The 70753-nt window shown below is 50.3% G+C and overlaps 1 protein-coding gene across 1 annotated transcript; it reads left to right on the forward strand.

Moving 5' to 3' along the window:
- The first annotated feature begins 4716 nt into the window (after nucleotides 1-4716).
- VDR (vitamin D receptor) lies at nucleotides 4717-60513 on the forward strand. Its single transcript, NM_001167932.2, has 10 exons — nucleotides 4717-4763; nucleotides 26525-26606; nucleotides 30009-30156; nucleotides 39493-39623; nucleotides 46863-47047; nucleotides 47219-47333; nucleotides 50101-50272; nucleotides 58140-58291; nucleotides 58479-58595; nucleotides 60093-60513. The coding sequence occupies exons 3-10, from the start codon at nucleotides 30011-30013 to the stop codon at nucleotides 60350-60352; spliced, it is 1278 nt and encodes a 425-aa protein (NP_001161404.2). The 5' UTR covers nucleotides 4717-4763; nucleotides 26525-26606; nucleotides 30009-30010; the 3' UTR covers nucleotides 60353-60513.
- The last annotated feature ends 10240 nt before the right edge of the window (nucleotides 60514-70753 follow it).

Raw genomic sequence — 70753 nt, forward strand, 5'->3', positions numbered from 1 at the left:
ATCCCTGGTGGAAGTGGAGACGAACATCAGCAACACCAGTCTTAACAACGTCAACATCTTTAATGACATAGGGCAATGAGGCAAATACAAAGAGAGGGGTGTCCATTTTCTGTAGTGTTTGTCCCAGGCCAGAGGCCAAAGGAAAAGGAAAAGAGCTGTCAACAGCCATATCTTTCTGGAGTTGAGGCCCCAGGGAAGAGTTGTTTAATGCATTCCTGGGTGACTTACGGAATGTCCTTCCTGTTCTTCTGGAGAAAGAAGCAGGCATGCCCAGGATGGGGCTTGTGAGGCTTCTGCTCACTGGTATGAAGAAAAGGAGATCATTGCATAATCACTTTCTGTGGAGACTTTCCTTTGGGTAGAGGGGGCTTCTTTTGAAAACAGTCAGCCTTTCCCTACTGACCTCTTCAGCAGTGATGTGACACTAAGGGCATTCTTATTTGCTCCCGGGACATCTACTCCCATGCTGTAGAGCCTTTCCACCCACTGGCCTCACCAGGCTCTCCAAAATACACCTCCCTGGAGGAGCGAAATAAGAATTTCCCCAAGGGCTAAGGGATAGGGTCACTTCATTTCCTGCTAGAGTGATAGTAGTTGCTGCAAAACTGACAGCCATAGGCCCTTGTAGGTGGGAAAGGACTTGAGCCTCTTGTTTATTCCACTGGTCTCCACAGTTGGGATGGGGGCTTGAAGAGTCATCATTGTCTGCTGGGGTTTGGATGGGAGCCCAGCAAATACCTGGGAGCCTAGGAGAGCTCTGGAGCTGCCTCTGCCGGGAGATGCAGGTGGGAGTCTCCACCTTCCTCCATCCGGCCCCCAGGCTCCACTTCACTGTGCCAGCAGACGCCATGTGCGGGCCAGCAGGCTGGCAGCCTAGGGCTCAAGGATATGGGGGCAGGTGGGAAAGACAAGTGCCAAAAGCCCCAAGGATGGAGACATGAGCTGGGCTACTGGGAATGGAGCCCTGGGGCCAGACGGATTTGGATTGAATCAACGGTGATGAGCTACTCTGTCTAGGGCAAGCTAAGTCTGTGGACACTCACTTTGTGTGGCCTTGCATGTAACACCTCCACCACTATCCTGTTCTGGGGAAGTCAGGATTCCTGACATGCCATAAAACTTCATGAGGCTGAAAGAACCACCCCCCCCAAAGCTGGAAAATGCAGGATCTTGGTAGAATAACAGCTGAGTTAAGGCCACAAAGGCAAACATTGGGTGGATACATGCTTCCTCAATGACTTAACCATGGCAATGTGGCCTTGGATGTAAAATTCTCCAAAGCCATAGACCCTTCATGGGATTCTGAGAGTGCCCTGTGCAAGCCAGGCTAGGCTCTCAAAGGCCTTTCTGGTAATCTCATGTTGAGGGTTCTAAATAAAGGGATCTCGCAATAAAATGGAGTTTTCAAACTTTAGGTCACAACCCACTGTGGATTGTGAAATCAATTTGGTGGATCCCAAAAATAAAGACAACAGGAAGAAAGGGAGGGAGGAAGGAAGGAAGAGAAAAATAATGTAAACATTTCAGGGCATCTCTTGTTTTATAAAATGTGTATCTGCATGGGTATACTGAGCCATGACAAAAATCACTTCTTATTATGAGTTGCAGTTTAAAATTTGATAAAACTATCCCAGGAAGACCCTTTTGTTTGGGTTGCTTTTACTGCTTACAGTTTCTTCCATTTATTCATTCCATTTTCACCATCTGGAACATAAACAGAGAGAACAACCCTAACATAGCTTAGAAAAAATTAATCAGTTCACCTTTCTGGACTTTTTTTTTTTTAATCTATAAAACAAGAGAACTAACTGGGATGACCTGGTAGCTTTTGTTTTTATGAATCCATAACTCTGTGTCTCTCTGATGTTAGGGAGTTTGCTGAAAGTGAAAAGTGTTAGTCGCTCAGTTGTGTCCGACCCTTTGCAACCCCATGGACTGTAGACCGCCAGGCTCCTCTGTCCATGGAATTCTCCAGGCAAGAATACTGCAGTAGGCAGCCATTCCCTTCTCCAGCGGATCTTCCTGACCCAGGGATAGAACCCAGGTCTCCTGCATTGCAGGCAGATTCTTTACCATCTGAGCCACCAGGGAAGCCCCAGAGTTTTCTGAGTGAGTGTCTTCCCTTCATTCCCACCATACCCAAAACCATAAAAAATTTTAAGAAGAGGAAAGGGCCCTAAAAAAGGGAAAAGCAAACAGCTAGATTGGAGTGCTCCAGAGAGGGCTCAAAGGGCACATTTTTACCTGGAGAGCAGCCTGGAAGAGGGTAGGGCCTGGAGGGATAGATGAGAGGGAGCAGTTACAGTATTCAGATCAGTTGCTCAGTCGTGTCTGACTCTTTGCGACCCCATGAATCGCAGCACGCCAGGCCTCCCTGTCCATCACCAATGGGGGACGATAAAAGGAAATTGGTTAGGGATGGGGCTAATGAGTGCCACTTCCCCAGGAAGTGCAGTGGTAAAGAATCTGCCTGCCAGTGAAGAAGACGCAAGAGATATGGGTTCAACCCCTGAGTTGGGAAGATCCTCTGGGGTAGGAAATGGTAACCCATTCCAGTATTCTTGCCTGGAAAATTCCATGGACAGAGAAGCCTGGTGGGCTACAGTTGATAGGGTCACAAAGAGTCTAACACAAGTGTGCATACACACAGACTAATGAGTACATGTGCTGGGGAGTGTGATCACATGGCTAATTCTGCCATACTCAGAACCTCTGAGTTCTCCAAGGCTGGGTTATCTAGTTTGTGATCCAATAGATGAAAAGCCTATAGACATTTTTTTTTTTTTTTTTTTTGAGAGGCAGCATGGAACCATAGAAAGTACAGAGAGATTTGAGTTCAAGTGGTTCTGTCGCTCCTTAGCTGTAAGAGCTCGGATGACTCTGCACAGCAGTTATACCATGGGGAGAGTATTTTCCAGCCTGCCTGACTCAAAATGTCATGATGAAGACCAAATGAAGAGCTGTGAAAAGACACTATCAATTACTATGGAACACTTAGTATTCATTTCTACCACTTTTTGATAAGGTTTATTTTCAAGATGCCAGGTTCACCTGTCTGGCCAAATAAGCACTACAAAGTGACTTCTGAGTGATCAATTTCTTCCAGAGGTTCATGGAACTTCCTGAGGGTGTTTCAAGGTGTTGGTTGTTAGAGGTTTCCTCTTAAACTCTCTTGTCCATGAAAATAGCTGCTAGCTTTCCCATGGTGCTCTGCCCAAGGGGATCCTTTCTTTTGCTTTCATTACAAGCAGGGAATCCATCCATCAGGCTGGCAGAATCTTCTAAGGGGCACTTCCTTTCATCTGTTTTCTCAGAATGGATAGCCCATTCCCAAGGTCAATCAATCTGTGTTTCTTCTGTATTTTAAAACCTTTCCAGAGAGAAAGTGTCAATGATATTCTCTTAATGAATTGTTTCAGTGCTTAATAAACTTGACTATTTAAAGTTTCTTCTTTCTTTTTAGCCTTGGTCCCTTTCTCTTGAGCCAGTTATTGAGAGTTTGAGAGGGCTGGGTTATCCTACAACCTAGCATAACTGTTTCAGAAATGGATGAGGCCCCTGCAGCGACAGACTTATTGAGCGTTAGAACTGCCCCTCATTGCATAGCTGTGTAATGTTGGGCAAATCACTTAACCTCTCTGTACCTCAATGTCCCACCTGTTCAGCTTGTCTCTCTGAGCCGTGGTTTCCACCTCTATAAAAGGTGAATGGCAACCTCTTCCCTGCCTAAACAGGGGTACCGTCTGGTGGGTGACTTCCTGGGCATCTCTATTATAGAACATTAGGTTGTAATTACTACTTATACATTCTCCCACTGGACAGTGAGCTCTAAGGAGGGATTTGGGCTCTCCTCTAGCATCTACAGCGGTGCCTAGCACATGGCCATTCGCATTTTCTACGGCGAATTTTCCGCATCCACCTACAATTCCAGGTCTCAGATGTACTTCGCACCTCCTTCCATCTCTTCACACCAAGGTCGCATGGCATGGTTGGGTGGGTAGTGTTGGGGACCAGGGCCCAGGGAAGCTGAGACTCAGCTTGCCTGGATGACTTTCGCGACAGGCCAAGTACGTGGTCAGCCGTGGTCGCGCCTGTGAGGACATTGAGTAGGGATGACAGTGCAACTCCAGACTCGACTTCGGCCCCGTTTTCCTTCGCTCTTTTAGTGTGTGGGATCGGGTTGAGTTCCCTGGCGCTCGGGGGAGTAGCGCGAAGGCGGCTGGCCCCCATCCCCCTAGAGCGTTGGGAGAACCGCTCGTGCCAGCTGCAGGCGCCTCCGCCCCTCTTCCCGAGACCAGTAGACGACAGAGATGTCCTGGCCGGGTCATCCCAGGTGGGGGTGACGCACCTGGAGGAGGCGTCCGCAGAGAGTTGGATAGAACCACGACAACGGGAGGAGAGGGGAAACATCACGGATTATCGCAGGCAGACACGTGGATCTGCACACGTATAACCATCGAAAGCTCTCGCTCACGGAAGGCAGAGCTTGCCTGGGCCCATGGACGGCAGTCCTGGACAGTCTATACTGGGCAGTCTCCCAGGAGAGAGTGCGGTGGTTGATTCCAAGTCAGGATGGTTGCAGCGCGGTTGGAGCGCTTGGCAAGTGAAGACTGGACCTGTGGGTGGGGCCGGGGCGGAGCTGGCTCGGGGGCGGGGCATGCGGGGGGCGGGGCCAGGTGCTAGGTTGTCTCCGCCTGTCAAAAGGCAGCCGCGGAGCCCCGGGCGCCGGGAGCGCGGAGCAGCGTGCCCACCCGCAGGACCAGGTGCGCACCCGGGAGTGGCGGGGCGAGGGGGGTCCCAGGATCGAGATTAGGCGGCGTAGGGTTGGGGGCTTTGGGAATTCCGGACCTCAGTGCCCCGGAACAAGCACTAGAGTCTGGGCAAACTTGGCGACTGAGAACTGGGCTTTCGTGCCCTAAGGCTGGGGCACTAAGGGGATCCTGAGGTCTGAGAAAGACCTGAAGTTCGTGCCAGGCTGGCACGGGGAGCGGCGAGCTCCTCGGGGCTCAAACAGCTGAACGCAGAAATGCTGCCCCGGCAGGGTGCTCCGCATTTGAGCAATCAGAAGCTTTTGCGTCCTTCCCCAGTTTGGGCGCGGGAGGAATAAGACAGCGAAGGATTGGCTCTCGGAGGTGCTGAGGTCTTCTGGGGGTGGGGTGTGTGTAGCCTTGTTATCTTGTAGGGCCCATGTATGGTCACCTGCGAGGATGGAGTTGGATCTTTTAAGTGGAGTTTTTTCTTTTTTCCTTGACTTAAAAAAAAAAAAAAAAAAACCAACAACTTACCGATTATTTTAGACCTGGTTGACCCTAGCGCACTGGACTTACTTTTTCAAGAAAGCCCTTTCATAGATGTCCAGATGAACCTGGGAGACAAGCATCTAACTGAGGAGGGGGCTCAAGGAGTAGTTTCTACTGGAGGAATGAGGAGCCCCACATCTGTGGGTGGTGGGTGGAGAGGGTTTCAGGGGAAGTATGTAGGAGGAAACATCATATGGTCTCCAGGGAGCAGGTGGACACTGTCCCCTCCCCACCATGGACCACTGAGATGGAGACCCAGGCTGCCTGGGCTGGGGGATCCCTGGGTCTGTGAGCCCAGGCCCTTCCCGCATCTTGTCCTCCTTCTCTTCCTCCTCCGTGTGGTGAGTGAGTCAGCCAGCCTCCTGTCTGGGCTCAGTTGCAGCCAGAGGGGCCAGAGCCCAGGCAAGCAGTTGGGCAGGCATTTTCTGAACATTGCAAAAGCTCTCCTGGGCAGAGTTCAGCTCTGCGCCAGCTCCCTGCTGGAAGCCGGTGGTGGCCACTCCTGAAGGGGACACAGCACAGCAGTGATTATGGGATGGCTATGGTATGACTCCAGGATGGGTTGACAGTGAAGGGACTGTGGCTTTGTGGTAAATCTACATCTCTTATTCTCCTCGGATCAGGAGGTGCATCCCAGCACTGCAGACTTTTCCAGTCCCTCATTCCATGTTTGCCTAGATATCTCGTTAGCTGCCAGTGTCTTAGTGGGATGGCTATGCACAAGAAATCAGGGAAGATTCTGGGAAGAGAGAAGCCATGGTGTTGGCAAAGGTTTTAAGTTGGGCTGGGAAATAGGTTTGCTGAGGTGGAAATGGATTATCTGGACACTGGAGCCTCAACTCTGTAAACCAAGAGTGTCATGTTTGGGGGAGACCTTCCCCATCGCATCCTTGTCAAAGTGCTGGAGGAGATTGTAGGTCTTTCTGAAATGGTATCAGACCAGGAGGTTGTTACTAAGACTTCACATTTCTGTCTGACTTTTGTTTTGGGTGCTTCCGATCCTTGGGCAAAAGTAGGAGCCCCAGAACTCTTCCCGCCCCCCCCACCACCATGTCAGTAGCCTCTCTGGACCCATTTGAGGAGAACACACAGCCAGGCCATGGGGCTGACTCAAACTGCAGAAAGCTGGGGAATTCACAGTATGTGCTCTGGCTAGGTCCCATGGCTTCAGTTTGGCTGTCCCTGATCAACCACGACTTGGACCCTTTCCAGGGTAATGGATAAGAAAGGAGGAAAGAGAAAAGGCATAAGAAAAGAAGAGAGCTGGAGAAGGAAGAAGGGGAAGAAGAGGGCTAGGAAGTTTTTCTGATTCCTCACAGATCTTCAGCCAAGGCTGTCACTTTATTCAAATAAATATTGTAGAAAGTCTGATGCTGTGTGAGGTGCCCTGATTACTTGTGTTTGTGAGTTCTCAGTCTTCTTTCCCTATTTGACCTCAGAATTAATCTCCTTTGGAGACTGAGTCCCAGGGGAAACACCAAGAGGTCTTCTTGGACTCCCACCCTCTACTCCCAGAGCAAATAGCCAGGGCCAATGCCAGTGCCTTCCACATTTGGAGGAAAGCCTGGGGCCTCATGGGCCAGAAAAAGACAGGAGAAGGACTTGCAGTTGTTCATTTCTTTACCCCACATCCTGAGAAGGCAGCAGCCGTCCTGCCTGAGAACCAGAGTTTCTCTACTAGAAACCGGCTGGTGCCTACATCCAGCATGTGGGTTCCAGTGGCCAGAGAGCCAGAGTCATGAGCACCTGGAGGTCTGAGCTGGGATGGCTCTCCAGTGTGTTGCTAACAGGATGAGCTATAGGAGCTCCAGCTTTCCATTTGTCACTGTTTATGTGGGCTTCCCTGGTGGCTCAGATGATAAAGAAACCACCTGCAATGCAGGAGACCCAGCTTTGATCCCTGGGTTGGGAAGGTCCCCTGGAGGAGGAAATGACTACCCACCCCAATATTCTTGTCTGGGAAATCCCATGGACAGAGGAACCTGGCAAGCTACAGTCCATGAGATTGCAAAGAGTCAGACATGACTGAGTGACTAACACTTTCACTTTTCTTTCATGTGTGTTTTGGCTGCAGGAAAAGACAAGTAAGCAAATGATAACATTTGCTTCAGAGCTTCTTGTGTGCCCAGCATGGTACTAGGTCCTTTGAGGGATGACAGGGAGCAGAATGCACCAGATTGGGCCTCCTCCCACTAGACGGTCTGAGCCCAGGCTTGGCAGTGGGTCCTGGGCCCTCCCTCCACTACTGTCCTGTTCTTAGGAGATCCAGCTGGGCAGAAGCCGGCCAGGCTGTCGCTTGGGACCGGTATGGTCTTGATACTTCTAGTTACACTTTGCTCTGATTCCCCATTGACTTTCTGTGTCAGTCCCCTCTTGGATGTGCTAGAGAGAGTGATTGTATAATTTATTGCCCGAACTGGGACCGAAAGAGGTGAGATGAATAGTTCTGTCGGGACAATAGACAGAAACCCAAGTTGTTCAGGACAAATTGGAACATTAAGGCATTCTAACGAACCCCACCACAGACCCCATGGAGGCCCTGGTGTGGAAGGAAAGACAGCCGAGTGTGGGCTTAATGAGGAGAAGATGGGGGTGGGGCTTAATGATGAAGGGAAGTCGGGGGTAACCTGTAATGCGGCATTACCCACAAGTGCAGTCTCACCCTGAGGGCGGTGCTGTTCCTCACTCCCCTCTCTCAGGACCAGCCTACCATTCACTCCCTTTCCCTTCCCCATGACTTTCCTACACCCTTGACTTGTGACCGGCCTCACCTTTGGTTTTCCTGCTCCACCCCTACCTCAGACAGGGACAGGAAGGCCTGCCAACTCCCCTTCAGGTGCCCCTGGGGGAACCGGGATTTATCCTGGAGACAAGACCCAGCCTCACGCTTCCTCTTCCCTTTTCACCCAAGTCTACAGCCTCTTCATTCTGTCCATGCATCTTCCCAGACCTCCAGGGGCCACGCCGTCTGGCAGGAAAGCTCAGGATTCACGTGGGTAGACAACCAGAAACGGAAGGGTAGTCAAACCTTGCCATGTGGATACAGGGCACGGGTCACTTGTAATCAGGTTCCCAGGATATAGTAAGTGAAGTGGAAGTAGGAGCCGAGAGAAGCTGCAGAGCAGGCGATGGAGTCGCGTCCCCTGGACGCTGGAGTTTGACTCTTAGCAGGTCTGACTATTGGGGAAATGGTCCAGGGTGGGGACAGACTGTTGTTGCTCAACCCAAACTAAAAGGCGTTGGTGGCAGTCGCTGCATCCTGAAATGGTGACATGTGGAAGAGAAACCGCCTTCCCGTCTGAGTCCTGTGTCCTGGTGGCCCAGATGTTCAGGGTGGGTTCCCTGGAGAATCCCCAGAGGTTCATTCTGAGAGTGACGGGGACGTGGGGGTGGAGCCTCCTTGATGACTGTGTGCAAACACTGTCTACTGTGGCAGGAAGGAAGTCGTTCTCATCATTGGCAAATGAAAAGGGCAGGTGAAGACCTCTTGGGAAGTCCTATCCTTTGAAACAACTTGTGGGGAGGGGAGAGGAGAGACCTCCTGGGGTGGCAGGGGTGACAGGCTGGTGGGTACATGGCAGGAGCTAGAGGCAAAAATAGCAGACTCTCGAGGAGTCTGAGCATGTGTCATGCCTTTGCAAACCTGCTGGGCAGGTCCCGTGCCGAGGAATAGACTGAGCAGTGTTCCCAGAACCAGATGCCACACAAAGTCCCCATTCTGCACAGGGGAGAGACCTGGTCCTGAGCAGGGCGTTGGCAGCCACACTGGCGGGAAAGTGTAGCGTGGGCAGCACCCTGGAAAGCTGCTCCTCTCACTGGCCTTCTGAGGACAGGTGTGACTTTCCAGGCCCTGTGGAGCACCCACGAGGCCCAGAGCTCTGCTAGTGAGATGCTCAGTGTGTGCCACCTGCTGGCGCTGAGGCTGTAGCTCCAGGAACAGCGACTCACCTCATGCTTGGCTCCATGGTACCAGGTGGAGCACGGCCTCCCAGACCTGCCAGAGCCTGTGACATGGGAACCACAACCAGGTTCCATTTACAGATGGGAGACCAAGACTCAGGGAGGTTAAGCCAAGGTGACACAGCTGGTGAGTGGGAGAGTCAGGATCCACACCGGGTCTGTCTTAGCCTCCGGGCAACCTGACACCTCTGTTGTCGGCAGGCGGCCACAGGCACGCGGGGCCTGCCTTGCACATCATACGTGGGCCTGCAGAAATGTTCCTGAGTGGCAAATTTGGACTTACACACCAATCTGAAGGAGGTGACCTGGGAGTGAGTTCAGTCTGCCCAAAGGTTACTCTGGGGACAGTGGTCTCTCAGAAGAAGTCCCCCTCTGCTAGAGCCTCAGACCTTGGTGCCTGTCCCACTTTCTTGGGTTCCTTACTTGGGTAAAAACAGCAGACAAGAACCCGTGTGGAGAGATTGCATGGATAAAACAAGACTTAGATGGCCTGGAAGGCAAATAAACTCAATTTCAAACAAGTCACTTTATTGGTGAGCATCTAAATGCTAAGTCTACCAAGGAAGAAGAGACCATTGTCCCATAGGTCAACTGGGAGCTAGTCTCACTTTGTTTACCTCTTCCTCTCCTGGCTGTCCCTTAAGGACACTCCTGGACCTACACACATGGAAAGAGAATTGGATTCCAGCCTCACCTGACAGCCTCTGCCTTGTCTGATTACTCTCCTTGTCTCCTTTCATCTTCCCAGCTTTTCTAGCTTTTCTTTGAATTAAGTTACTAGTACAGTAAGCCCCCTACATGCTAGTGAATTCTGTTCTGAGAGCACATTAAGTCCAATTTGTTTGTAAGCCCAACAAATTTTGCCTAGGTACCCAACTAACAACAATCAGCTATATTGCACTGTACTGTAATAGGTTTATAATACTTTTCACACAAATAATATATAAAAAACAAATACAAAATATAAAGAAAACCTTTTTAATCTTACAGTGCAATACCTTGAAAAGTACAGTAGTCCGGTACAATGGCTTGCTGGCATACAGGGACTGGCATCGAGTGAACAGGCAAGAAGAGTTACCAACTAGAGGAGGGAGAGGAGGTGGGAGACGGTAGAGCTGAGGGATCATCAACAATAGGAGATGGAGGGCAAGCTACAACTCCATTCACATATGACTGGATATGCGAATACACATTCTAATCTTTGAAAGTTCACAACTTGAAGGTTCATATGTAGGGGACTTACTGTATTCTCTCCAGCATGTATATGGAAAACCAAGCTTTAAAGTAAAGATGCAGTAACCTGCCCCATACTGTAAAGTTTACCCGTGATTACCGTTCTATGGGCTTCCCAGGTGGCTCTAGTGGTAAAGAACCCTCCTATCAATGCAGGAGATGTTAGAACCTCAGGTTCAATCCCTGGGCAGGGAAGATCCCCTGGAGGAGGGCATGGCAACCCGCTCCAGTATTGTTTGGAGAATCCCATGGACAGAGGAACCTGGAGGGCTACAGTCCATAGGGTTGCAAAGACTCAGACACAACTGAAACGACTTAGCACGCATGCAGGCACTGCTCTACACCGAGTGCCGGTGTTGGGCCTGGCTGTGCAAACCACTCCAGGCACCAGAGCCTGGAGACAGTAGGAAGCACTCAACCTGTCTTTCAGTGGGATTCTCAGAGTTTCTTGGTGAATGAATGAAATCTCAGGTAGTGTTATTAGCAACCTCGTAGGACAGGAGAAACACTGGATTTGAGTCAGACACACTTGGGTTTAAATTCTGGCTTTGTCACTTTGTAGCTTGTGACCTTGGGCATGTTTCTTGGTCTCTCAGAATCTCAGTTTCCTTTTCTGTAAACTGGAAGGAGAGTAACTCCCTTGCAGAGTCGTGTGAGGATTACAGATGATACAAGCCAAGCACTTGGCTCGAAGTAAGCCCTGGAAGAGAGAGTGTGTGCAGACACTCAGCAGATATTCGCTGAGGTTTACCTACCATGTGCCAGGCACTATGCAAGACACTGGCAATTTAACAGTACAAAAAGGCTCTTGCAATTGTTTTAAATTTACTAGACCAGAAACTCATCATTGTGAGAGGGCGTTTTAGAATCCAGGAATGGCTAAACTCAGACTGAGTAACTTGATTTCTCTGTCATTGATGAGCTTAGAAAAGTTGTTTAGCTTCTCTGGGGCTCAGAGTCTTATTTTTTTAAACTAAATGTATCATATACACAAGAGTACAAGTAGTCCTATGTACAGATTAAAAAATAGTGTAAAGTATGTGGTACCTACCACCCAGGTTTGAAGTGGAACAATTTCAAAACCTTTTAAAACCCACTTTCCTCTTCCCTTTTACATCCCCTTCCTCACTCTACCCACCAGCGAAACTAATATGAATTTTACTTAATGGGTCCTTGGTTTCCTTCGAAAGTTACCATCTCTGTTTTACCAACAATGTGTCTTTTGAGTTTACATACATGTGTGTTATCTGTGATGCGCTTTTTTCACTCAGTCTCATGTTTCTGAGATTCATCCATGTCGAAGCACACAGATATGTTGATTTGTTTTCACCACAGCGTTGTATTCTGTTAAGAATATGCTGCAATTTGTATCTTTCCTCTTGTTGATGAACATTTGGGCTCTTTCCAGTTTGGGGCTATTACGATCAGCTAATACTGCCGGGAATATGCTATGGTTGTCTTCTGGTGCGTGTGTAGGCATTTCTCTGGGCACATGGCATTCCATGTCTGGCACTACTCTATAGCACCAGCTGTCTTCCACAATGGTTGTACCAAAAACACTCCTTTAAGTAGCAGATAAAAGTTCTTATTGTTCTCCATCCTTTTTAACACTTGATATAATCTTCATTTCTAAAAGGAAGAAGTTACACTAGGTGAGCTTCCAAAGTCCCTTTCGGCTATAGTAATTGTATAATTTTCAACCTAAGGACCTGGTTTCTGGCTTTATGCATGTGCTTGTCTGATGTGTTGTGCACAGGTGGTCCTGTAAATGCCACAGCCTGACTCTGAGAGCCCCATGCAGGGTCCCCAGGTGCAGCTGAAGCCCTTCCTCACTGGGCTTCCACCAACAGTGGGGGATGGATCCGGCGGCTCCACATCCTCCCCACCACTTGGGGTTTTGTTCACTTCAACCAAAGGCTGATATCGGGGCTGAGAACATACCAGATGCTCAGTTAATACTTCCTGAATTGCCTTCCTGCCAAGTGGATGGGGAGGGATGGATATTTTCCCCGAGCACTGATTTTAAGAACAAGACGTGGAAGTATCAGGATCGTGTGTGTGCTGGCTAAGCAGAGCACATGGGGCTGGGAACAGTGGTGGGATTTACTAGTGTCTCAGGCTTCTTGATCATTTAAAGACTCCAAGTGAAGTGAATTGAAGTTAATAGTCTCCACTGACCAACTGTTCAGAGTCTGGCCTTGTTCTTTGACTCTCTAACTTGTCCGATTGGAGAGCAGGGAGTATCTGGAAGATGAATTGAAGAGAACAGAGGCAGTGCCGTGTGGAAAGGTGAAGAATGCCCACAGAGAACCCCTTCCCCTTCCAAGGGTTGAATATTTTGCCTGGGGGAGGATGGGTGCTGGTTTAAATGGTATTAGATGTATTCAGTGTCCTGGCAGCTATATAAACAGCCAGCTGCCCACCCACCCAGCCACCCACGGAACAAAAGAATGTGGCTGGTTGGGCAGTTGCATGGGCCACCCCAGCCCACAATCCTGTAATTACCCATCTAGTCTGTGCCTGTCAGCTCCAAGAGCAGGCGGGCGCCTGTGCCTTGGGCCTCATCTTGGTCACCAGGCCCAGGCTGGGCTCTGTGGCAGGGCCCCGCCTATCCTCAGCCACCCCCACCCCCAACTCTCCCTGAATGTCTCTCTCTACGCCAACCTTTGACCCTTTTGAGTCTAACATATTATATAATAGCTGATAATTATAATAAACCAAAAGGTTACTATAATTTTATATGGTCCAGGCACTGGGTTAAATGTCTTTCATGCATCTTCTCGTGTATGCATCTCAATAATCCTGTGAGGTAGGTAATATTGTTATCCCCACCATACAGATGAAGAAACTGAGTTCCAGGAAGTTAAAGGGCTAAATTTCTTGCCCCAAACCACCAAACTTCCAAGTGATAGCTAGAACTTAAATTCAGGTCTTTCTAAGACCCGACGTGTGGTCATTCTTCCCCTGCCCACCCCCTTTCCTGCACAGGGTCCTGTCTCCCCAAGCCAAAGGGAGCTCAGGCTCCTCTGTCTCCTCCCCTTCCCTCCCCTTCCCATCTGAAGAGGGCTGGAAAGAGGCAGCAGGGGGTGCCAGTGGAGGGTGAATGGGACAGTTCCAGACTGGCCAGGGTGATGCTGCAAAACACCTTCAGGGCAGAGTTCTTTGTTCCAAAAGACTCTGAATTTCCGGACTTCTGCCAGAGGTGGGAAGTTACTTCTGCCCAGCCTCTCTGGCAAGCGCGCCAACTTCTTGGGTGCCCTGTTAAGAAGTGGGGGATGGGCTGCCTCAGGTAAAATTCCATTGTAATGATCGCCATCTGAGATCTGAATGGCTTTGTTGAAATGGAATTGTGCTAACCTGGGTGTAGGGAAGAACTCATAAATGAGAAACTGGAGGTGAAATGGAGTTAATTTCCCCCTCAGTGTCTCTCAGTAAGGGCTCTGGGAGGGCGTAGAACCTAGACAGAGAAGAGTCAGATGCATTCCTGCTCTCCTTTGAAACCCACGCTCTCCAGTAGCAGGGCAGGGCTGGGAGGGGACGAGGCTATGGCTGTTCAGTTGTCCATTCCCCGAATTGTGCTGTGAGCCCTCAAGAACAGAACTGAATCCCATGTCCAAGGTGTCATCACTCCACGCGACACCTAAGATACCTAACTCATCACAGATACACTCAATAGTTTATTGGGTGGAAATAGGTTTGTAGGTAGACTGGGTCCCTTAAGCTAAAAAGGACAGTTGAAGGACAATTGCTTCATGTGACTAAAACATGAGATGAATCCTTCCAGTTATTGAACCGTTTTCATAATAACAAACACCAGCACTTACTGAGAAGGAGCCATGCACCAGGTGCTGTGCTGAGCACTTTACACACATCGTCTCATTTAATCCTCATAGACAAATGAGGTAGGCATTGTTATTTTTCTCACTGGATAGGTTAGGGAACAGAAGCTTAGATAGCCCAGGTCATTGGCTCTAGTGACATGGCTGGCAAGGAGGGAAGGCAGGGTTTGTACCCAGGCAGGCTGCGTGGGCTTCCCTGGTGGCTCAGATGGTAAAGAATCTGCCTGTAATGCAGGAGACCTGGGGTTTGACCCCTGGGTCTGCCTGGAGAAGAGATTGGCTACCCTCTCCAGTATTCTTGTCTGGAGAACTCCATGGACAGAGGAACTTGGTGGGCTACAGTCCATAGTGTCACAAAGAGTTGGACACAACTGAGAGACTAACCAGAGAAGGCAATGGCACCCCACTCCAGTACTCTTGCCTGGAAAATCCCATGGATGGAGGAGCCTGGTGGGCTGCAGTCCATGGGGTCATGAAGAGTCGGACACGACTGAGTGACTTCACCTTCACTTTTCACTTTCATGCATTGGAGAAGGAAATGGCAACCCACTCCAGTGTTCTTGCCTGGAGAATCCCAGGGACGGGGGAGCCTGGTGGGCTGCCGTCTGTGGGGTCGCACAGAATCGGACACCACTGAAGCAACTTAGCAGCAGCAGCAACAGCAGAGAGACTAACACACAGGCTGCCTCCCAGAACCTCTTTGCTCAACTGTCTCCCTGACCACAGAGCTCAGCTGTCACTGGGGGCTGGTTCCAGGGATGAGGGCCAGGTGGGTAACAGCGAGTGCAAACCCTGGTGGGATGGAGTGGAGGGCACAAGCCTGTTCTAGAGAGGCAACCCCACTTCAGGCCAGCAGGTTGCCTAGAATTGCAGAACAGTGTGGCCAAAATGTCCCTTTTTTTTTAATAGGAAGCTGGACACCCAGGTTTTTTTCAAAAGTGAAATCTCTCTATTTTTTTAGACACTGACAAGTGACTTAAAAATGTATACTCACTGGTGGTGATGGGGAGGGGGGTGACAAACCGAACTCATTCATGGTCAGGTTTAGCTTCCTGTGTATCCTCTGGTAGTTTCTTTTAACAGATGACTGTTACCTGGAGGGGGACTAGGAAAGCCCTAGTGTGCACAGAATTCATTACTAATGCCATGAGTGATCCCTCTCCATGGGTACAGTCCCATTGCATGATACTTCACAATGCAGAGTGCTTCTTACTGGAGAGTAATAATGAAATCTTTCCATCTGATAGGCCTTGAATGAATCCTCCCCTTTCCTCCTTATCTTTCTCCCTCTCTCCTTCCTTTTCCCCTCCTTCCTCCCTTACTCTGTCTTCCCAGTCAGATATTTTTCCTATAGATATTAGAAGGAAAGTTCAGTGTAGAGAAAACAAAAGTTTCCTTTTCTTAATGGTCAAAGAAAAGATCTTGAGGCCAAAAAAAAAAGTGGAATTTTGGGGTTGGGCTTGGCAGTCAATGAATGATGCTTATCAAGCCTGGTCTGAAACCCTACCAGCACTGCGGGCTCTCCTGGGCTATGAGGATGTCATGCTACTTGCTGTCTTGTGACCTCACGGAGAAGGGCTCACTCTCCACATGTTACACTTCAGAATGTTTTCACAGCCTTCCACTATGCCCCTGAATGTAGGCTTCCTCCCCCTCTTAAACACCTGGGAGAAGAATTGTAAACTAATAGCCAGCGTTGGTATGAAATATAACGGTTTTTGTAACATATGTTTGGATCTCAGCTGATACAGCACTCCTGTAAGATGGTGAACAGATATAGAAACCCCTTTTTGAGGCTTGGTTAAGTAGCAGTGTTTGATATTTTTTCCTTCCATTCCATAAGAGAGCAGTAGCCATGAAGGCCTGCAACTCGGAGTGCAGGAACCCCTGGCTCCCCCAGGCCTTCCCTTACTTGCCGCTCTCACTTCTCACCTGATATCCACAGGTAAGGGTGTGCGGTAAGGGGGACAGCCAGTAAGTCCAGAGCCCCTGACTAAGGTCTCCACCTCCCTGAAACTCCCACTCCATGGCATGGGCATGGAGAAGGCCCTAAATCAATGGATAGCTGGAGGCCAGCCTCCTCTCCACACCTCCCTCCACTGCCTGTTACCTTGAGCCATTGTTCCCCAAGCTGGGCAGAAAATAGCTCACTCAAGAGAATTATTTTTGTCTCTGTTAAACTTCAATCCTAGGCTCCTGATGAGCCTGGCTGCAGAATTGTTTTTCAGGCCAGGGGGAGTTCTGGGGAAAGTGAGGGGTCAGGGCATAAAGGGGAAGCAGTGGTTGGAGGGGTGCCACCTCTCCCCCAAAGGACCATGATGACCACAAGCACCGGCCCTCTTCCCCAGGACGCTGCCCAGTGGGCGGCCTGACTAGTGGCCAACAGTGTGCAGCCTGCCCAGCTTCACTCAGGGCTCCTTTCACCAAGTGCAGGCCCTGAGCAGGTCCAGGGCTGTTTGCCTCTGCCCAGAGTGTTGAGTGAAGGTAGTGGAAACTCTGTTACATGGCGTGGAGGTCCAGGTGGGCAGCTGGGGGGCTGCAGACGGCTGACTGCCAAGGAGGGAAAGAGGTTTTTGCATTGGAGAGCCAGGCTCAGCTCCTCCCGTGCCCTGAGGCAGCACCAAATGGCACAGTTCAGTTCAGTCGCTCAGTCATGTCCAACTCATTGCGACCCCATGGACTGCAGCACGCCAGGCCTCCCTGTCCATCACCAACTCCCGGAGTTTACTCAAACTCATGTCCACTGAGTCGGTGATGCCATCTAACCCAGCTCATCCTCTGTCGTCCCCTTCTCCTCCTGCCTTCAATCTTTCCCAGCATCAGGGTCTTTTCAAATTAATCAGTTATTCACATCAGGTGACCAAAATATTGGAGTTTCAGCTTCAGCATCAGTCCTTCCAATGAACATTCAGGACTGATTTCCTTTAGGATGGACTGGTTGGATCTCCTTGCAGTCCAAGGGACTCTCAAGAGTCTTCTCCAACACCACAGTTCAAAAACATCAATTCTTCAGTGCTCAGCTTTCTTGATAGTCCAACTATCACATCCATACATGACCACTGGAAAAACCATAGCTTTGACTAGACTGACCTTTGTTGGCAAAGTAATGTCTCTGCTTTTTAATATGCTGTCTAGGTTGGTCATAACTTTTCTTCCAAGGAGCAAGCATCTTTTAATTTCATGGCTGCAGTCACCATCTGCAGTGATTTTGGAGCCCCCAAATATAAAGTCTGTCACTGTTTCTACTGTTTCCCCATCTATTTGCCGTGAAGTAATCGGACTGGATGCCATTCTCTTAGTTGTCTGAATGTTGAGCTTTAAGCCAACTTTTTCACTCTCCTCTTTCACTTTCATCAAGACACTCTTTAGTTCTTCTTCACTTTCTGCCATAAGGGTGGTGTCATCTGCATATCTGAGGTTATTGATATTTCTCCTGGCAATCTTGATTCCAGCTTATGCTTCATCCAGCCCAGCGTTTCTCATGATGTACTCTGCATAGAAGTTAAATAAGCAGGGTGACGATATACAGCCTTGATGTACTCCTTTCCCGATATGGAACCAGTCTGTTGTTCCATGTCCAGTTCTAACTGTTGCTTCTTGACCTGCATACAGATTTCTCAGGAGGCAGGTCAGGTGGTCTGGTATTCCCATCTCTTTCAGAATTTTCCAGTTTGTTGTGATCCACACAGTCAAAGGCTTTAGCATAGTCAATAAAGCAGAAGATATTTTTCTGGAACTCTCTTGCTTTTTTCAATGATCCAATGGATGTTGGCAATTTGATCTCTGGTTCCTCTGCTTTTTCTAAATCCAGCTTGAACATCTGGAATTTCATGGTTCATGTACTGTTGAAGCCTGGCTTGGAGAATTTTGAGTAATACTTTGCTAGCTAGTAGTAATACTTTGCTAGTGTGAGATGAGTGCAATTGTGTGGTAGTGTGAGCATTCTTTGGCATTGCCTTTCTTTGGGATTGCAATGAAAACTGACCTTTTCCAGTCCTGTGGCCACTGCTGAGTTTTCCAAATTTGCTGCCATTTTGAGTGCAGCACTTTCACAGCATCATCTTTTAGGATTTGAAATCGCTCAACTGGAATTCCATCACCTCCACTAGCTTTGTTCATAGTGATGCTTCCTAAGGCCCTCTTGACTTAGCATTCCAGCATGTCCAGCTCTAGGTGAGTGATCACACCATTATGATTATCTGGGCAGCAATGAATGGCATTCTGTGCAGCAAATCAGTTCCATCTTTGCCCCAGGTACCAAAGAAAAACAAGGAAGAGGAAGATGGCCAAGGGGTAGGGGCGGGGGAGAGAGTTTTAGTTTGGAGAGAGTTCAAGGGTTAAGACAAAAGTTGCTATTTCCTACCACTTTGTGGCCCCAGGGAAGAATCTGCCAGTGGTTTGGCCTGAAACAGCGAAGCAAGAGGGTTATCTTCAGTGATAGCTCTAAGGGCTATCAGCAGCGAGCGCGGACTTCTGGACTTGGGGTACAGGCTGGCAGGTGCAGGGGACTTCCTGCACGTGTCCCCGGTGCCAGCTGTTTGTGACCGTCGTGTGTGAGGGATTCCTGGGAACAAGGAAGTGACCTTGTGGACTGGGAGACAGGAGTGAGCCAAGCTGGCTGGTGGACACAGGTCTGGGGACCGGTCGGGTGTGTGGTAAGTCAGCTCTCCCTGTGCCTGGCAACCGTACCTGGCTGCCCTAGACAGATTGATGCATTAAATAAGGATTGGCTGGTGACATGCCGCTGAGTTGTTCACAGCTTCCGTCTGCCCTTGTTGAACCTTTTCTTCTCTCTTTCAGCTTTCTCTCACATTTTCTTATTTAACTGGGCTGGATTTTCCAGAATTCTCCCCTCCACCTTGCCTTTCCCACAAAATTACTGATGGTCTTCTTCCCAGGGCAAAGAGTCAGTGCAGAGAGGCCCGCTGCCCAGCTGACCCAAGGGTCCATTCTCCATGAGCCATAGAGTAGGAGGCCTGTTTTTACTTCCTTCACAAAACTCAAGGTTGATTCAGGTTGGAACGGGAATCTGAATGGAGTCTGAAAGTCTTTGGTTGCAAAATACCACTGCAACAATTTAAAATTCCTGGTATTTGAGAGTCAGCGGGTTTACTAGTAGAAGTACTCAGTAGTGGAAAGAATGGAATTTCCTTCCGACTGAAATGAGTGTGGTTGGTTGGTTTCTTTCTTCCTGGTACCCCCCACCCAGCCAGCCAGCCATATAGAACTAGTTTCTCTGCCTCCAGCATGCTCTTTCCCTTTTGCCTCGAAGACTTTGCTCATTCGGTATCACCTGCCTGACCTCTCTCTACCCTCTCACCACTATCTTGTTAGAACTATGGTCCTTCCTGTCTCAGTTGGGAGACAGAGAAGTGACATCCTCTGAAGAGCGTCTCTGCCTCTCCAAGACCAGGCCAGGTGCTGCCCCCCCCTGCTCCCGTCACACCTGTGCTTACCTGCTTTGCAGCCCAGATCTGAGTTGAAGATTCCTGTCTTTTTCTCTCTGTAGACAGTAAGCTTCACAAGGTTGGGCCTCTGTGTGGCTTACCATGGTGTCTCTGACTCCTTGTATAGGGCTTGCTGTATAGTCAGTGCTTAAAACCAAGCAAGGGTCACCATCAGAGATAAGGCATCAGAGACCAGAACCAATGGCCATCACAGTGAAAGGCCAAGAAGAAATGCCGTGGCCTCCCTGCTCCTCCAGTAGGGTCCCCAAGAAGAAGTCTACACAGCAGGATGGCTGGAATTCTGACCAGACTGAAACTCTGGAAAAGCTCTCTGGAGGACATCATTCTACATGGGAACTGAGGAGCAAGTTGGGGGTGACTAGGCCTGCCCTTGAAAGTAAATGGGAACCTCCCAGCTTGGCCTCTTCCTGAGAAGCCTCAGGAATACAGGAGGAATGTTCACCTCCTCGCAAATAATGCTGAAGACAGACAGGATGTCTTTGGGTAAATGAGGCTTCCCTCATGGCTCAAATGGTAAAGAATCCACCTGCCAATGCGGGAGAGCCAGGTTCGACTCCTGGGTGGGAAAGATCCCCTGAAGAAGGGAATGGCTACCCACTCTAGTATTCTTGCCTGGAGAATTCCGTGGACAGAGAAACCTGGAAGGCTACAGTCCGTGGGGTTGCAAAGAAGCAGACACAACTGAGCGACTAACACACACTAACATGGGACTCGACATGGGACTCGTGGAGAGTTACCTAGCCCTGCCTATCTCAGAGAACCTGGGGACCCTCGTAGATTTCTGACACAGGCCTCAGAATCTGTCCTGGGATCCATGAATGGCTTTCCAGGGTTGCCAAGAGTGGGGAGCAGTCAGGAGTCCAGGCCCACTAAATCAGAACCAGCCCAGTGCCTAGGTTTGGGGCCATGACCGAACCACTAGCCTCTGTAGCCTTCTGCTGCCTGCAGAGGGGCAGGAGTGGGGCGAGGAAATGCCACTGCCCTGAGAACAGACAGGGATGCCATGGTATGCTGAGCCAGTGTCCCACTGCGGAGAGAACAGATGCTTGATAAGCCCTGGACGACGAAGGAGGTAGGAGAGAGACTCGGGGTGAGAGAGGAAAAGGACCGGCAATGAGCAGAAGTGATTAGTAATTGGTGACACTTTGGTAGCCATGGTGTCATCTTCCCTGTGGAGGAAAAGTCCAAATGTGTAGCCCAGCTTCTCTGCTTGTTGGGGAGAGAAGAGAGCAACCCATTCTCCCCGCCCCTAGCAGCCAGATTTTTGGGAGCCACAGCCAATGGGTGGGGTGGTCGGTTTTTTCCCAGTTAAGAAATGTGGCTTTCTGGGCAATGTTTGTTTGGGGTGGGGCTTTTGGGATCGAGAGCAGACTTCCTGACCTCTCTGGGTCCTGAACTCTTCGTGGCTGTACTAACAGTAACTGCTGTAATAATGAGAGCAAACATATAAATCTCTGGTGTCCTGGGCACCGTGCTGAGTGCTGCGTGGAGAACTTGGTCCCCGTGACCGCCTGAGACCTGGGAGCGCTCACGTCTCTATTTGTAGATCAGGACATGGAGAGGGGTTCTGGGGGAAGCGGGACGGTAGTCAGGTGGCCAAGGTGTCAGGCTGGCCAAGTGACTGTGGAGCTGAGCAAGGGCTGTGATACCAAGGATCCGGAGTATCTTGCTTGGAGCTGGCAGGACCTGGGGCTTGGGTACTACCTTTCCTGCAGTGCAGGAAGAGGCTGAGTGATATAGAGATCGCATTGATCCCAGAAGAAAAGCAAGGAGGACCACTCGCTTCCCCTGTGGGGGTCTCAGTTTTCTTCTGCTAGGAAACCAGAGACGCTGGGCTGCAGCTACGCACGGGCTGGTTCCCTATGCTTCACTAGTCACCGTCACTGCCCACACTTTCCGGAAGTTACCTGGAGAGCACTAATCAACCCAGAGATCTTGTTGACAAAGCTGAGGGCTGAGTTTCCACTGGAAAAAAAGCAGCTTGCAGGAATAATTGTTGATAAGAAGTGGAAACATATCTAAGTAAACTATGAATCTCCTGTGCCACTGCCTAGAACCTCGTGGACTCCTGCCTGTGGGTTCTGCTCAGCTCCAAGAAGCTGCCAGCTCTCCCAAGGATGACAGGACAGTCGGCCGAGGAACAGTCTCGGTGAATGTCCGGTAGAGTGGGAGCCTGTGGCATGGCTTCTGTGCAGTGACCTACTACCTCTTGCCACTGTAGCAGTCAGTCAGTCCATGACCTTTATCAGGTTCTCGAGAGTGAGGTATAGTCCCCAAAAAGTTAATTAAGAAGCACTTTCAGAAGAAAAGTTATTCCTGAAACCGCTGGGTCATCAGCCACTTCATTTACCATGCTTCAGTCAGAAATTAAACAGTTTGATCCACCTCAACCCTGTTCCTAGAGCCACAGTGCTGGGGGTCAGCCTCCCCTGGAAATAGCTAAGCCTGAGACGGAGGTGGCAGAAAAGCTTGGAAGAGGTTATGTAGCTACTCACACTCTTCCATAGGCCCTTTTCTTAGGCTGGAAGCTTCTTTCCAGGTGAAGGCCAAGGAGGCAGACACTGTCTTCATGACCACCTTATTCACTGCCCTGGTGGGAATCATGACCATACCTGGGATGTGTATGAAGCCTAAATCAAAATGAAATGTAGCCAGGCTAGCTTCCTCTGCTTCTCCCCTGAAACCTCATTGCATCATAAACTTTGCAGAGTTTTTCTATTTTTTTCATGACAATTTTCCAGCAGGTGAGGAATGGGTTACTTTTTCTGCTGTGTGTGGTAGCATCATACGGTGGCCCTGTCGACCCCTCCTCAAGAGACCGTGTGGGAGTGGCCTGATAGATTCATCTTAGATGGCTGTGAAGAGCTGGTCTAGGACCAGTAGTTGAAAACTCCTGGGGCTCTTTCATCTGTGCATAATGAAAAACTTTCTAGAGCCATCCAAAGAGAATGGGTTGGCCTGGGAGATAGTTCTCCAACAGAAAAGATATTTAAATACAGGCTAGAATATTATAGAAGGGATTTAAAATGGTTGGACTAGGAGATGTTAAGTTTCCTTTCAATCTTGAGATATTCTGAGATGACTGGTATCCATTGGGTTTTACTTTGGACATTGTAGTCTGCAGAATATAATTTCCAAATGCTCTCACCGTGTGTGTGTGTGTGTGTGTGTGTGTGTGTGTGTGTGTGTGTGCGTAGGAACTGAGGGGATGGTGGGGGAAGAAAGTGTTAGGCCGAGTTCTAACTCTGCAGTGCACTTTCCTCTCCCATTGCTCTCATGTCCACTCTGTTCCTCTCAGCTTCTTCCGGAAGGCAATGCTGAGATTGTTCTGGAAAAACAATGTGGGTATATGTTGGGGATGGGAGAGAAGGAAGAAAGGGCATGACCCCAACTGGCCATGAGACTAAGCTGAGCCTAAATTATACCAGAATGAAGAGATGACAGGTAAAAACTTGGGTAGGTCATACAGTGTTCGGCACTCTATGGGCAGAGTTGCAAGGATGATGAAATGAAAGCAACAAGAAAAGGGCGTGCACACATAAGCACATGTGCAATCGTGGCTGGCGTGTGCACAGGCTCACCCCCTCCAGAGACAGCCCGATGTGTGGTTGACTCCATGTGTGCCAATTTTAGGAAAAGAAGGAATTTTCTCCCCCTCTGCTGGGAAATCACATAGCTTTCCATTTCTTTCCAGAAGGAGAGGGAGCTTTGAGCTAATGTTCACAGTTAGAAAGCCCATTCTGATCAGTCCATTCCCAGCACAGCTAAGCGGGGAGCCCACTCCTAGGCTCCCAGTCCCCACAGGACCCTTGCACGGGGCCACATCCCTCCTGTTCTTCCTGGGCCTTAGCATCTGAGGGTGAAGGGGCCTCACCTGTTCCTTGGAGGGTTGGGGAGAGAACACAGTGAGGGAGTTTCATTCCTGACTGATCTTAAGGCCTCATCATGGTGGGAATTTGGCCTGGGAGTTGCACACTTTCAGACCTGGAAAAGACCTTAGAGGTCAGACCTCTGTCCACTGCTTGGTCCTCCCAGAGTCACAGCTTTGCCGCCCTCAGGAGTCCGAGGAGGTTCAGTGACGGCAACAGAGTTAAACCTGGCCCAGCGGCAAATCGATCCTTGTCTTATGAGGGCTCTGCTCCAGATACCCTGCAGCCCCAACCCCAGGAGACTGTCCTAAGCGAAACTCTGCATGGGGTCGTCCATTCAGCAGAAGCCACTGGAAGATGGGGTGCCTGCTGTGTGAGCTGCCGGGCAGACGTGTGGGAGAGGCGGTGGTTGTGGCTTCGATGACTGGAAGGAAATATGTTATCTCCTCATTTCTTGCTAAGGCAGGGTCAGACCTGGGGTCAGACTCAGGCAGGGGTTTTGATGTGGGATGCAGAGCCTGGAGGAGTGGAAGCCAGGGGCTTTCTGCAGAGCTGAACCACTCCCCCTCTTCTTCTCTGAGGCTCAGTGCTAGGGGCATGGGTATTTCTAAGGCAGGGGCAGGAGGGGGTGGCTCTGGGGACAGTCCCAGCAAAGGCAGTAGGATGTTCTCACACTCAGAACATGAATTGGGGTGGGGGTTGTATGATGTGGCAAAGGGGGTAGTATTAAGTTGTTTTTTTCCACTTGTCCTTTTTTTACCCTGTGTCTTCGCCCCACTTTCCGTGAACTTGGACCTACAGGACCATCTTTCCTATAAGGACCACCCAGCAGTGCAAAGTTGCCTGGGGAGGAGAGCTCCACCTTTTGATGGGGGTTTTCCTGGATGAAAAGGGTTGCCAGGATGAAGAGAGATCCTGGCTGATTTGGGAGCCTTAGGAAAAAAAGAGCCATGACATTCTTCCGTGGTGACCTGGGGATGGTCCTGTCTGTTCCTCCCTGACTTTGTGGAGGTGAGGGGAGTCCAGGGCTTAGGGGGAGGAAACCACTGAGCTATGTCCCTTAGGAAAGGTGGCAGAGTGGAGATGCGGGGCTCAGCTGCCTCGGTTCAAATCTGGGCTCCAAAGATAATCATCTTCTCTGTGCCTCAGTTTCTCCGTGCCTAGAGGTTGTTGTGAGAATTAAATGAGTGAGTGCACAGGAGGAATCTGGAGCAGGGCGGGAGTGAATACTAGCGCCCAGGAGAAGAGGGCCGCCCTTTATCGGCCATTGCAGGCAGCCCATCCTTGCCTGGCCCCTGGCTTCACTGCTGGTCTGGCCGTGGGACCCTGGGCAAGTCTCAAAGTGCCCTACCTGGAGTTTGGTTTTTCCATCTGTAAAATGGGACTGCTCTGCATCTTGCGGGACGGTTAGGAGGTTACATGAGATCCCAGATGGGAAGCTTAGCAGTCTGGCGCATGGTAGATACGCACACACTTTTCTCTGTAAGTTCAGGGATGGCGAGCTACTTGGATCTCAGACCTGACTTCTGAGTGTCTTAGGGGCTGAGGGCAGTGGTCCTTTCTATACCCAGTTGGCCCTCACCTCAGACTTCCTGCAGAGAAAGCCAGGAGTCTGGGAGATTGCCAAGGCTGTGGGGTAGGATCCTGAAGAGCCTGGTTGGCTGGGACCCTTGGGCAGTACAAGCAGAGGGAGCAGAGGAGAGCCTGGGGGCAGTGGCAACATATCTGTGCCCTGCAGGTATCCCTCCTCCACCCATGGTCCTTGGGAGAGGGTCAGCCATGTTCACGTTATCTCAGTAGGGTCCACTGACACTCTCCTCACATGTTCCTTGGGGGCACACAGGTTAGGGGGCTGGCAGTCCTAGGACTGAGCCGAGGTCTGGATGCTTCTTGGGCTGTCCCTCCCCCTGCCTAGGCAGACCACTAGGAGGCAGAGAAACAAAAGCTGAGGGTCTGAACCTTCCCCATTGGGGGGTTTGCCTTAAAGGCCTTTCCAGGGCTCAGGGTCAGACACCTGTGTATCTGTTATCTCCCAAGCTACTTCCTATTGGTGTCAGCGAAGGGGGGAAGAGTGTGTGTGTGTGTGTGTGTGTGTGTGTGTGTGTGTGTGTGTCTGGGCAGACAAGTAGCACTGGGTGTGGGTGAAGGTGGGAAGGGTAAAATTTGACCAGCCCCAGCTTGGTGACCCATCATACCACTAAGACCCAGAGTCTGGACACCAGAGTCAGCCCACCTTCAGCCTTCGCCAAGGCCGGGGGTGTTGAGCATGTCTGGGAAAGAGCTAAAAGTGGCAGAAAACATCCTGTTTGAAAGCCATGCATTGCTGTATTTAACCCCTGCAGCACCTGCTCCACCTACACCCGGGCTCCACAGACCATACACCCCAGACACCTGTCTTTAAAGCCATCCCAAGAGGCCAGGTCCGACTACACTGTCCCCAGCGCCCAGGCACCGGTCTCCTTCCCACCCTCCAGAGCCTGCCAGACCACCCTCTGGCCCTGCTCCTCCAAGCATCCCTAAAACCTGGAGTGGGGGCCACGGGAGCAGTCAAGCTCCTGACACCCTCTGCAGCAAGAAAGCAGCTTCCATCTGCCCTCCCGCTGGATGCTGCTCACGCCCCCCACCAAGACAGGGTGGTTCCTGGCTGCCAGCTGGACTCCTGCTCCTTCAGCCCTGCCAGTGATGACATGGCATGTCTGCCCCCAACAGATCACTTCTGTTTTCAGTCTCCATTTGGAGGACCAAAGTTCCTGGAAAGAGGCCCACATCCTCCCTGGTGGGCCCTCTAGAGCTCCAGTGGTGAGATCAACACAGGGCTGTACATAAAGCATTTATTTCCCTTTTTTTCATTTCAGAGTCCTTTTGGTTGGAAGCATCTGCGAACCCTCACAGAAGGGCACCCCTTGGCCTGACTTCCCTGTCCCCCTGCTCCTACAGGTGGGTGTTTCCTCCTCAGCCACAACCTCTGGGCTTCTTGTTTTCGAGGGGTGAGGCGGGCAGGGATGTTGAATGGGAGCAAATCAGAAGGCGGTGGTCAGAGGGAGGAAGAGATACTGCCTGCCTTTGGCAGATGTGGCTGGGTGCATCCTGTGTCAGCAGAGACCACAGCAGCCCGAAGCTGAGACCCAGAGCTGGGCCCAGGTCGGGGTGGGGGCTCAGAGGGAGGGGCTTGCAGACACCCTGGCCAGGACCCCAGGAGGTCATCAGCAAGGCGGTATTGCCAGCCCAACTCCCATCTCCTTTGTCTCTCCTGCCCTCCGCAGTCTCTGCCCTTCACTCCTAGCACTACCAGCTCTCAGGCCATAGATGCCTAGACCTCTTCTCCACCTCTGGACTCTGGTCCTGGGTCCTGGCTTCTTGGTAGCAGCATGTAACCCTAGTTTGGGCTGAGTTGTCTCTTAGTTCACCTGAAATTGTCCTGCTCACTGTGGGCCTCTGGCTGCTGGGTCCAGCCTTCTGTTGGGCCTAACCCAGTGCCTGGGGCCCCACTCCGGGGGCCAGCAACCTTCCTGACATCACCCTGTTACAGGAAGGCACAGTTGCGGTGCTGTGTTGTCACATTCTGCCAACTCTCTTGCGTCATCACATCTTCTGTGAGCCCAGATGATGCTGAATACTTGTTAGGCTGATTTGACCAATTTCCTTCCACCCCCACACATAATTTCTCTTTTTTCCACCAAATCCCCCAGATGTTGGCCTCTGAATGACACAGTCTATAGCAATATCACCATGACGGGGAGTTGCAACATCTCAGCTGACCTAGGGTTAAGCCACAGGCATCCTAGACAGTTTCTCCTCCTGGGGCCTCTGGGGTCCCTGCCCACTCTCTGGATATGTATGTCATGCTCCAGAAGCCTGGAGTCAGCATAGACTTCCTAAGGGTTGTGGGGACAAGGCTGAAAAACTAAGGACACTCTCTCTTTTATTTTTGTTTTAACAACTAGGCAATGTTTTATATATACAGATGAGCATATAAAACAGATAATAGTATCTTAGTAGTAGTAGTAATGGGGCTTCCCAGATGGCTCAGTGGTAAAGAATCCACCTGCCAATGCAGGAAGCATGGGTTCAATTCCTGGATCTGGAGAAGGAAATGGCAACCCACTCCAGTTTTCTTAACTGGGAAATCCCATGAACAGGGAGCCTGGTGGGCTACAGTCTTTGGAGTTGCAAAGAGTCAGGCAAGACTTAGTGACTAAACACACACACACACACACACACACACACATACCATAATACGTACCACTCAAAGAAATTGAATATGGCTAGTATGTAATGCCTCTGCAAGTCCTCCCCAATCTCACTGCATCAAAAGTTTCTGTTAATCATTTCCTTGTTCTTTTTTTTTTTTTTTTAAGTGTTTCTCTCTCTGTCTCTGTGCATGTGTGTATATAAAAACATTATAGCTTAACAAGTATCAACTTTGCTATGATTGGGCTGGGCAACAGGGTCACTGTTATTAAAGTTCCCAGGAAAAGAAAAGCTGAAGGAGAAAGTTGGAGGATCTGTTAGGTCTGTCTGGGATCAGGGACCCTCTACCCCTTCAGGACTGACAGTACCTGTCCTTAACAGTCCCACTTCCTTCCTTTAGCTTAAAAGTCTTCATGGATTATTTTTTGCAATATTAAATCTTTGTTTTGTACATTTGGTAACTGCTGCTGCTAAGTCGCTTCAGTCATGTCCTACTCTGTGCGACCCCATAGACGGCAGCCCACCAGGCTCCCCCGTCCCTGGGATTCTCCAGGCAAGAACACTGGAGTGGGTTGCCATTTCCTTCTCCAATTCATGAAAGTGAAAAGAGAAAGTGAAGTTTCTCAGTTGTGTCTGACTCTTAGTTGCTAGAGAACCTCAATGTTTGGACTTCTCTGGGCCTCATCTGTAACAAGTAATAATAGTAGTACTTGCAAGGGACTTCCCTGGAGGTCCAGTGGTTGGAACTCCATGCTTCTACTGCAGGGGACACAGGTTCAAACCTTGGTCAGGGAACTGGGATGCCGCAAGCCGTAACAACAACGATAATAACAATAATAATGATAATAGTACTTGCCTCATTGGAGTGAGTTGAAGATGGACTGAAAAAAGACCCTCCTGGTCTTTGATGTACCTTGGCTCAGGTCAAGGGCCTAGTCATTGGAAAGAAGCTCGGAGTCCCCAAGGGCCCCTGGAAGCCACCTCTCTCAGTGGGATGACATGGCACTGTGGTATGGGAGGGGGTAGGGTGCTTGGCCCCTCACCACCGACTTTCTCACTCGATTTCCTTCTGTCCTGAGGCCAAGGCACTTAAACCTGTAGTGACCCTTGTGAGGACTCAGATAAAACTGGGAGGCAGCCCTGTCTGAAAGCTTTCACCAGGCAGGAGGGACCCCAGACAGCCCTGAGCTAGCAGCCAGCAGGATTGCAGGCAGCAGGTGAAGCCGAGGTCCCGGCTTGCCCAAGGGAAGGCTTGTCAGCTGCTTCCTCAGAAGACTCTCCCAGAGCTATTACATTTTGTCCCCTCTGTCTCTTTCCCCTCCTTCTTCAAGTGTGAAATCCATTTCTAGATGATAATGCCTATTTATAAAAGCAGCCTCTGAAAACAAAATTAGTTCCTGGTATACGACTCACATTACTCAGAAGGACGTTCAGAACAATGTGTTGAATTTACATTCAATAAATTGTAAGGGAGAAGGGGGAGGGGGAAGGCTTTGATGACCTTGGTACCAGGAGAGCCAGGTCACCAGGCTGTCCATCCTGAGCCGTGGGGCTGCTTGGAGCTGGCATGACAGGGTCTGCTGTAGGCAGGTAATCTGTCCTCTTCCCCTCGCCCTCAAGGATAGAGGGGCTAAGGGTGTCCCTCTGTGTACAAGGCTGTTGGAGCCCCCCCCACACTTTTGGAGGGGACCCTGGGCAAAGAGGCCTCTGATCTGCAGCAGGTCCACTGCTGAGGTACAGCTGAGGCCAGTGGTGTGCGTATCATTCACAAGAACCTTCCTCACACCCAGTGAAGTAAAACGCATTCTTCAGATGAGGACAGTGGAACGCAGAGAGGCGGGACCCCTCACCCAAAGGAGCCCTGCCCATAGGTGCCAGACAGGGCCTCTGGTCCTCTGGGCTTTGACGCCAGGCCACTCCATGAGCATCGCCACAGCGCCCCCTGCAGACGTGCTCCAGCCTGTCTGGGGAGACCCGCTTCTGCTCATGGCCGGCAGCCTCAGGAGGGTGAGCTGGTGGTACCCAGAGCCACGAAGGGAGGGTGCTGAGGATCCCACTGAGGACTGTGCCCTGGGGAGCAGCTCGACTTTGCTGAGCTTCCGGCAGAAGGGCTACCAGCGGCCTCATGCCCGCCTGCTGTTCTTGCAGCTATGGAGGCGACTGCGGCCAGCACTTCCTTACCTGACCCTGGCGACTTTGACCGGAACGTGCCCCGGATCTGTGGGGTGTGCGGGGACCGAGCCACCGGCTTCCATTTCAACGCTATGACCTGCGAAGGCTGCAAAGGCTTCTTCAGGTGAGTCCCCTGCAAGAGCGAGGAGTAGAGGGTGAGGAACAAGGTTTCCCGCAAAGAGACCCTGCGTGTTCTGTGTCTCCTTCCTCGCCAGGCCCAGAAACACTCCCGTTCTCACAGCCCCCCGGGGCAACAGGGTCTGTTTCTTCCTCCTCTGCCGTCAGCTGTAGCTGGTCCTCTGGCCCAACTGCTTCCTAGGTGGAAGCAGTTCATGTGAACCCCCATCCTTCCATTACCCCTTGACATACAGCCCCCTGCACCCACCCATGTCCTTCCAGAGTGAACCTCCTACCATTGATGATCAGAGCTTCCTAGTCCAAGAGACCGGCATGGCCTCCAGGAGGCCCAGGAAGTCGGCCTCAGAGCACGCACCCCCACCCTCTCCCCTCCGGCCACCATCCAAATCAAACCATCCCCTGGAACAAGGGAAATGACATCCCTAGTTGGACCTCCCTACTTGATCTGTGCACCACGACTTGCTTATCAAAGTTGGAAAGCTAACCTCAGGGTGTGGAGGAAAGCACACGCATTCTGGTTTGGTCAGGGCTAGTTTTTTTGCGAGCAGCCTCTTCTCTTTTCATGTAGGCCCAGCATTACCAGTGCAAATTGTATGGAAAAGTCCTGGAAGAGCTGGACAAAGGCTATTCCCACCTGGAGCCAGGGAGGGAGGAGAGAGAAGTGAGGAATGGCAGGGTAGGATTCAAAACCAGGAGAAGTTAGCATTTTGCATATTTTGGAGAGAGAAACAGAATGGAGCCTGGAAGAAGGCAGCCAAAAATGAGCTTCTATATAATAGTCTTGCTGGGGGTGAGTTAAGCTAATGGCAGGGCTTTCCATCAAAGAGAGGAAAGAGCAAATCAAGTCCAGAACAAGGAATCCATTTCCCTGAACTGGCACTGAGGGCAGTGTGAATCAGAGGCCTCAGGACTTGTGTGGTGGTCCCCCCACAACTCAGGGACCCCTGGGCTCTATAAAGACAGGCTCCTGACTCACCTGCCCTCTACAGCAGAAACTGGCAGGCCTGGAGTTTGATTGCCTTGAGCCACTGTTCTGAGGCCCCTTGAGTCTGAGCTGACTGACGGCCACTACTCCCTCCTGCAAGGCCTGGCATTATGGTCAGCAAGCTGCTTTTATCTTGCTTCCCTGTCCTCCGTCTACCTTATAACTTTACTGCCTCTGCCTTGATGACAGTCCAGGCTGCACTTTTTGAAGAGCCAGCATCTCTGTCGTTGTTTGGCTTGAATTCTGTTTTATAAAACACACACAGTTGGTCCTCATTGTTTGTGGAGTCCACGTCTGCAAATCTGACAACCTGGTAAACTTTACTTGTCATCCCCAGGTCAATACTTGCAGCACTGGCGTTTCTGGACACGTGCTGAGTGGAGAAAAATTCCTCTTCTCATTGCACACGTTCCCAGCCAAGGTTGAACCAGACATTCTGCCTTCTGTTTCAACTCTCACCCTGTGAATAAGTGTCCTGTTCTTGGTCTGTTTAGTGCCATCCTTTTTGCATCTTTATACCATCTGATAGTGATTTCAATGTGTAAGGTGGCAACCAAGCATGGTGCTGAAATTCTTTCAGGTTCTCCTAAGCATGTTAAAGCTGGAAGGTGCCTTACAGAGAAAAGACATGCTAGATAAGCTTTGTTTAGATGCGGGCTGTAGAGCTGTTGGCTGTGAGTTCAATGTTAATGAGTCAACAACATGTATTAAATGAGGTACGTTTAAATAGATGCCACACATGAAGCAAAGTTATTTACTGATGGATTGATGAAAGCATTGTGACCAGAGGCTCACAGGAACCTAATCCACATTCTCCTAGGAGTGATAATTCAATATTTGCTGGTTCAGCATCCATGGTGGCTTTATGAATGTAACTACCATAAAGAACAAGAATAGACTGTCTGCACGTAATTTCTCCTCCTCTCTCCCCTCCACATACTTCTCCTCCTCTGCTTCATCCATATACTATTTGATAATCTTCCGCTTTAGTCTATTTCAAATAGCTGTTTGAGAATTCCATTGTCAGTTGTATCTGTCTGCAGAATCCTCTTCCTGGGTAGGAAGGCCTCTGTCAGAAGGAGGTCCTTCTCTGTGTTGGGTACCGCATCCTTGAGAACACAAAGATAGCACAAGTCCTTGCTCTCCAGAAGCTCTCTCGGCCCTGCAAGAGCAGTTCTCAAGGAAAAAGCATTACCTTAGGGTTGAGCCACTGACCATATTCTAACCCCTGGGATATAAGCCCATTTGACTATTGAGTGTTTGATTGACTTCTAAATCAAACTAAATTGCTCTAGAAGTGAGTTGTGGTCATTTCAGCAAGTCTAAGACTCATAATCAAACCAAAGTGTGATTTTGGGGGTTGGTTGGTTCTATTGACCTATGGTCAAGAATTAGAGACTATTGCCAGCCAGTTACTCCTGCAAGCCACTTCATGTTGTTTCTACTTCCTGCTCCTCTGGAATACATGCAATCCATAGAGAAAGATGCTATTTCCAGTGAGAATAGAAGGTTGGCATGGACAGGCTTCTAGATGGTTATATGTCTTGGTAATATGTTAGCCTAATATGTTAAAAGGTGAAGACATCACTTTGCCAACAAAAATCCGTATAGTCAAGGCTACTGTCTTTCCAGTGGTCATGTATGGTTTTGAGAGCTGGACCATAAAGAAGGCAGAGCTCCGAAGAATTGATGCTTTCAAACTGTGTTGCTGGAGAAGACTCTGAATACTCATTGGAAGGAGTGATGCTGAAGCTCCAATATTTTGGCAACCTGATGCAAAAAGCCAACTCATTGGAAAAGACCCTTATGCTGGGAAAGATTGGAGGCAGAAGGAGAAGAGGGTGACAGAGGATGAGATGGCTGGATGGCATCACCTATGGCAATGGGCATGAACTTGGGCAAACTCTGGGAGATGGTGAGGGACAGAGAGGCCTGGTGTGCTGCAGTCCATGGGGTTGCAAAGAGTAGGACACACCTAGATGACTGAACAATGTTAACAACCAAATCATAAGCAAGAGCCACAGGGGGAAAATATGCAGATCTACTATAAAGCATAGATAGATAGATAGATAAAGATATATATAGAGAGAGTGAGTGATGATCTGTGGATGAATCTCTGGTCATGAATGGCTTTGTCCAAATTCTAATATAAGGGAAGGTGCAAAGGATGAGAAGAAAATCAGAAAGACCCCTTTGATGAAGAGAATGTAGAATATGGTGAAGTTTAAAATCCTTGCCTGAAAGGCAAGCCTGAGAAACAGATCGCCGTTTGCCTCTCTGTGTTGTCGCCTTCCTCCTCATCAGGACTCCATGAAGCTGATATTTGCAGTAAGCACCAAGCTGACAAAGACGATGTGGAGCAATGCCTCCTTATTTGTGAGCCCCGAGGTGCTCAGGGACCTCATTTATGACAGGTTTGGGGAAGTGTAGGCTGGTGAGGATCCAGGAACATGAGGAATGTTCTGGCTCTCAGGAAGTTCACCCAAATGATATTTGCAGGAGCTGTGATGTGAAGGGAGGCAGGGAAATGGGGCAGGTGTCCAGCGACTCAAAGTGCTTAAAGGCAATAGAGTAAACCAAGAGGCGAGAAGTGGCCACTCAGGTTGTTCCTTGGACAAGTGAATCAGTCACCAAGAGGTCAGTGTTGCTAGAGAGAACTTTGTCCAGGTCAGCTTGGCAGCTGCTCAAGGATGTGAATGGAAGAGAATGAGGGGGGTCATGTTCAGAGCAGCCAAGAGTGATGTTTGGAAGTTTGGGTGGAGAAGCCAGATATTTGGAGAGGGGACGCCACTGGAGGTGTCAAGAAAGGCAGCTCCCTGGACATGAGGAAGGTCGTACATTTCTTTCTGGTCAGTTTTATTTCTTTAAGAACCCAGCTCTCCTCAGGGCTCACTGGTGTGAATTCCCTCTCGGTGCTACTTGGGAATCCTCTCTGTGTCCTGGCAATAGAGGTGCCCATGGAGAGGATGGGCAGAGGTCACCCCCACTTCCAACCTGCCCATCTCGGGTCCTGCCTCTGTCCTTCTCTGTCCTACATGAGTCCTTCAAATAGCACCTGCTTCCTGCCTGTGGACTCTAGGGGGACAGACTTTTGACACCTGCTTCAGCTGGAATTGAGATATGGTAGATTCATGTTAAAGACCATATTACATACGAATCCCAGAGACTTTGGAATCCAACCAATCTTGATTCTAATGTCAGTTTTCACACTTTTTAGCTGTGTGACATTAAACAAATTATTTCACTTTCCATTGCCTTTTTGTATCACCTATAAAATTGGGAGGATACCTATCCCACTAGGCTGTTGAGAGCCTCAGAGAGAATATGTAAAGTGCTGGAAGAGAAGGCTCTTGATAAACGGTGCTTTTAATCACTGTTCCTTTGCAGTTTCTGAGAACAGATAGTCCTCTCCTATCCTCTCTTATGGGACCTGGAACATATGTAACTGTGATGTGTCAGCAAGGGTCTCTGGTAAAAGGTCCCCAAGCAGGAGTTAAATATCAGATATGAGAAAGCAAGGGCTTGTCCAGGGAGCTCTAGAGACCCTCGTGTCAGTCAAGAACTCTGTGGGACCTGATTGGCACTCAGAGAAACTGGACATTGGTCGCTGTAGGTCACAGAGGGCTGTGGGTCTAGACATCAGAAGCAACAACACATGAAGCGAAGATATGTTTCGAGCCTCTCTACCTATGGAGCCCCACACCAGCCATGCTGAGAGTCAGTGGAGACGTGCTGACTGCTTCCAGGGTCTCAGATTCGTATGGGAAAGTCACACACTGCTGTCTTCAGCCACCCGTCAGCACTCCCTCCCACTGCCCCTGCCTGCCAGTTCCTCTCCCTTCCCTTTATTTAGTGCTTAAGCACTAAAGGTGCAGTAAAGGTCCTGCTTCCTTTACATAATCCTTACAACACCCTCTCTGTAGGGTTGTTTCCGTTTTACAGATGTGGAAACTGAGACATGGGGAGATTAAGTGACTTGCCCAAGGTTGTGCGTTAGAATGTAAGCCCAAATAGATCCATGTGACCAAAGCCTGTGTTTCCTTTAAATTTTTAAAATAGTTATAAAGGGTGGTGTTTATTTGTTGCTGTATTTGGTCCTATGAATAACTCCTGTGAATGTTTTTTTTTTTTTTCTTTTTAGATGTAGACAGTTCAAAAGGGGACATAAGTGAAAAATAAATCTTCCCAATCCAGTTCTCAGGTCCCTACATGAGACTGGTCTACCCATTTCCAGGATAATGGCTTTACTGTATGAGTAAAGGCTCCATCCACTTTACATACTGGTAGATACAGGCAGATCTTATTTTATTGTGTTTTGCTTTATTGCACTTTACAAATGTTGTGTTTTTTTACAAATTGAAGGCTTGTGGCAATTCTGCATTGTCAGATGATAATTAATAGTTTTTAGTGAGAAAGTATTTCTTAATTAAGGTGTGTACATTGTTTTTATAGATGGAGTGCAGTTGAACACTTAACAGAGCACAATACAGCATAAACATAAGTTTTACATGCACTGGGAAACCAGACATTTGTGTGACTCACTTTATTGCTATATTGGCTTTATCATGGTGGTCTGGAACAAAACTGCCATGTGGCAATATATACCTGTCTTGCTGAAGTGCTCTCCAGAAAAGAGGCCTGTGCTCCTTACCATCAACCTTCCTTTCCTTAAAGTTGGCTTTTCTTTTTTAACTCATCTGCTGAGAAGCCCTGGTGGTCACCACACACAGTGAGCCCCGTAGGTCTCACTATCAGACCACACAGACCTTTGGTATCAGGAGCTCTAGCAGGAGCCTGCACCTGGACCAGGCTCTGGAATTTCTCTGACACTGGAGCTGCAGTAGAGACACAGCTCAGAGCTAGCACTTGGTCTTGTGCATTACACGGTGTGTCTCTGCTGGCAGGGATCACCTACTCAAGAAGGACCCTCCCGAAAAATAAAAATAAAAAAGAAGGACCCTCCCGTCCCAGGCCTGAGACCCTGGCCCAGGCACCTGATGCTTTTGTGAGCTGCCTGTCTCATGTTTTGATGAATTGGTCTCTGGCAGAAGAATCGGTCAATGTCCTCTCTCACCCCAGCTTTCTAGAAACTGCATCTATATTTAGCCTGGTTGCACCACCACTACCCCCCTTTCCTGAGCTAGGATGTAATTGCCAACCACCCAGAGGATGAGGCTGAGAGCGCTTCTGAGGAAATGGGCTCCCATGGAAACCTGAGGCTCTTGTTTCTCAAAACCAAACCAACTCACAGGCAATTAGCTTTGGGAGGAAGGCAGGGCGGGGTCTGGATCTTGAGGACAAAGCGCAGAGCCAGAGCTGGCCAGTCTGGCTGCCCTGACTCCTCATGGGCAGAGACCAGATGACAGCCACACGTGTACAAGTGGCTTGCACCTTAGAAGGCGGCAGAACAGGACGAGCTAGGACTTGGAGCCCAGGGAAATGGTCCAGGCAAACAGCCGACATGCCTGAGGGCTGGCTGCAGAACCCGGGCTCCGGGAAGGGCCTGGGTCTGCTGTTGGACTTGGTGAAGGAGGTTTCTGCCCCCACCCCCTGCCCCGAACGCTGAACCCCACAGCCCAGAGCGTGATGATGTTCTTCACGAGGCACAGCCTCTGTCTCCCCAGCCACTATCCAGCTCTTTGCCTCTGATTCTGTCTGTAGAGGAGCTGAGGGAGGGCTGGTTACTGCATGTTTTCATAATAATAATTTTAGAGCTCCATGCATTCATAGGCTGCTTTCTGCTTTGCTCAAACAATGTGGAGACATAATTCAAGATTGGTGGGTTCCAGGACAAGGGGTGGCAAAGGGTGAGAAGCCCAGGCTGCATTCGTACCCTGGCCTGAGCCCTGCTGTGAGGTCGTGTGCTTGACCACATCCTTCTCCCTCCCTTCCTCTGCCCCTCCTTTCCTCTCCCGCTCCACCTCCTCCTGTCTCTCCACTTCTCTCTCCTCGTCATGGTCTTGGTCCTCTTCCTCCTTCTGTCTCTATCTCAGTTCTCTTGGGCTTCATACTCCGAGTACACGGTTGAAAGCAAGGACACGGGCCCCCGCCCCCAGCATCTTTTAACCCAGCTCTGCACCCCTCGGAGTCCTATCCCAGCCTCTGTGGAGTCCACTCCTGTTGTCGGGCAAAGTCGGGCTGAGCGGCCGTCTCCAGCTTTCCCGGGTGAGGCCTCAGCTTTGCAGCATGAGAAAGATGAAAGGAAAAGGATGACGTTTCAAACTCTCTTTCCAAGCAAATTTGCAGTTGAGGGAAGTGCCCACCAAGGAGGGTCAGAGGTGGGGCCCGCAGAGCTTGAGGAAGGAGAGGCCTCGACAGGACACTGGGGCCCCCTCCCTCTGGGGCCTTGAGAAGCTCTCGGCCCCCAGTGCAGGGCTGTGAGAGGCTTCAGCTCGCATGTCTAGAGGTACCATGATGTGTGTTCTTTTTGGTGCCCATGGCTCTCGAAAAAGAACAGGGTGACTGTGAGCCAGACCAGACAGTGGGTGGGAGGACAGGGAAGCCTCTCAGCTGCCTCTCAGCTAGCCACCCCAGGCAAAATGCCCAGCTGTTAAAAAAAAAAAGGAAATGAGAGTTTGCTCTAATTAGAAACTTCTGGTCCTTAAGTAGGTTTAGAGGATCATGGGCATTCTGGGGCCTGAGCATTTATGGTAACAGGTGGCACCTCAGGAACCACCAGGTGAGAAAGAGAGAAAGGAGTGAAGGGGGATCTGGTCCTGGAACACACAGATGGGTCTCATTTCAGGCTAACTGAGGTGCTTCCATGTTCCTCTGTTCCTCTGGGAAGCTGCGGTAAATGTATGCAGGCACAAGGAGAAAGGGTTTCTCTTTCCATAGGCAAGATCTTGGAAAGACTTGCAAGATGCAGTCTTTCCCTGGGGGGTCGCTGCAGGGGCTGGCTGGGGGTAAACCATCAAATAGCCAACACCCCCACCTCCCCGTGTTGCCCAGTCTGCTGGTGGCCCCTTGGGTATGAGGGCTGTGATGGGAGGGTACCAGGGGCTGAGGTCCAAAGCCAACAGCGGCTATTTCCCAGGTGACTGCGTGTCCTTTGCCTTGAGCTGTTCTCAAGGGCCAGCTGCCTGGAACCTTCTGCCTGTGGGCTCAGCTTCATCAAGCTCCTTGAATTTCTGGGGATGAAACAGTATCCAAGAAGCTAAGAACTCACATTCCTAAGGCCTTCCCTGGTGGCTCAGATGGTGAAGAATCAGCCTGTAATGTGGGAGATCCACGTTCCATCTCTGGGCTGGGAAGATCCCTTGGAGAAGGGAATGGCTACCCACTCCAGTATTCTTGGGCTTCCTGGTGACTCAGACAGTAAAGAATCAGTCTGCAATGTGGGAGACTCAGGTTCTATCCCTGGGTCGGGAAAAGTCCCTGGAAAAGGGAATGGCTACCTACTCCAGTATTCTTATCTGAAGAATCCCACGGACAGAGGAGCCTGGTGGGCTACAGTTCCATGGGGTCACAAAGTGTTAGACATGACTGAGTGACTAACACTTTCACACTCCTAAGACCCCAACTTGGGAGTCTTTATTCTTTGCTAAATTGCTTCACTGTAAGAGGAACCTCTAGGAAGATAGCCTCTGCTGCTACTGCTAAGTCACTTCAGTCGTGTCCGACTCTGTGCGACCCCATAGACGGCAGTCCACCAGGCTTCCCCGTCCCTGGGATTCTCCAGGCAAGAACACTGGAGTGGGTTGCCATTTCCTTCTCCAATGCATGAAAGTGAAAAGTGAAAGTGAAGTCACTCAGTCGTGTCCGACTCTGTGCAACCCCATGGACTGCAGCCCACCAGGCTCCTCTGTCCATGGGATTCTCCAGGCAAGAGTACTGGAGTTGGGTGCCAAAATGGCCTCTATGCAGCCTCATAAAAGTCCCATGTGCTGTAGCTGGCAGCAGGGGAGAAAGCCAGAATTAGGAAAATGAACCTTTGGGCTTGCATAAACACACACAAAGCTAAAGGCAATGAAAGCTGCTCTGCAGATTTCAGTATTTATTAAAAAAATTTTGTTAGGTTAATTCACTTGTATTTCCTGTGTAATAAAAAAGAGAAGGAGGAGTAGAGGACTTTAAAGGTAAATAAAAGCAAGGATGGGGGAAGAATCAGCAGTAAACAGGAGGAGGGCATGTTGGCACACATGGCAAGTCAGAGGGTTGGGCAGGGGTGGCCCCTGAGAGGGGCCAGGGGCTTGGCTGGGCGCCCATTCTCCCTAGGAGTCTTGGAGCCAGGGGCTTGGCCAGCAGGTCTCACGGTCACAGGCTCTCTCATGCAGGCAGGGCTGAGGGGCTGCGAGGTGGGTGACCCAGCGGAGGGCCCCTGCTCTCTCTCGGCAGGCGGAGCATGAAGCGGAAGGCGCTGTTCACCTGTCCCTTCAATGGAGACTGCCGCATCACCAAGGACAACCGCCGCCACTGCCAGGCCTGCCGGCTGAAGCGCTGTATTGACATCGGCATGATGAAGGAATGTGAGTTTCCGCGGCGAGGCCGAGGAGGGGCGGGGCGGGGGCGAGGTCAGGGGAAGGCACCGCCTTTTGGGCGTTTGGCCAGAGAGGTCCGCTTGCTCTTCCTCTGTAGTTGCCATGATTTGGGGCCCCGAGTTGCGGCGTGAGTGGGACCCGCAGCCTGAGGCAGGGTGGCTGAAACTCCAAGGTCCAAGGGGCCCTGTGAGCCTCTCTGGGATCTGTGTGTGTATCCCAGAGGCCTGGAAAGTGCCTCTCCGGTGCGAGGCCTGTGAGGAGGGACAGACGGGGACACTGCCTTCATGAGTCCCCACCATTAGGTTAATCTTCCTCTGAGACTTCATCGCTATTCTCACAGCAACCTTTTCTTAAGTCCTTTGGGGAAAGGATGAGGCTCAAGGACCCCAGGGTTCTTTGGGCTTTGGGGGATAGGGCTGCTGTGGGTGGGAAGAGGCAGGATTGATGGGGAGAAGAAATATTCAGAGCCTGGTTGTCGGGGGGGTTCTGCTCCACCCTACCCTTCCAGTCAGTCTGGCCCAGTGAGCAAATCTGAGGGCTGGTACCCAGAGCTAGGGCTTCCCAGGTGGCACTAGTGGTAAAGAACCCACCTGCCAATGCTGGTAGATGTAAGAGATGTGGGTTCAATCCCCGGGATGGGATGATCCCCTGGAGGAGGGCACGGCAACCCACTCCAGTATTCTTGCCTGGAGAATCCCATGGACAGAGAGGCCTGGTGGGCTACGGTCCACCAGGTGGCAAAGAGTCGGACACAACTGAAGCGATTTAGCACATACCCAGGGCTAGGTGGATAGATCCTGCAAGGGGAAACACCAAACTCCAGCAGGACCCTCTAGATCCAGATGAAGAAGGACGAGCAATCTTCTAGGACTTCCTGTCTAGCTCTGGGGTTGCAGGAGAGGACCAGTGGGACAGGTTGACATATTCTGATTCACTGTTAAAAACAACTCCTGGAGTTTGCATCTGAGCTCTAGTATGAGTTACTTGGTAACCAGAGATGCCATTAAATCCAGTGGACCTGGGGAAGCGCTGGCCAGGCCCTCCCTGGACTGGAAGCAAGGGCACTGAGCTGCCCTGAGCATGGGTACCTTCTCTGCACACTCTGCCCTGCCCTGTCCCTTGGCTCACCCCTGTCTGTGCTCTGTACCCTGATCCTCTCCAGAATCTGTGATTGTGTGGGTGTCCTGATGAACTGTGGGCTGAGGAAGCTCAAGAGAGGCACTCAGATGCATCCAGACCTGGAGGTCATCTTGGCTATGGGGCCCATTCTGGGTGTGTGTAGGTGGGTGGGTACAGGCGAGATGTGTCTCGAACAAGGGAAAAGCCACAGGACGGGGCTGAGGGGATGGGAAATTTCCTCCTTGCTAAGAAAGAAATTCTTTGTTTTGGGGAAAACAGAAGCCTCCTCAGGCTTTGACAGGCTCTCTTCTGGTGGGCCACGGCCCCTCTCCTGATTGCAACTCCCCAGTCAACACTGGCAGTACTGGAAGGAGTTTCCAAGCCGTCATTCCTCCTCAGCCCCACAGGAGCAGGCAGGCCTGGGCAGGCGGATCACTCCTTGCCTGGTCCCCTGCCCCACCCCTCTCCTGTTTATCCTGGAGCCGTGGAGGTTCAAGGCCTGGGTGCCTCATGGGGCTTCTCACATGCCGGTTCCGTGCAGCCTGCTCTGTTTAAGGTGCTGGGCTGGACACAGGATGCAGAAAGTGAAGTCCCTGCCCACTCCAAGCACACAGCCCCCACAGGGCAGACAACCATGATTCTAAGGCCCCAGCCAGCCAAGAATGGCCCAGACTTATACCTGGGATCCAGTAAGGCTCTGCCACAGGAGTTCTGGTCAGGGCCAGCCTCAGTGATGTCCCAGAGGTGCGTCTCCTGGTATCTTGGAAGAAAAGAGATGTTCATCAGCTTAGAACAGAAAGCACACTTAGAAATCATATGAAACCCAGAAAAGCAAAAGCACCAGGGTTGGGGTCAGAAAGCAAGTTGGGACTAGAACCCAACTCCTTGTCCCCTCCTAGATCCCTCCTGGTCCCCATGGAGAGCACCGCATCCACCATGATGAGCAGGTCTCAAGTGTTCCAGGGTGCCCTGGCCCCAGGAATGCCATATGGTAGGGGGTCCAGCAACCCAGAAATGGATGCTCACCCCCAACCTCCAATCAGCTTTGTGCCTCAGCCACCCCCACCTCAGCTTCAGTCCCTGTGACAGAGCCCCATGCTCCCACGCTGCTCTATGCTCAGGGCAGCCCAGTGCCCACCCCTCTCACCATTCTAATGCAAGGATGCTGAGCTCAGGATGGGCTAGTAGCGCTGAGCTCTTGGGGTCTATGCCCCAGAGCTCCAGGTAAGATGGAAATGTTGGGGCAACACTGAACATACTCTTTCCACTGCCCCAAAAGGAAGGTCCTCTGGGAAGAGCTCTATTTCCTGCCTCTGTTTAGCCAAACTTTGGGAGACCTGTCAATATGTCTGGCCTGGAATTCTCCAGCTCCAATCAATCCCTAGGGGATCTGCTTATTGACTATCCGGGCTGGCTGTCATCCCCAAAGCCTAGCCTCCTGGAGACAACTGAGTGTCAACATTAGTAAAACCACAGCACACCCCAGGGCTCCTGTTGAAGGAAGCTGGAAACCCAGGCTCCTTTCTGGTGGGGATGAACAGGTGGCTTGTCCCTACAGGAGGCATGGGAAGGGAGCAGGGATGCAAGTGGGAACAAACATTTGTTGGCCACTTACTATATGAGTGTCAAGCACTAGCACCTTCTTCTTAAAATTTGACAACAATCCCTGAATATGTAATTACTTCTGTTTTTATTTTTATTTTTTGTAATAGATGGGCAATCTCAGAGACACTAAAATATCATGCCTCCAAAGCTAATAATCTAGGTCTATGTGCTTCCAAAGGCCAGGCCTGTGGGCTCCACCCAGCATAACCCATTGGTCCCCCTTTCCACTCTCCCCTACCCTCCTCAGTGGGCCAGAGCTCCTCCACTCTGCATTTCCAGGCCTGGGGCCCTAAGGGATGGACTGAAGAGAATTTGTTCTCACTAAAGACTCTCTCTGTCTCTTCAAGTCCAGGTTGACTTGATGTCCTTGGAGCCAAGACATTTCACAGCTGAGTTCTGGCCTCTTATAGACCTGGCCTGCACATGTGAACTTGTTTAATATTCTTATACTTGGACATCTTTTCTGCCCATCATGAGCACAGCCTCTGATAGTAGGTGCTCCATAAATATGTGTTGAATGATTGAATATTCGCTCCCCATTGTGCTTCTTTGTATCTCTGCATCCCCTACTGATTTACAGATCAAGAAGATCACCCACATCTGATATTGTCAATGTCATTCATTTGGAAAAATTTTGTCTGTTTACCTAATGTTGTCCTTAGGCCACCTTTGGCAACTTGAAATGCTTTTAAGATGCCTGTGCTTTCAGATCTTGACTCCCTAACTTGATCATTGACTTCATGGAATAGGGAACATCTTGCATGGGGTTAACTTCAGCAAAGCCCTTTGCCCAGTCAGACAGTAATTGAGAAGCTACTAAGCAGCCATATGGGTTTCACAAAGTCCATGTACACAACTCATGCCCTTTATTCACTGACAAACCCATCAATGGGCTTTTAACTTCAAAATGTGCCTCCTAGTGAAAAATAAATTTCTACTGTTTAAGCTGAAAAAACACAAAAACAAACAACAAAAAAGTGTTCTCCTACATGACAGTAATGGTGTTTTTAGTAGCAATTTATTGAGAAAATGATTTTTTAAGGATTCTATGAAATTAACAACCCCTTTAAGCAAATGAACTATTTTATAAGTCACAACAATATCTGCATATGTGAGAGGCTTATAGCTTACCTAGTCCCCTGCCAACGTTGCCTGCAGGGAGGTCCATGGATTGGCAGCCTTCATCTGAAACCAGCAGATCTTAGTGTTTCTTCCTCTAGTGCTGCAAACAGGGTGATGGTTGCTATTTGCTAGAAATGATGGAGAGGAGAAATGCCATAAGGTTAACCTCAAATCTCTTAACGTTATAAGTAAGTCACTTACAAGCTTTGCTACTTTATGTAATCATTATTTTCGCACTCTTCGGGTGGATCAGAACACCTTGTGTGTCATGACTCCACAGCTGAAGACCAGGGTCTGGCTGAGCATTCACAGCTGATGATAGTCATAGGCAGTGTGGAGTAGTGGTCAGGACCCTGGATTCTAGAGCCAGACTGCTCAGACCCGACTCCAGCCCTACCACTTGTTTGTCTGCTCCGTGACTTTGAGCAAGCTTGATAGCCTCTCTGGTTCTCAGGTCCCCTCACCTGTAAAATGAGGATAACAGCATCTGCCTTAAGGGTTATTAAAAGGACCAAATAATGTGAGTTAATATGTAAGAAGTACTTGGAATAGGGCTTGGTACATTAAAAAAAAAAAACTTTATTTTTATTAACAATATATTTATTAACGGTATTTTTTATGACATACCGCTTGATCACCAGAGTTTCTGGCTCCCAGCAGATTAGAAGTAACTCTTAAGGAGGATAAAGGTACACTCCAGTAAGAAGAGACAACATATAGCTTAAGACAGCAGGATAGACTGGTTGGAAGAGTTAACATAGGAACTCAAAATCATAGCAGGCTGAGTCACACAGTGCAGAAAAACAGACCCATATGGTTCTGAGGTCATAACATTGTTCCTGCAAAGTCCAATCATTATTCAGAATGATGCCTCTGAATCATCAAGCAAAGGTTACATGATGTTACAGGTGCTCCGTTACAATGGGTTCTGTCTTGAAAATACTTGTCACAAGTATTTGAAAATGTAAACTTTGCTCAGCGATCTGGTGGACTGGCAGGTGGAGTGTGCCATTCTGAAATTGTAGGGGATGGGCATCGTTGGTGCATGTCCAGAGCCAGGAGGACAACCAGCACACTGTAGGTACAGTCAGTGCTGATATGTTGGGTTTCCAGCGCATCAGACCACTGAGGATGCCCCACTGGGCTAGCCTTGGCATGAGAGATATAGGCATTGTAAGATGCAGCCCCCATCCTTAGATACCCTGCAGTTCCAGTGAAGAAGACCTTGAACTTAGGCTCTCTCTATTGCAAGTATTTATTGGAACCTATAACCATAAATGTGACAGAGTGAAAAAAGATCGGGTGCCAATGTGTGTGGGAAAAATTGCTCCTTGCCGATCAGGGCAATACAGAAGCCTTTGTGGTACAAGAGGGTGTGAACAGAGTGCTGGGGAACTGATAAAATCTGCATGGCTACTGGGGAGAGAAGACCCATCTGGACAGGCATCCAGCACACGGGAAATGGCCATGGCAGTAGTAAGCAGATCATATTCACAGGCCAGCAATCCCAGTGCAACTAGACCAGCTGCTGTGTCAAGACCCCAGCTGCTGCTGCTGCTAAGTCGCTTCAGCCGTGTCCGACTCTGTGCGACCCCATAGACGGCAGCCCACCAGGCTCCGCTGTCCCTGGGATTCTCCAGGCAAGAACACTGGAGTGGGTTGCCATTTCCTTCTCCAATGCATGAAAGAGAAAAGTGAAGGTGAAGTGGCTCAGTCGTGTCTGACTCCTAGCGACCCCGTGGACTGCAGCCTACTAGGCTCCTCCATCCTTGGACTTTCCAGGCAAGAGTACAGTTGGAAAGCTAGGAAGAAGGGAAATCACAAAGAATCTTGGCTTCAGGTGGGGCATGGTAAGCAGAAAGAATTCAGAAGAAGTTTCTGAGCAGGACAGTGATGTCATAGAATCACAGAGGGTTATGAGAGCCCTGTGGGGCTGAAAAGCACCCCTGTGGGCAGCCAGAGCCGTCCCCCCAACCCCAGCCTCATCGCGTCCTGTGCCTGCCCTTCAGGTGAACAGGAAGGACTCTGTCCCTAATCTTGGCATTCCCAGGCTAGCATCTCACACCCTGCCTTGAATGGGGTGCTCCCTGCTCCTCCCGGCTCTCATCTGGCTGTATCTCTTGGGGTCTGAACTGACACCCTCTGTGGGAGGAGGGCGGGCAGCTCTTTGGGTATGTGAGTCAGTAACCTGGGCGTGGCCTCCGCCCAGTCTTCCTCTAGGTACGGTTTACCTCAGCTCTGGAGGGAACGCTCCATCTTCCGCCACCGGCTTCCCTTTCCTGCCCTGCCCACTCACACCCACCACAGGCTCTCCTTCCCCCACCCCCACTTCTCTCGTCCTACCCCACCCAAGAAGCCAAGGCCCATGGGCCTTTCCTGAAGCCCTGAAGCCACCCACTCTGGCATTCTGGTTCTTTTTCCTGCTCTTGTGAAACGCTTGGTTCTGTGGGCAGATGCCCTGGCAAGACTAGCACAGAGCAAGCAGCTACAGGCCGAGGGCCCCAGTGCCCACTCCTGCCGTCAGCGCTCTGCAAGCCCGGCCGGGAGGTCTGTGTGCCGGGCTTGCTCCCAGCCCCACCCTCCCGGCAGTCACCCAGCACAGGGAGGCTTGGAGCCCCTGCAGTCAGACACCCTGGCTAGCCACTGGAGAGAGCTTCCCAGATAGAGCTGTGAGCTGCTATCTATCCTCGGGGACTTCTGAAGGACTGGAAAACTTCCTTGGGCAGAAATTTTAAGACTGGAAGGACTGAAAGAGGGGTTGTTTTGCAGGGAACCTAAGAGGCAAAGTCTTTCTACTTTGGTCAGAGTAGATCACATGCCTGGAAAGTTACATGGAGATGACCACGTAGAGCGGTCTTCTCAGCATCTCCTAGCTTCTGACGCTGGGACCCTGTACCCTCCCTCCCCCTGAGTGAGCATCTGCTCTGTGCTGGGCTGCATTCAGGTCTCAAAGCAGTTGGTCCTTTGAGGTAGGATCCCCACACCACGTGCTTCCTGGAAGAAAGAACAAAAAAGGATCTTAGAAGAGATCCTATGGTCCAAACTCCTCATTTTAGAAATGAGCAAACAGAAGCCTGGAGAGTTCAATCTGTTCAGAGTCAGACATCTTGTTCTTGGGATCCTGGTCTCCTTAATGATGCCCAAGCATCCTGCCTCCCAAATCCTCTGTTTCCTCCTCTCTCATGCTCATGCCTTTTCAACATACAGCACCCACTCTTCCATCCATATCATGGGCTTTGGGTCCCCGTGGCAGGATGGCCTGGTGAGCTCTGAGTGTCAGGGCACAGCCCCTCCCATCTGGGGCCTTTATACCTGGAGGAACGTTCCTAGGAGGTGCTGCAGGCCCCACTCTCCTGACACCCCCCTCCGGCACCCCTGCAGTCATCCTGACTGATGAAGAAGTGCAGCGGAAGCGGGAGATGATCCTCAAGCGGAAGGAGGAGGAGGCCTTGAAGGACAGCCTGCGGCCGAAGCTGTCAGAGGAGCAGCAGCGCATCATCACCACCCTGCTGGAAGCCCACCACAAGACCTACGACGACACCTACTCCGACTTCAGCCAGTTCCGGGTATATGGGCTGGAGGGCGAGGGGATCTGGGCACAGCACCTGGGGAGGGCTGGAAGCTGGTCTGCCCTCTGACCCTGGGGAGGACTGCCCCTCCTGTAAACAAAAGACCAGGGCTGGGGGAGGAAGGTGACCTCCAATGTGGGCTTCTGACATTCCACCTTTCCCTTCCAGCCTCCAGTTCGCAACAGTGAGGACGAGGGGAACCGTCCTTTGAGGTCGATACTCACGCCCAGCTTCTCTGGAAACTCATCCTCCTCCTGTTCGGATCACTGTACCTCCTCTCCAGGTGAGAGGGACAGCACGCTCCCTCCCCAAGGACCTAGAGCTTTCCCAGTCCACCTACCCTTGGCTGCAGCCAGAAGGACAACACTTACTACTGTGCGCTGCCCAGAACAACCCCTTTTTAGAGAAGAGGTGTGACTTGCCCAAGGGCCCGTGCTGAGGACTCTGAGGAAGAGGCCAAGCTGTTGCCTGCAGAGCCTCTGTTCTTTCCTCTAAGCCAGGCTTCTACCCCGGGCTCCCTCCCTGGGAGTGACCTGATTCCTTTCAGTGGTCCTTTGAGCCTGGGCCCTTGCTGCCGGGTGGGTTGTTTGTTGGTTTGATTTTTGTTTTTTCCAACTTTATAAAAATATAAGATGACACTAGTGGTAAAGAATCCACCTGCCAATGCAGGAGATGCAAGAGATGTGGGGTCGATCCCTGGGTCAGGAAGATCCCCTGGAGGAGGGTATGGCACCCCAATCCAGTATTTTTGGCTGGAGGGTCCCCTTGGACAGAGGAGGAGCCTGGTGGGCTACAGTCCATGGAGTTGCAAAGAGTCGGACACAACTGAAGCAACTTAGCATGCACGCATGCAATTGATATACAGCACTGTATAAATTTAAGGTGTATAGCATAATGATTTGACATATGTATATATTGGGAAATGATTACCACAATAAGTTAGTTAACCTCATGGAGTTACAAAGAGTTCCCCACCCTCCGTGATAACATTTAAGATGTACTCTCTTAGCAGCTTTTAAATATAGCAAACAGTGTTGTTAACTAGTCACCAGAGCCTGAGCCTTTGGAAGGTGAAATTCAGCATGGAAGCCCACCTTCCACTCAAGCCACCTTCCGCTAAGGTCCTGGAGGACCTTTCCCTTCCAACTCATCCTTGCTTTCTTATTGTCCTTCTCTACCATCCTCTGCATCGTCCTGCCTCATCCTCTCCTATCCTTGTCTTCATCCCTCTACCTCTCACCCAATCCAGCTGCCGTCTGCTGGATAGGAGGGCAGGGATGGAAAAGCTCCCTCCCATCTGGGGACCTGGAACCCTCAGACATGGTGCTTCCAGACTCACTGATGGACCTGTGCCCAGATCCAGAGTAGGTAGGAGGGGTCTCTGTGCCAACTAGACAGAGATAACAGTGGAACACGTCCTGTGTCTACCCATCTGCTGTGACCGCTGCACAGATAACTGATCCCTGAGCCCCTCACCTTGTAGTTAACCTTGTAGTAACCCCTCTCCTGTGTTAATTTTCTCTATCCACCTTCCTACTCTTTTTACTTTATGGTATAATCACTTTTATCAATGAAGGTCAATCTGTATGTTATACATTGGTTTGTACTTCAACTTTTTTTGGAGTATAATTGCTTTACAAGGTTGTAAGGCAACTGCACGATGCTATACTGTTTCTGCTGCAGAGCACAGTGGATCCGCTATACGTGTACACACATCCCCTCCCTCTGGGACCTCGCTCCCACCCAAGCCCGTTCTACCCCGTTAGGCCATCACAGAGCCCTGAGATGAGCTCGCTGTGCTATGCAGCAGGTTCCCACTAGCTATCTGCTTACACATGGTGGTGTATATATGTTCACCCTAATCTCCCAGTTCCTCCCACCCTCTCCATACCTGCGCTCTGTCCCCATTACCGTTCTTTATGTCTGCATCTCTGTTCTTGCCTTGCAAATAGGTTTATCTTGTACTTCAACTTTTAATAACAGCTTTGTCTTATTTAGAAGTTTCGATTTCCCCTTACAGGTTAATTAATCTGAGGTGCTCACCTACCCACATGGTATGTTTGGTATGTATGTGTGTGTGTGTGTGCTCAGTCGTGTCTGACTCTTTGCAACCCTATGGACTGTAGCCCACCAGGCTCCTCTGTCCATGGGATTCTCCAGGCAAGAATACTGGAGTAGGTTGCCATGCCCTCCTCCAGGGGATCTTCCTGATCCCGGGATCAAACCCGCATCTCTCTACGTCTCCTGCATTGGCAGGCAGGTTACCCCGGCAGGGTACCTGCATTTACCACTAGCACCTATATTATATTTTCACGCCATTCAGTACATACCTAGAATGTCATTTGTGAAGCTGCATAGTATTCTGGGGTATAATGTGCAATAACACATCTAAACCCCCTATTACTGGATATCTAGATATTCCCCCCCAGCTCTTGATGAAGATAACAGTGTGCTTGTGGCTAAATATTTGCACTCATTCTGAATTTTTCCTTATGCTGAATTCATGGACGTAGGATTGCTGATCCCAGAATGTACGTGACTGTAGGCTTTTGACCCTCGTGGTCAAATTGCGTTCTAGATTACTTGCACAAATGTGTGCTTCCTTTAGCACCCCAACACTGCACAAGGATTGCCTGTCTCCTGCATCTTTACAAATACTGGTATCAACCCTTAAACATATTTGCTTCTAGTTTAGAGGTGAAAAGTGGATGTTCTTGGCTGTTCTTTGATCACTAGTGAGGCTGAACATTGTTTTCCACAAGTTTATTGGTTCCAAATTCATCTTTGACTCGAGATCATTAGGAATGACATATAAAATCACTCTTAAAGAAGTCTCATATCTCAGAATGTCTCTGCTCTTTGATTTTCATGCTTCATCACTCTGTTGAAGAAAGACGCGGGAAACCCCAGGGGGACGCCTGGGCAGAAGTGACTTTGGAGAGAGGCAGTCATGCTGAATTCCCAACTGGCGCTGCTGCCAGAGAACAGGAGGGCCTCACAGGAGGAAGGCTGGCTCGAGTAATTCCTTTTCTTCCCTATTCCTTCCCCAGACACAATGGAGCCAACCAGCTTCTCCAACCAGGATCTGAATGAAGAAGACTCCGATGACCCTTCTGTGACCCTGGACCTGTCCCAGCTCTCCATGCTGCCCCACCTGGCTGACCTGGTCAGTTATAGCATCCAGAAGGTCATCGGCTTTGCCAAGATGATCCCAGGGTTCAGGTAAGGAGCTTCTGGGACATCCAGAAGACAAAGTCAGAATCCTATCCTGAGCCCAAAGAAGTCTTGGAAATTCTCAACCTACTGCTTCCCAAAATACACCTTCAGGTCCTATCCCAGACCTCCTAAATCAGAATCTCTAGGCGAGGTCCAGAAATCTGTATTTGAGAAGTACAGCCTCTCCAACATTATAGGGCAGGCCAACAGTGGAAAGCCATGGATCCTTCACAGTATCGATGTGAGAGAACAGACACTGCCCAGTGAAGTTCAGCACCAGGAATTCCAGTGTTGGACCCCAGTTCTCAACCAGAACTGGGTTGAGAACTCTGAGTTTGCTGCTGTGTCCACTCCAGCTGCCTTGAATCTAATTCTCATATTATCTTTTTATTTTTAAAATATTTTATTTATTTATTTGGCTGAGCTGGGTCTTAGTTGTGGCACGTAGGATCTTTGAGCTTCATCGAGGCATGCAGACTCTAAGTTGCAACGTATCGATTAAACCCGGGCCCCCTGCATTGGGAGTGTGCGTGGAGTCTTAGCCGATGGACTACCAGGGAAGTCCCTCATGTTAACCTTTTAAATGAAACCTACATTAATCCTTCACTCCCAATTCTGAAATCAGGATGAAGTGATAGAGTGGAGAAAGGGCTGAGTTTGTAAAGTAATTTAGAAATCCTAGAGGGAGAGGGACTTGCATCTATAACCTGGGTATCTTTCACCCAATTTATGTATCACCCAAGGCCGTTTCCTAATAGTACTGAGATATTTTTTGCCAAAGTAGGTAAGTATAAGGAGTTCGACTAAAGTAGTGCATGCTTCTCTCACCTGGAAAATCCCATGGACGGAGGAGCGTGGTAGGCTGCAGCCCATGGGGTCTCGAAGAGTCAAACATGACTGAGTGACTTCACTTTCACTTTTCACTTTCATGCATTGGAGGAGGAAATGGCAACCCACTCCAGTGTTCTTGCCTGGAGAATCCCAGGGACGGCGGAGCCTGGTGGGCTGCTATCTTTGGGGTCCTGAAGCGACTTAGCAGCAGCAGCAGCAAGGCATGCTTAGTCACTCAGTTGTGTCCGACTCTTTGTGACCCTGTGTACTGGAGCCTGCCAGGCTCCTCTGCCCATGGGATTCTCCAGGCTCCTCTGTCGTTGGGATTCTCCAGGCAAGAATGCTGGAGCGGGTTGCCGTTTCCTCCTCCAGGGGATCTTCCCAACTCAGGGATTGAACCTGCATCTCTTTCGTCTCCTGCATTAGCAGGCAGGTTCTTACTTCTGAGCCACCCAGGAAGCCCTCCACTGAAGTAGAGACCCTCCCTTATGGATTCATTTATACATGTTTAAATGTTCTAATTAAATGTTCTATTGTTTTGGTAATAATGGTATATAATACTTATATTTAAATGGTCGCGTGTGCTCAGTCACTTCAGTCGTGTCTGACTCTGTGCGACCCTATGGACTATAGCCTGCCAGGCTCCTCTGTCCATGGGATCATCCAGGCAAGAATACTGCAGTGGGTTGTCATGCCCTCCTCATTTAAATGGTCGTGCAGCATTAAATATTCTTGAAAGTGTGTAAAAGTTGACACTTTTAGTAGATATGCTGGGAAGCAGTCGAATATACATTTATGAATGTTTATAGCCTCCTTCTTTCTAAAAGTTCATTTGGGACATTGTCATCAAATACATAGACAATGTGGTTGAGACATGAAGTACATTAATGAATATCAAGCAGGATTCTCATCATTTCAACTAATAGCAATAGTTGAAGTCATACCAGAAAGGGGCAGCGTGCTTCCTCAACACTAATGCTCAGATTCAGGGCTAGAACATTGGGAACTAGAAAATGACTGTATGTTGGCCAGCTCTGGATGGAAGTAACAGGGGGTGCATTTATTGTTTGGGGAATCTCTGCTGTGTAGGGAAGCCATCAGCTGCTGACAAAATTGCCACGCTACCACACAACCAGCTAAATGTTAGTAATTTGTGCAGCTAAACCCAGCACTCAGAGAAGGCAATGGCAACCCACTCCAGAGTTCTTGCCTGGAGAATCCCAGGGACGGGGGAGCCTGGTGAGCTGCCGTCTATGGGGTCGCACAGAGTCGGACACGACTGAAGCGACTTAGCAGCGGCAGCAGCAGCGGCAGCAAACCCAACACTTCCCAGTTTGTTTCTATCCTGAGACAACTTGCTGTCTGTTACTTTATGCCTCACACCAATTCAAATACCAGGTATTCACCAATGCTCTTTCCTGGAATTAATATGAAAATTGCAAAGAAGCGAAAACATCGAATGGTGTTGAGACATTCTTACCATATCGCTCACCTTAATCACATTAAAAGGAGTAAAGGCCACTCCGGCAGGCAGAATGGGTGTTGTCTGTGAGGCCCGAGATTCACCCTCCAGAGCCCTTCCTTGGAACCGATGACACATTCTGCTCAGTACCAGTTCCAACTCCCTCCTCCTCCCTTCATGTTACTGTTGGCAAACTGTACTTGTTCCAAAGTCTTGTTTTGTGTAAATAGCTAGAGAAAAAAACCACTTCAGGTTGTTGATGGATACACTGTAGCAGGCAGCTCCCGGCTGAATTCCAGGAGCAGCAGACCTCCTCTGCACAGGGTTCCTCCTTCCTTGCCCAGTGGACCAGAGAGCACCCGGAGCCTTGTCCAGAGGCTGAGGTTTGGTGATTTTCAGTGGTGGCTGGGTGATTTTCCACCTGCGAAAATCATCCTAGAAAGAAAGTGACTTGTTTAACCAGACTACCCCAGTGCACCCCCTCCACTAAGTAACCTGGGCCCCAGTCTTTCTCTTGGCCCCCATCCCTTACCCTTACTGCACACACCCTCATACAAAATAGCATCACTAGCCCCTCAATTCCTCTCCCCAAGTGGAAGTCATGTCTGACTCTTTGCAACCCCATAGACTGTAGCCCACCAGGCTCCTCTGTCCATGCGATTCTCCAGGCAAGAATACTGGAGTTACCATACCCTCCTCCAGGGGATCTTCCCAACCCAGTGATCAAACTTGCATCTCCTGCATTGCAGGCAGATTCTTTACCACTAGCGCCACCTGGGAAGCCCTCCTCTCCCCAAGGATGAGCTAAAATCTCCCCCTTTCCTTCCCTTTTAAGTCTCATTCTCTGGAGTTCCCTGGTCTAGCCCTGCAGTCCTGGCCGAAGTGAGGTGTATACGAACAGGTACTGCAACCACCCGACTATTGAGGCCAAATGGATTAAGTCAGTCCTAAACATGCTTGAGTTGACTTTTCTGGCTTCGGCATGGCTTGAGAAGTTGCAAAGAGGAATGTTTTCCAATAAACCTGGAGCAGGCCTTAGCAAGGGCTCCGGAAGGGTCAGTGATGTGGATGTTCCCTGGACTGGATGAAGCAGATGCTGCACCAGGCCTGGACCAGAGCCCAGGCTCCCGGGACCCAGGCGGGGCCAGCCCATCTGCTCTCTGGTTCTGCCGGTTTCTGCAGTTAGAGGTTCTGTTCTTCCAAGAAGTGAAAGAACAGTGGCTGCATCCCTGGTAGCTTTGATCTTGCTGCCTGGAGGCAGGGGTGGAAAGTGTGGGGAGGGCAGGATGAGACTTCTGTGTGGATGAGTGGAGGCGAGAATACAGGATTCGACTCCAGTGCAGGTGTGGGGCCAAAGTGGGGCAGGACTGGATGGGCTGTGCTGGGTGTGAACTGCCCTGCAGTGTGACCTTGGCTCTGCTCCTGCCTCCCACCTCCTCTCCCTCAGCCTCTTAGTCTGCACCCCACAAATCTCCCTCCCTTAGCCCTGCAAGAGAAACGCAGGGGACATGGCATCAGGAGCAGCAACTTAATGACTACGGGTGGTCTTGGATCTGAGAACCAAGGACCCCAGGTTTCACTGCCCAGAGGTGTGCATGAGGGACTAGACCCAGTCAACCCCAGAAGGTTACATGCCTTCAACCTCACCACTATTTTTATCCCTAGGGACTCCTTCCTGGATCAAAGGCCTGGGGTCACAGCTTCCCTCCTCCTACGCCTTTCCTCTATATTCACTTATGCATCTGTCCAGAACTCAGCTTTCTTACATATACCAAGAGAGATCAAAGATGACTGGCCTCCAGAGGGTCGGTGTCTGATGGAAGAGATAAATATGTGAGCAGCTGCAGTGAATGCAGCTGAGGAAATACAAGCAGGGAGGGTCTGGACACCGCCTGGTGGGAATGGGAAAGACAAGCAACACATACCCAGAGCATCTCTCAGGTGCCCAGAAGCAGCCTCAGGGGTGAAAACTGATCTGGGTGTAAATATTAGTCAGGTCCAGAGAGAAGCCCAGAGCCAGAGCTGATGCAGGAACCAGGAGGACCTAGGTCTCTTCCTGACTTCCCCTTCACTTCCACCGCTACCCCCACCTACCACCATTACCAGTTCTGGCTGCAAGCTGCACTTAGAAAGTCCCTGTATTTCCAGGCTGTGGGTGGTAATTCGAGCTCATTCTAGATTTGCTTTCTTACAAGTAGTATGTCTGGATCACAGTAGGCAGTAGTCCTGCTGAAATCTCGGTAGCCAGGCACCCATGGGATGTTTGTTCACTTCCGACCATCCATTCTGAGTGGGCCATTAAACAAAACGTTACGTACAAAGATGTCCCTCATGGAACTACTTATAACAGCAAAACTCGTTGCTGTTGTTGTTCAGCCGCTAAGTCATGTCCGACTCTTTGCAACCCCATGGGCTGTAGCCCACCAGGCTTCTCTGTCCATGGGATTTCCCAGGCAAGAATACGGGAATGGGTTGCCATTTCCTTCTCCAGGGGATCGTCCCAACCCAGGGATCAAACCCACATTTCTGGGCATTGGCAGGTGGATTTTTTACCACTAGCCACCAGGGAAGCCCCAAACAGCAAAACTTAGAAGTGACCAAAGTGCCCAAACATAGGTGGGTGGGAGACTGATTAAATAACCTATAATACATTGATGTAACATGATGCCACATACTATGAACTGACATAGAAAGTGGGACACAGGATTACTATGACCTGGTGCACATTTGAAAAAGAGATATTTGCATGGAAAACAAATAGGAAGAAAATAAATCAAAACGTTTCTTGTGGTTATGAGCCATTTTTATTTGCCTTTATATTTTGTCTGTATTTTCCCAAGATTTAATAATGAACATATTTTACTTGCATCATGAATTAAAACCCAAATGAGGGTGGTGTTAGTTTTCACTTTTTCAATATGGATTGAGGGGTGCCAAGGATAGTGAGACATTCAGACACTGTGGCATCAGGGTTGTTTATTCCAGAGAACAGGCAAGGGGAGGGGGACATGGTGGCTTTCCTTAAATGGTTAAAGGGATGTTCCATGGATTGGGCTCCACTGGTGGCTCAGTTAGTAAAGAATCTGCCTGCAACCCAGGAGACCCAGGTTTGATCTCTGGGTGGGGAAGATCCCCTGGAGAAGTAAATGGCAAACCACTCTAGTATTCTTGCCTGGAAAATCCCATGGACGGAGGAGCCTGGCAGGCTACAGTCCATGGCGTCACAAAGAATCGGACACAGCTTATCAACTAAACCACCGCCACACCCACGGCTAATGCAGAACTCAGGTTCTGTCTTCCTTGAGAGGACAGAACTACGAGCCATGGATGAGTGTGTCATCTTGTGGGTTATTGCTCAACAGGAGAAGACGTTGTTAGCCCTAGAGCCAAGCACCTCGTGACTGTGGCCAGAGGTTGGGAGCTCCCTGGCCCCGGGGGAATCCTGCAGTGGTTGTGTGAGAGCCATCTGTGAGAGATGCTGAGGAAGGAACTGGACTACAGTCTCTAGAAGGGGCCTTCCAACTCCAACACTTTGTGATTTGCCTTCAGCACAGGCCCTTTGGTGCCCATCTAATCATGCAAGCCTTTCCACACCTCCTCACCCATCACCTGTTGACATAGTACTCTTATCCGTTAACATCTGTTTCCCACCTTTTTACATTCCAAAGTGCAGCCACAGGGGGTGACAGCCCCTCAACAGGATATCCAAGAGGAAGTACAGACGGAATCAGAAAGAGAAAGGGAAGAAGAAGTGGAAGCAGTTTGATCTGTGGGCCCTGATTCTTTCCTTGTCTTTGTTCAGATAAGCTGAGCTCGTGACTCAGAATAGTGGAACTAGTCATGAGCCTCTTGACTCATCAACACAGAGTTATTGACCCTCTTGTCAAGCTCAGGGCTCAGTGATCAGTTTGAGTGTGGTGCTGGCCTTCAAGCAGCTTATGATGAAGAGCCAGAGACAAGCATCTAAAGGACAGGAGTAACTGGAGCCTATTATACAGAGTGAAGTAAGTCAGAAAGAAAAACACCAATAAAGTATACTAACGCATATATATGGAATTTAGAAGGATGGTAATGATAACCCTGTATGCAAGACAGCAAAAGAGACACAGATGTAAAGAACAGTCTTTTGGACTCTGTAGGAGAGGGAGAGGGTTGGATGATTTGAGAGAATAGTACTGAAACATGTATATTATCATATGTGAAACAGATCGCCAGTCCAGGTTCAATGCATGAGACAGGGTGCTCAGGGCTGGTGCACTGGGATGACCCTGAGGGATGGGATGGGGAGGGAGGTGGGAGGGAGGATCAGGATGGGGAACACATGTACACCTGTGGCTGATTCATGTCAATGTATGGCAAAAACCACTACAATATTGTAAAGTAATTAGCCTCCAATTAAAATAAATTAATTAATTTAAAAAATAAAAATAAAGGACAGGAGTGAAGGGGGAAAGGCAAAATAGGAGTACAAGCAATGTGCAGCAGATCTTAAAAGAATGGCTGTAATTCAGTGAAGAGAATCAGAGGGTGGAGGGATCCAAGGGAGGCCTAACTGGACTCAGGACCAGAAGAAGATGCATTCTCTAAGCTGGAGCTGTCCTATGTTCGAAGGTGTGGCAGTGTGAGAATGCCTGGCATCCAAACATGGAGTAGTTTTATGTTGTTAGAACGGAGGGTTGGTGGAGTCTGTGATGGGAAGCAGGGCTGGAAAGACATGTTGGAGCCAAGTTATGGAGTATGGGCTTGACCCTAGGGTGTTGGATGGTCACTGGGGATTTCTGAGCACAGGAATGACACTTTTCTGTAGCAACAGTAAGAAAGGTAAACTAGAGACTTGACTCCAGGATTCTAATAAGAGGCTACTGAAAAAGATGATGGAATTCGGAATCAAAACAGTCTGGAGGGAGTGGGGCCTGAGATGTCCTGGAGACAGAATTGACTTCACTACTGGAAGGACCAAAGAATAGGAGCCATTGAGAATGGTCCTGGCCATGCTTTTGCAGACCTCCATATTCATGCCATAGGCTTCCCAGCTTGTGCTAGTGGTAAAGAACCTACCTGCCAATGCAGGAGACATAGGAGTCGTGCATGGGTTTGATCACTGGGCCAGGATGATCCCCTGGAGAAGGGAACAGCAACCCGCTCCAGTATTATTGCCTGGAGAATCCCATGGACAGAGGAACCTGGCAGGCTACAGTTCAAGAGGTCCCAAGAGTCGGACGTGACTGAAGCGTCTTAGCTTACACATACTCATGCCATAGCCCTGGGAGCCTCCTCAGGCTCCATCTTCCTGACCCTAGAAGAGCCATGACTGCTTAGACTTGGGAGACCCTAGAAAGTCACTGGATTTTCCCTGTCTTAGTGGCTGAGCTACACCAGCTGGCATTTGATCACACCTTTGAGTTGTTCTCCTTCAAGAAACAGTCTTGATCTTTCCACCCAGGCTGCAAGTTCCTTGGTGGAGGACCCAGAGCACATGCTGGTCACCTGGCAGGGTATGCCTGTCAAAGCATCGCACTTATCGGCATGACATGAAGGTCTTGATGAGTAACTGACCTCCCCCTCTACCCTCCCTGGCAGAGACCTCACCCCTGAGGACCAGATCGTGCTGCTGAAGTCGAGTGCCATTGAAGTCATCATGCTTCGCTCCAACCAGTCCTTCACCCTGGACGACATGTCCTGGACCTGTGGCAGCCCGGACTACAAGTACCAAGTCAGCGACGTGACCAGAGGTGCGGCTGGGTTCTGCCTCCACCTGCCTAAGCTCCACCCCTCCTGGGGTCATGTGCCCCACCAGGCACTTCAGAGGGAGGGAGTTAGCAACTGGGAGAGAAGGGCGAGGGTCAGGCCAGAGGATGGGTAGAGTGGGGTGGTTGGCCCCTGCTGATGCTCACAGCAGCGGGCCGTTCTCTCTTGTAGCCGGACACAGCCTGGAGCTCATTGAGCCCCTCATCAAGTTCCAGGTGGGGCTGAAGAAGCTGAATTTGCACGAAGAGGAACATGTCCTGCTCATGGCCATCTGCATTGTCTCCCCAGGTACCTAGTGGCATGGCTGGGGGGCAGGCATGAAGGGTGAGCCCCGCTGAGGGCCAGCAGAGAAGTTCGGGAGGAGAAGTGAGCAAAAGGAAAGACCGACCAGGAAAGACCCACTTTGCTGGGTTTGCCCAGGCTGCATGGTATGGGTTTGTTGAGGGTTTCCTCACTGCCCTTGAGCTAGTGAGACCATTGCTGGTTCATGGGTGGGATTCTGAAGAATCAGACTCAGGCTCTGCTCTTGTGTGAACTGGATTGACCTCTGCTGACACTTGAGGTCCCCTGGGGACAGGGCGCAAAACCCTAGATGGCTCTACTGGCCTGATAGTTTAGCTGACAGATGTTGGAGGCAGAGTGCTGTGACCCTCAAGCTCTCCTGCCTGTTTGGGGTGGGAAGAGAGAGAGAGGTCGAGGAGGAGGAGATCTTGCAGTCCTGAGGATGCTGGATGGCTGGTGAGGCTCCACCTAGATGGTGTTCAGGGAACAAGCCAGTGGCCTCTATAAAGGGATGCTTTCCTGGGCAGGCGCCCAAGGAGAGGACGTGGGCACCCCTCCCGCTGCCCAGCATTCACTCATTCATTCATCGACTCAACACTGATTTATCAGGCTTCTGTCAAGCACCAGGCATGGTGCCTGGCACAGGGACTCAGCAGCAAACAGGACACAGATCCCCCCATCAAGTGTGCTGCTGCTAAGTCACTTCAGTCGTGTCCGACTCTCTGCGACCCCATAGACGACAGCCCACCAGGCTCCCCCATCCCTGGGATTCTCCAGGCAAGAACATGGAGTGGGTTGCCATTTCCTTCTCCAATGCATGAAAGTGAAAAGTGAAAGTGAAGTCGCTCAGTCGTGTCCGACTCTTAGCGACCCCATGGACTGCAGCCCACCAGGCTCCTCTGTCCATGGGATTTTCCAGGCAAGAGTACTGGAGTGGGGTGCCATTGCCTTCTCCCCATGAAGTGTAGGAGGAGACATTAAACACATGCAACTTAACAACCAACTCCTTGTGTGATGAGAGTTTTAAAAATAAAGTAAATGATGCTACAGAGAGTAGAGCAGAAAATGGGAGCCTGATGTCGTCTGAAGGTAAGGGCTCATCAGGAATGACCTTGAGGAAGGTCCTTTGTGCTGTTACCTGAAGGATCAGTAAGAGGCAGGCAAAAGTAAAGGAGATGAGCTCCTGGTAAAGGGAACACAGATGTGAAGCCTGGAGGTCAGAGAGCCGGGATCTGGATCCTGATGAAAGATGGACAATAGAGACAGGAGAGAGACGAGGTGGGACAGGACCAGATGACCCAGGTGGACCTGAGACTTGATCCTCAAGGCAATGGGAAGTGGCCAAGGGGTTGGGGAGGTCTGATGTCACAGATTAGCAGCCATCCAGGAGTGACCGAGGAAGGTGCTGAGGCTGGGGGTCTGTCTTCGGGCTGAGGGGTGAGGGCTGGGCAGTAAGGGACCCGACTCAGAGCTCCCCCCCGCCCCCCACCTCTCTGCCCACAGACCGCCCTGGAGTGCAGGACGCAGCACTGGTCGAGGCCATCCAGGACCGCCTGTCCAACACGCTGCAGACCTACATCCGCTGCCGCCACCCGCCCCCAGGCAGCCACCTGCTCTACGCCAAGATGATCCAGAAGCTGGCGGACCTGCGCAGCCTGAACGAGGAGCACTCCAAGCAGTACCGCTGCCTCTCCTTCCAGCCCGAGTCCAGCATGAAGCTCACACCCCTCCTGTTCGAGGTGTTTGGCAACGAGATCTCCTGACTCTGGCGGCCTGCACTGGCGCCTGGGAGGGGCAGCCTCTCCAGGGCCGGGCACCCAGGCCTGGGGCTGGCGGCTGCCCAGCAGGCCTTCCCACACCTGCTGGGGTTCATCCCCTCCTCTCCTGCCTCCCCTCCCCGGCTGGCCCGTCCTCTCTCCTGCCCCGTCTAACACCAGGTCCCCCTCACCTGCAGGCCACAGGCTGCCCGCCCCAACCCACCCCCGCCCCTGCCCTCAAGGCCTTGGTCATGAGGATTTTTCGTTTATGTGACAAAGGAACTAAAGTAGGGGCAGAGGGCAGAGGCTGAAGTTGGGCCCTTGCCCGAGGATGTCCCCGCCACTCCGGAAGTAGCTGCTGGCTAGTGCCGAGGGAACAGGCAGGCAGGAGAGACAGAGCCATTCCTCAGGGACAGAGACACCTGTACCTCCACTGCACTCCAGGCCCACCCATCCAGAGCGGCTGGGACCACCCTTCCTCCGCCCACCCACGATAAATACTGACTCACAACCCCCTCCTCATTCTGCTGCTGGTCTGTGCTGTCTGCCCCTGGGCAGTGTGCTGCGATGGGCCCTCCTCCTCTGCCTTCTTATCCTGGCCCTCCTAGGACACTCGCTGCCAAGGAAGCCCCAAAACCAAGGTGACCAAGATCACAATCCCCACCCTCCTTCACACTCTGCCGGCCAAAGGGTGCTTGCCTAATGCTGTAGGGCCCACCCTCATCCTATCACCATGGTAACATTCACCATGGTAACATTCTCCCCAGTAGTGGCTTTGGTAGGATGGGCTTTCTCCCCATGGTAGGGGCCACTGGCCCAGAACCCAAGTGCTGGAGGCCAAGCAGGGAAGCGAGCAGGGCCCAGGTGATGGGGGGACAGGTAAACCCAGCCTGGTAGAAGAGTAGTAGACAGAGGCCCCACCCATCCTGCCACCGAGCCCACGGCTCCTCAGCCTGGATCTAAGGGGCTGGCAAGGTGGGAGCTCTTCTCCCTCCCCCAGTCCACGTGGCAGGACTGAACGGCCCCCAGGCTTCAGAGGATTGCAGCCCACTGTCCTCATTCACACCCTGCGGGTCCTACAACCCACCCCAGACAGGACTGGCCACAGGCTCCAGAGCCCTTGCACAGCGGCCGTGGGGCTGGATGGGCCTCACCGTAGGGTGGATGGCCAAGGGTGATGACCCAGAGATTGGTCCACTATCCCTGCCCCCGGCAGTCTGGAGAAGCCACTTACCAGTAGGGCCTTGTCTTTCCTTCCTGGCAGGGTAGGATGAAGTGTGAAAGTGTCAGTCGCTCAGTAGTGTCCAACTCTTTGCAACCCCATGGACTGTAGCCCATCAGGCTCCTTTGTCCGTGGGAGGGGGGGATGAGGGAGAGGAATTTCCAGATCCCAACAGCCCCAGCCCACCCTGGCTGCCTGGATCTGCTTCCAGCACTGCTCCAGCATCTCAAGTGTGGGTGGGGAGCAGCAGGTCTGTGAGAGCACTTCTGGTGGAGTTGGGTAAAGCTGGTTCCTCCTTGTTCCCACCCCACCCACTAATGTCAGAAAGGGCCGGTGAGGCAGGTGGGGCAGGGGCACCAAACTTCAAAGTCGGTGTTCTTCCCATATCCAGAGCTGACGTCTGACAGACGGAAGCTGTCTTTAGAATCAGACGCCTTTGGGACCACATCCTGATAAAGCGGATAGCAGGCACCACTAATGAAGAGATGCTTATGGGAGGTGTGGGCTTATGTTGGGGAAGTTCCGCACACTATTGGTGTTGTTATTTTACAAATTAAGGAGAGACCCTTGGGACCCGATTGTAGAAAAGGCTTGAAAATCGCTAACCCAGTTCAACCCCCTTGTTAGAGAAAACCAATGCTGAGGAGAAGGTGTGACTCACCCAAGCTCGTGTAACTAGTTTGGAGCAGCCCCAGGTCTGGACCTGGATGTTGGCCATGGGGTCCCGTGCTGTTTTTCCTACACTGTGCTAGAGCTCAGACGCCTCGTCCCATTCCCCTGGTGGCCGACCTGTGCCCTGGGGGAAGCCCTGGGTTTTAGACGGAGCAAGTCCAGAGCCCTGCCTCTCTTTCCTGGGCTGTCACCCCACTGAGCCCTCAGGACCTGGAAAAGGGACGCCTCAGCCTGCATCTCAGTGTGACTCACACCCCACCCCACTGTGGCCCTGGTCGGGTGGGGTTTCGGCCTCAGCTTGGTTTAATGCTGTTGCCTTATCAATAAAGTGAATTTGTCTTTGTACTGCCTTCACCCTCCCAGTGCTCCCCAGCCCCACCTCCCCCAGGAGCATGGCAGGACACACGGAGGACGCTGTTCCTCAGCCTCGGCGCCCCTGACAGCCCCGTGCAGTCCCAAGTCCAGTCTAGCAGCTGGAAGGGAGAGAAAAGTGAGGCTCCCTCGATTGAAAGAAAATATTGTCACTTCTGTTTTAGAATGAGAGAATGTGAAGGCAGACAGTCATAAATCTCAACCTTTTAAAGTATATTATGGGAAAGCCAGGAAGTATCAGTCACTCAGTCATATCCGATTCTTTGCCACCCCATGGACTATAGCCCACCAGCTTCCACTGTCCGTGGGATTTTCCAGACAATACTGGAGTGGGTTGCCATTTCCTTCTCCAGGGGCTCTTCCCAACGCAGGGATTGAACCCACGTCTCCTACACTGCAGGCAAATTATTTACCGTTTGAGCCACCAGGGAAGCCAGGAAAGTGTACGCCAAAAATGCCAAATAAACAAGATTCTGGGAGGTAGGAAAAGCCTTCTCTGGCTGACTGGAAGAAGTAGGAGAATCTGAATGAGGTCAACAGGGAAGCTTGGAACATGCAGCAGATCTGGTTAAATCTGGAAATAAAACGGCAAAGAGGGCTTTGAAGAATGGCTCCTGGTGATTTCCAAAGAGAAAAAACATTTGCCAAAAATCTGTCAAATAAAACCAATGAAGAAAGCTTCCCATACGGTAATAAAGATGGCGGATACTTACATAGCGCTTACTTTATGTCAAGTACTGCTGTAAATAAATGCTTTATGCAAACCGGCTTGCTTTATCCTTTTAAGGACCCTTTGGGGAAATGGACGACTACTACACTCATTTCACAGAGCGGATAACGTGCCCAAAGCGGCACTGGTGCTAAGTGAGAGACGGGGCTCGAACCTTGGCAGCTGGCTCCAGAAGCCGTTGATTACCTGCTACACTCCACTGATTCCTGCTGAGCCGAGGGGGCTGACAAATGACAGCCAGTCATGCCAGCTCTCTATGAAAGGGGGTGTGAGGGAGGCTCCCATTCCTAAAGTAGACCCTGGGAAAGAGAAATTGGAGGTGCCGGACCAGCAGGGCTCTACTCTCAGGAAGCATTCAGTAGCACGCGTTGTGTCCATTTCTGTGTGGCCCTTACCTAAAACCTCCAGAATAGAAACCAGGCACCTGTGGACTAAACCGTGCCTGTTTTTGACATGACTTGGCAAACTGCAAATGACTCTTGTGAATATACAGGACTTCAAAAGACCCCGAGGAGCCAATGCACCCCCTCCATTTCCAAAAAAAGTGGGGTTTATGATAAAGGATGGGGCTTCTCAAGTGACGCTAGTGGTAAAGAGCCCCCTGCCCCCAGCCAAAGCAGTAGACCTAAGAGTCACGGGTTTGATCCCTGGGCCAGGAAGATTCCCCTGGAGGAGGGAATGGTAACCTACTCCAATACTCTTGCCTGGAGAATCCCAGGGACAGAGAAGCCTGATGGGCTATGGTCCACGGGGTCACAAGAGTCAGACGTGACTGAAGCGACTTAGCACAACACACATAATAAAGGGCAGCTTTGCTAAACACACAAGCACAAATAACTAGCAAGACACAGAACGGTCGTCTCAGGGGAAACCATGCGGGAAAAACGTAACCAATGTATTTATTTAGGATAAACTGGTCAGAGAACCTCTGGATGTGATTTAATTTTTCAGGAGCATCTGAAAAATTTGATTTCAAATCAAATATGTCAGTGGGGGATGGGATGGGAGTAGAAGAATTGGGGATGGGGCTTGAGGGCTGTTTTGTTAAGAAAAGTGACTGAGTTTAGAGAAATACCATCCCAGGGTACATCTCTGGCAGGAGGAATGTGGAGACGAGTCCCCAGAAACTGTTAGGAGGCTCTTATTTAGCATTTTTATAGACGATCCAGAGGAACACAAGATCTCCAAGGCTTTGTGTTACAATCAACTTTTCCAGGTAAACAGAGAGGAATGCATCCAGTTGGGAGAAAGTGATTTTTAGTTTTCATGTTCCAGGCCTTGGGTCCGCATCTGTGTTGTTCAATAAGGTAACTGCAAGTGACTATTTAAATTAAAATTAAATAAAAGTAAACATTTAGCTCTTCAGCTGCACTCACCATATTCTTAGTGCCCAGTAGCCTCAGGCCTATGGGAATGGACAGACCATTTCCCTCTTTGCAGGAAGTTCTGTTGGACAGGGTTGGTCTACACAATGCATCCTGTTCATGGATGGTACGTTTCTGTCCATCTGTCAGTCAGATGGCCACTAAGTATTTGACACCATATAGAGGTGTCAAATGCTTCCCTGGTAGCTAAGTGGTAAAAATCTGCCTGCAATGGAGGAGACATGGGTTCAATCCCCAGATCAGGAAGATACTCCCTGGAGAAGGAAATAGCAGCCCACTCCAGTATTCTTGCCTGGAAAATCCCATGGACACAAGAGTTGGACACAGCTGAGCAACTAAACCACCACCACCAGAGGCTACTTAGGGAACATCCTCCCTTTACATCAAGCAACGTTGTAATGGGACTGCTGTGAATACATCCGCTCCTCAGAAGAAATGTTAGTAAGAAGCATCTCACAGATCACAAAGCTGATAGGCTCAGAGCTTCATGTGGCATAAATGGGTCAGCACTGTGCCAGGACATACCGATTACCTCAGTTCTGGGGACCAGCAGACAGGGAGGGCTTGCCTGGGGTGATCAGGGTCTCTGGCTGCTACTGAGGTTCCCTGGAGGCTGTCTATGCACTTCGGGTCTGTCTGCCTGCCCCGTGGCCCTGCAGGGGACAAGGGTGATGTGTGACATCCCAGTGTGACCAAGGGAAGGCCTCTTCATGCCAACTGGCACTCACTGTAGGCATGATGTCTGTGAGGCTCCTGGAGGGCAGTGGTGCTCCAGCTGACCAGCAAGCATAGCAGGATGTGGAGCAGAGACTGGGGGTAGGGATGGGGGTGGTCACTGGTCCAGACAGCTGCTTGGAATTTATACACTGAGACACACCGTGTGTGACTCAGGAGACAGTGCTGCTGCACGTTGGGTTCTGGGGAAGCCAACTCAAATGTAGATTAAAGTGCAGGGAGCTCACCGCGGAGTAGTCACAAGATCATCATTGTGGGTGGCAGGGAAGAAAGTGGAATCGGGTGGAGGGAGAAACTGGGCTGCGGTGCAGTCTCCACAGAGGTCTCCACCAGCCCTCACGGAGGCTCTGAGAGATGGGGATGGCCCTTCAGATTGCCCCAAGCTGAGGTGAGGGAGCTGGCTTTTACATTCCTGGTCACTGGATGCAGGCTTCCCTCCAGAAAAGAGTGTGAACTTCATGTGTCCTCTTTTCAGCCAAGACTAGGTAAGGATTGGGGGTTGTTTCTTCACATTTTGTACAACCTGAAGCCTTACGGAAAGACCAGCACGCTTCCAGGCCCTTCTTTTTGGCTCTAGGGAGTGGGCAGCAACAGTTCCCGGGGCTCCCTCCAGGGGGGACTGTTCCCAGCTTCTTCTGAGCTTTGGACTGGCTAGTGTTTTCCCCGCCCCGAAGTCACGTTGAGTTCCACCACTAGGTGGTGCTACTGCCCTACCGGGACAGGTTTGGGCTATTTGCCTGGCCACTCTCCCCACTCCCTTCTCTCCCCCTATATCCTGCTCTCGCCTTTTATCTCTGTGAAGGTGCCTGACCCCTATTGTCTGGAGCCTCTGAGCACCTTCCCTGCTGGCCCCCGGTTCCCCCTAAGGTCCAGCTTGGTTGTGCAGTCCTTGCAGTGTCTCTCAGCACAAACCCAGTCCTGGCCTCAGTGCTGGGGATACAGCAATGAATAGGACAGCTGCTGCACCCCAAGAAAGGCACAATCCACTGGAAGAAGACAGACCTGCAAACAGGCCATTGTCAGGAGCACAAGCAGAAGCCAAACACTTAATGGCATAAACTGATGGGTCCTTGTCTTGGCTCTGCCAATGGCTATCTGTGTGACCTTGGGCAAGTGAGTTAATGTTTTTGAGTCTCAGAATCTTCATCAATACAATGCAACAATAATAGTACCCACTTATAGTTCATTGTTGTGATACAATCTGTGAAAAGCTCTTATCATAAATGCTGCCAGCATCATTATTAACTTGCAGAGTGAAGGGATGGTCAAACAAGTTTTCACTGGACGTTGACACCGCTCCAGCCCTCTAACGATTGATCCCTGCTACGCTCTCTGGAGTAGCTCCGGAGGGATCTGGCTGACTCCGCCATGCTGATCTCAGCCTTTGGAAGCCATAGTTCCTGCTCCATGAAAATCTACCGGCGAGGGGAGAAGGCGTCATTGCTCCATTCGGCCACCAGGGGGCAGGTGTGCAACTTAATAAGCCAAATAGGCCTGAATTGAAACCGCTCCGCTGGAGAGAAAATTGTGGGAAAGAGATGGGAAGGTAGGCACAGAAATTCAAAAAACCGGGAACTCTAGTTAATACTGTTCCCAGCTTCTTTCAATTATGGTCTTTCTTTACCAGCTTCGCTTCCCCAGTGACCTCACTATACACATATTGCTAAGTCGCTTCAGTCGTGTCCGACTCTGTGCGACACCATAGACGGCAGCCCACCAGGCTCCCCCGTCCCTGGGATTCTCCAGGCAAGAACACTGGAGGGGGTTGCCATTTCCTTCTCCAGTGCATGAAAGTGAAAAGTGAAAGTGAAGTCTCTCAGTCCTGTCCAACTCTTAGCGACCCCATGGACTGCAGCCTACCAGGCTCCTCCGTCCATGGGATTTTCCAGGCAAGAGTACTGGAGTGGGGTGCCATTGCCTTCTCCGATACACATATTATCCACCCCATAACTAAAGTCAGTATTCTCTGGACCTAAGTGGATCCTGTCCAGAGGGGAATCCCAATGAGCCGCAAGAATCAGGTTTGCTCCGTGTATTTGTTGTGTCACAGTCTCTACTCACTCACCTTGGTGTTCACTGGACCCGTGCTCCCTTGGTGGAGTGCACAGCCCACAGTGATCCAGGAGCACATGTCGCTGTCCAGACTGTGAGACTAGCTAAGGTCACATTCAACCACTTGCAGCGGTGACCATGGCTCGACAGGCTGCTTCCACATCAGCTCTTTTCAAATGTTTTGGTCTTTGGGCCATTAAAAGTAAAGAACGCCTGCGTGAGTGCTCAGTCGCTTTAGTCGTGTCTGACTCTGCAGCTCTATGGACTGTAGCCCGCCAGGCTCTTCTGTCCATGGGATTCTCCAGGCAAGAATACTGGAGTGGGTTGCCATGCCCTCCTCCAGGGGATCTTCCCAAGCCAGGGATTGAGCCCCCATCTCCAATATTGCAGGTGGATTCTTTACCCACTGAGCCATCTGGGAAGCCCAGAAAATGCCTACCCCCCACTCCCAAATAGCTTTCGTTTATGTGGGTTATAGCCAACAATATTTGCCAAGTTAGAGATTTATTTCTTAACATTTTAAATTCATTTCTATTGGAATATAGTTACTTTACAGTTGTGTTAGTTTCTACTGTACAGCAAAGTGAATCAGCTATACATATACCTATATCTCTGTTTTGTTTGTTTTTTATGAAGATCACACAGAGCACTGGGTAGAGTTCTCTGAGCTACACAGTAGGTGCTCATTGCTCATCTATTTTATACATAGTATCACTAGTGTATATATGTCAATCCCAGTCTCCCAATTCATCCCAATTGTCCCCCTTCCTATTTCCCCCTTGGTGTTCATATGTTTGTTTTCCACATCTATGTCTGTATTTCTGCCTTGCAAATAAGATCATCTATGCCATTTTTATTAGAAATTTAAATTGAGAAAAATATTAAATACTCATTGAATTAAAAAATAGTAATGAATCTATTATAAGATAACATAAATAACACAATTTTTACTAAAAGTAACAAACAAGTTTAGTGACAAGAAGGGATTGTTTGACAGTGTTGCAAATCTGTTTGATGTCTGGCTTCATAGAAGGCAGCTAGATTCTCATAACTGGTTCTGCAGCCCATCAGCTAGAGTACCCCACATCATGAAAACTTTGGGAGACTTCTGTGTACACAACTGAGAGAATGAGAGTTTAAAAGGCACTTAACGTATTGGTATTATTATGAAAGTAGTTTCAACCTTGCAGAGCTCCTAAAAGGGGCTCAGGAATCCACAGGAGTCCCAGCCTACACTCTGAGCTCTACACTGCACATCCTTCTAAGGTTGGTTTCTTTGGCCTGATTTTGCCCCACCCTGTTCTCCATCTCCTACTTTTCTCAGCCTGTCAGACTCTTCCTGCTGCTTCAACTTCCAGCTCAGGCTTCGTGTCTTGCACAAATTTCTCCCTGAACTTCACTACACTGTGCCTTCCCTTGCCCCACTCAGATAGAATGGTGCACCCACTCTCTGGCAGAATGAAGTGTACACTGTAGTGTATTTTACATTTCTGGTTGGCCTTTGGGGCTCCCTAACAGCCTGGAACAAAGGAGGGATTCCATGAACGTAGCTGAATAAATACATGAATGAATGAATGAAAATGAGGCAGTGTGCCACCCACTTCTGTCCGTGTCTCAAAGATCTGATCTTCACAATAGATGTCAAGTTTAAAAAAAAAAAAAAATTCTGCGTGGGTCCCTGATGGAAGATGAAATGCAAACAGACTTATGCAAATTTAAACACCTTCCCTTGAACTTTGGAAACTGAGAAGTTAAGTCCCTTTAGATTCAGAACCCATATGTTAACTGCCTGTCTCTACAGCAGCTGCCATATCTCCCTTACTCTGTATGTGAATGATTGGGTTTGGGGATCAAAAGGCAGAATTTAGCATGGCATTTATCCCTATTTGTATCTATCTGATTTGATTTTGCCCACATTTTAGTCTGTTCAAATCTTTGGAATCCTCACTTTGTCATCTAACATTCTGACTATCCATGCTGGCCTTGCATCTCCCAAAACTTAGGTCTGCAAATCAAGTCCAGAGTTGGCTAAGACAGAGCTAAGACAATGCCTTTTTGCAGGTTGACACTAGGGCCCTGACCAGAGCCCTTTAGTTTGGTTGTTCAAGACTTTCCTGGGAACAAGAGAAGGGGTGGGTAATGAGACTGAGTCTTGAGGAGGTGAATGGATGCCTTGCAAAACCCCAGGCATCCACAAGAATTTGGGGAACTTGGCAATGCTTCTATAGCCCCTCCCTCTCCAGGACCCAACCACCTCACCCCAAGTCTGAACAGATTCTTACAGAATTAGACCAGATCTGAGCCAAGGCTCGGGGATCCAAGGATATCTGATACAGAGGGTGCAGGAAGGGGTGGATCAAGTATCAGATTCCAAGCTGGATTGTTCTGCAAATACTGTCTGAGCTAGACTGGGGGAAGAAAGGCATAGCCTCTTAGATCCTAGTTACTGAGAGGGGAAGACAGTGGGCAGTGGGCAGAACTCTCCTGAGGCACCCGCCGTGAGATGCCGTGGTGAGAAATGGAGAAGCCACATGAAGCACAGCCTGGCAGCCCTTATTTAGCTCCGTGGGGCCTCCCACAGTCCTCGTCACTTGCACTCAGAATCCTTCAGGGCATTTGGAAAGGTCCGTGCCACCCAGACCCAATCCCATCTCATGAGAAATTCTGTGAACACCTGTGGCAGCCAGCATGGGGCAAGGACAAGGCGAGGGTAGAGCAGGGGCCCCAACTGTGTCTGTCCCTGGTTTCTGTTTCTCCCTTTGCCTCCCAGGAGGGCCAGGTAGAGCAAGCAGCCCACCAGAAAAGGCTCCTCAACCAAGGCCAGCCCAGCCAAGCGCGGAGAACCAATGAGCAACTGGGTTCAGAGAGCCAGGGAAACCCCTTACCGATGTCCCTTCTGTTTCCCTCCAGCCTCACCCCCACTTCCACTGATTTAAATTTCTTCCCCTCTCCCACCCTGGAGCCCCAGGGGAGCAACAGGGTGGGGGGTGGGGAACAGCCCTGGGTGATAAAGTAGGGATGGGGAGAGGTGATAAAGGGGATGGGAAAGAAGCCAGCTTCACTTCCTCTCTGATAGGGACCCCGCCCCAAGGGGCTCCTGCCTTCGGCCTGTTCACAAGAAGGCCCTGAGGTGGTGGAGGAGTGGATGGGCGGGAGCAGAGGGAGTGCTGTCGGTGGGCAGCATGTCAGCGGCCTTGGTAGTGGACGGTTCAGTGGGTGTTGGTTCTCTTGGGTGCTCC

This window comes from Bos taurus, chromosome 5 (genome assembly GCF_002263795.3).
Source record: "Bos taurus isolate L1 Dominette 01449 registration number 42190680 breed Hereford chromosome 5, ARS-UCD2.0, whole genome shotgun sequence".
Taxonomy (NCBI): domain Eukaryota; kingdom Metazoa; phylum Chordata; class Mammalia; order Artiodactyla; family Bovidae; genus Bos; species Bos taurus.

What these genes read in the sequence shown, in the direction of transcription:
- VDR (NM_001167932.2), top strand. Translation starts at nt 30,011, where the DNA reads ATGGAGGCGACTGCGGCCAGCACTTCCTTACCTGACCCTGGCGACTTT. An exon ending in CCGACTTCAGCCAGTTCCGG is followed by an intron (nt 47,048 to 47,218) that starts GTATATGGGCTG and finishes TTTCCCTTCCAG; the next exon opens with CCTCCAGTTCGCAACAGTGA. An exon ending in AGTCAGCGACGTGACCAGAG is followed by an intron (nt 58,292 to 58,478) that starts GTGCGGCTGGGT and finishes TCTCTCTTGTAG; the next exon opens with CCGGACACAGCCTGGAGCTC.